This window comes from Haliotis cracherodii, unplaced genomic scaffold (genome assembly GCF_022045235.1).
Source record: "Haliotis cracherodii isolate W230 unplaced genomic scaffold, xgHalCrac1.p SCAF_8, whole genome shotgun sequence".
In the NCBI taxonomy this organism is placed as follows: Eukaryota; Metazoa; Mollusca; class Gastropoda; order Lepetellida; family Haliotidae; genus Haliotis; species Haliotis cracherodii.
Genome location: NW_027266341.1, coordinates 60,336,274 through 60,408,362, shown reverse-complemented (window position 1 = coordinate 60,408,362; position 72,089 = coordinate 60,336,274). Strand labels below are relative to the sequence as shown.

The window sequence follows — 72,089 nt, the reverse complement described above, 5'->3', positions numbered from 1 at the left end:
AGCACTCCCTCCTCAGTTGTCTTTTCGTATTTCCTATGTACCTGGTTGTTGTTGTTGTTCATTATTAAACAGTGATTGATTGAACTGACTCTTTGTGTCTTGATTGATCTCAACTCCAATAAGGTGCCGAACCGAATGTAGAGGCTGAGTTGAGATGTCGTCTACGTTGTCTGTCTGTCTGTCATGTCTGTGCACATGCTCGTTGTAAAAGTTAAGAAAAAAATAAAGAAAAAAATAGATAAAAGAGAAAGGCCATGCTTGAAAGATGAGTTGCCTTGTAAGACGTCAAGGAGTCCACATGGTGTTCAGACTGTGGTAAGATATTTTCTAGAAGAGATGCCTTACCTAGTCATAAAAAAACATGTCCATGGCTTACCACCACCGCCTCTACCATCACCACCAGCACCGCTGCCGTATGTCACTCAGCCAGAACACAGGATGAGGTCATGTGGTGATGAGGATGTATTGATGATGATGACCTCCCCTTCACCCATCTCTCCCGAAAGAATGCTTTTCATCCTTTGCTTTGACTACCCTCTCACCACCAACCCACCAAAACAGAAAAAAACCACCCCAACCTTCTCCTTCCTTCCTCTTCCCGCCCCTCCTCCGCCTCCCTCCCTGGGAACTGTCACGAACTGTAGTGGGTATAAAACTGTGGCCGATTCTTGGACCTACCACTCCTTGGTCAACAATGCCACGCCTAACTCAAATTCAGAGAAACCAGGCTGTCAGACGTTTGGAAGCTGGAAAGTCTGTCCAAGATGTTGCCCGTCATTTCAACGTTAACATAACCACAAGTTACCGTCTCCTGCATCGATACAATGCTACACAGACCACAGATGACCTTCCTCAGAGCGGTCGTCCTAGGGTCACGACACCTCGACAAGATCGGCAGATTACCCGTCAAGATAACTGCAAGTGAAAGTGCTCGACAGACCATAGGAACACATTATCGACACATTAGCCCGGACACTGTGATCCGATGTCTCCGTTCCAACAACTTCAGATTTCCCCGACCAGCACGTCGTCTTGTTCTCGAACCACTGCATCAACAAGCACGACTTCAGTGGGCACAGGATCATCAAGCTTTTGCCCCTTGCCCCTTTTTAAACCGGTACCTGCGTCTAATTACTCTTACATCTATCATTGGTCAATCCCAACCCACCCCCAACCCCACACACACACACCCTACGCTAGATCATTCTAACCTATCAACCTAACCGTGTTTCATATCAAAATCCTTATTAGATCGTTTGTAATATGAACTCCTCGATTCCCAAAATCCGGAATATTTCCCCTATACCATATATGTGTATCTGTGGTCAGCCTCTGCTTGGCCTCTTTTTACACCTACTCTATTTCTGATAGCTTATATGTTCCTTCTGATGTCGTTACTATCGACCTGCTCTGATATACAACAACACTCGATTGTTTATCTAACCTACCGGCTTTTGCCCTTGTGTATCAGTGGCCAAGTGCATTCATTCCTTGGGCTGTAACTACCTTCCATATGGGCATTAACTACGAACTTTGTTAGCTCTAAATATGTTTTTTACAACGCGTAGTTTTCCCTTGTGCCTATGTTTTGTTGTTTGATTTACCTCTAATTGTCTAATTATGTATTACCCTTTGTGTCCTACTGAGTTGATAATTACTGTAATTTCATGCCTATAACTTTACCTAAAAATACAAAAATGTCATAGGTTATCGCTTGCTGAAGTAAAACTCGTAATGTGACCTACTTCAGCAGAACCTTGAAATATCACTCCCCGGAGTCTGCATATTGTGCATACTGTTGGCTGCAATCAGTTAATACGTTAAGGACAATGCTACACTTGCTGTAATATTCCAGTGTGTGGCATCAGAAATAGCATCCACTCACATTCACAGTAATAGACCACAAGTCTTACAGAAAGACGGAAGATTTTTATTGGAGAATATTAGTGATAACGTACAAGAGAGGGAACATTGAGTCATATATTGTGAAGCAACTAGCATTGGTGCCACCAGGATACGCTCACAGTGGATTCTTCTTTTAGCAAAGACTTCTTACGAATATATACTAGCCACATAAAGAAACTGTGCACGGAGAAAATATATTCTGGATTGAAATACAACACAGCAAGAACAAAATGATGCAGACGCTGTAGCAGCTGAATGATCGGACCATAAGAAAATGTCAACGGGACCTAAACATCTGTTACGATGACGTCAGAAGATCAAAATGGAGTAGGGGGTCAAACGACAAAGTCACAAAGTCAATAACGGGTATGACCACCCTGTGCGTGAATCACAGCAGTGCATCGGCGACGCATGGAGTCCACCGGACGTTATCTGGAGGATGTGGAAGACAACGCAGACGGCGCTCCATTTCATCCCACACATGCTCTATTGGGGAGAGATCTGGAGAATTTGCAGGCCATGGTAGTAACATGACATTGTTATGGTGAAGGAAATCCATTGCGACCCAAGCCGTGTGAGGACGAGCGTTGTCCTGTTGAAATGACAATCCCGGGCCTTGACGTTGCAGGAAAGGAATGACCACAGGCCTCAGAATCTGATCTCTGTAGCCAAGACCGGTGAGATTGCCCTGAACAGCCACCAAAGGGGTTCGGTGCCATGCTGTTATCCCACCCCAAATCATCACAGAGCCACCTCCAAAACGATTCCTCTTCACAATACAGTTGCGTGCATAACGTTCTCCCAAACGCCGGTAGACACGTTGGCGCCCGTCACTGTGGGAAATGTTGAACCTCGATTCATCAGTAAAGACAACATTTCTCCACCATCTTCGAGGCTGGCGAACATGATTTCGACACCATTTTAGACGGTTGACTCGATGACGGTGTGTCAGGATGGGTCGTGGTAGAATCCCGTACTGAGGTAAACGATTCCTGACAGTGTTGGGATGGATACGGAGCAGTCCAGGAATTGTCTGGGACGTCGTTACTGCCGTTTGGAACCTGTGTCGGAGATGTGTAATTCGAATCGATCTGTCCTGTCTTGGCGTCGTTACTCGAGGACGTCCTGAACGTGGGTTGTCGGCAACGTCATTTGTGTTCTGATAACGCCTCACCAATGCCGATATCGTGTTACGATGGCATTGGAAATATGTTGCCACTTGTTGTTGCCTCATTCCCGCTCGGATCATTCCAATGGCTTCATGACGCTGTGCAGCTGTCAATCTTGGCATGATTTGCTTGTGATATGCTTGTGTCTGCGCCTGAGAAGTTTTGAATTTTTGAATGACCACAGATCATGCTTTCCAAAGTGACAGCGAATTTTGAGTTGCACATACTGTGTACAGCTGCACAGGATGCACGTGCAGTAACACATTGCACGTCTATAGGCCCCCATCAATGACGTCATATAGCATGGCACGTGCATGAGCGTATGTATGTCTCCAAAAATTGCTGTGTTCAAACCTATATTTCATATATGGACGGTGTGCCCTTATATCTATATTTTCTTTATGTGGCTAGTATAGTTCCAACTAAAATCTGTTTCTTATACAGTGGCGAAGCAACATATACGCAAAACAACAGTTGTTTTTAATTGCCTCTCTCGGCAATCAATCGGTCTGTCCGCTAGAGTAACTGCCCTTGGTCAAAGGGAAGCTACTCTAACCCTAGTCTATGAGACGTCACGGCCACGGTCAGACGTTGTTGACAGTTGGTCTGCCTGTCATTACGTTAAGAAGTGCAATCGGATGTACACACAGCGACAAAACGATACAAGGTAACGATTGAAACATATTTCAGCCAAATCCAACTATTTTAATTTGTGGAGAAGGTTTCAAGCCGCAGAGGTCTACAAGCACAGATATGGCTACTGATCCTGCTTGGCTAGGCCTCGTGCCCTCGCAAAATTGTTTCGAAATTTATATCTCCAAAGTTTATAATTTATAAAAATGCCTTAGCTACGTCACAGTTAAACACTGATTTTCAGTATATTAGACTGTTCTTTTGATAATGATAGCAATTATCCCTGTAGATTATCCAGATTCCCGATGGTTAATTCTGACTCGATCGCCGAATGACGAGGGTGACGCCATGTTTGTTTATAAACAGTGAAAGTAGTCCTACTTGACCTTTGATATTTGCATCTATATCCGCATATGACCCCAACGGATATCGTTTTTATCCGTTGGCTTTATCCTGCTGAGAAACCTACCCATTATATGATAAATTTGGTTACAAATACAAAAAGATAACTTGAGAAAATAGGGCTGTGTTGTGTGAACGGTCTGACATTGTTCGTCTCCGAAATCATTACCTTCGTACCATCAAGCAGAAACGTGAAGAAGGATATGAGCCCGTCTTCTTAGATGAGACATGGGTAAATGCGTCACACACAGCCACCTTTTAGTGGGTACCCAGTGGTGACTGTAAGGAGTCTGGTAGAAAGTTACCAATGGGAAATGGTGAAAGACTCATAGTTCTCCATGCTGGTTCTGCTAGTCAGGATTTTTTCCCAGACTGTGACCTCGTCTTTAGAGCCAAGTCCAAAGACAACAGGGACTACCACACAGAAATGAACGGCAATGTATTTCTGGAGTGGGTGAAAGATAAATTAGTCCCTGCTTTGCCTACCATGTCACTCATTGTCATGGACAATGCACCGTATTATAGTGTGCAGGATCCAGAAAGCAAGACTCCAACCTCTAATAACCGTAAAGGAGACATGGTTACTTGCATGCAACGGAGGAACATTACCTTTCCTTCTCGAGCGACGAAACCACAGCTCTATGAAATCATCAAAACTATGAAACCTGACCCCGTGTATAAAGTTGACAGTTACATCAAGGGTCAGGGTCACGCTGTCTTACGACTGCCACCTTATCACTGCAACCTGAATCCAATCGAGTTGGTATGGGGCATCGTCAAAGGTGACGTTGGACGATCGAACACAACGTTCAAATTACTAGACGTTGAACAACTCGTAAAGGTCGGGTAACAGTAGAAACATGGAGGCGTTGTGTGGCCACAATCGTTGACGAGATAGGGCCACGTTATTGGTCACGAGATGGACTACGGCCAGCAACAGTCAAACCTATAATAGTGGCACTCGGTTCAGGCACCAGCAGTTCCGACGACGAGATCTATGGCATGAGCGAGTCAGATTGCGACTGAAATTATCATGAGACGGCCCCTCTAACGTTCTGTCATTTCCCCTACCACAGAACGTGCAGTACATGCATGCTTGCGCTGTGCCTTCCACGGTTTGTCCCCTCTACGTGTCATGTACACATTTCTACACAAAATTACATGATAGTTTCTTAAAGAACTTCATCCGTCATGGGTCTTAAAATAAACAAAATTCAGATTTTGTTGTGTACAGGGTATTTATGGTCAAGTACCGTATTGATGTTTTATACACTTTTCTGGATTTCGAGTTATTTTGCAATTCATCGTTCTCATTTGGAGTCAAACGGACTGTAGGTTCTGTGAGGGTACGGTTCCTTTCCGGCGCATAACTCATAAACGGTTCAATATTTTTTCATGAAACTTTGCAGATTTGTCAGGTACATGCTGAACTGGTGCCTTTTGGTATTTAGAAATTTTAGAAATATTAATTTTTTTATGTTTCCATGGCAGCAAGATAGACTTAGGTTCCAAACTCTTCTCTTTTTTTACAATTTCCATGACAAGTTCCACCTCGGTTAAAAAAAGTTAGGGTTTGTTCAGATTTAATTATGTCACACATTCTGCAACAGGTGCGGGGGATATAGCCACGTTAGTGGCAAATTCTTATTGTATTTGCTGTGTTTCCATGGAAACAATTTGGACAAAAACAAGTCTAAAACAAGTAACGTTGTTTCCCGCCCCAACCCTACAGCTAATGAATATTTCTGCATGAAACCATTATCCTCCAGGCTAATATTTACATGATTGTTTTTCGTATTAGCAAACACATTTACAATAACAACTTAAACAAATGTATCCAAAAAAGGAGGATACATATTATTTTGTTAAAACACACATTCTAGTTACTGTCGTTATATAATCAGGACTGGCAGCAGTGAGAGTCGAGGTTTTATCAGCCAAGCCGTGGAAAGAGATGCTGTGGCGTCGGGAGATGTCCCCGAGTGGAACCATGTACATGATTAAAAGGAGTGGCCCCAATACAGATCCTTGCGGGACTCCACAGGGCAACTGGATCTGTTCGGAGATAGACTTGCCAACTGTCACACTGGGATCGAACATGCAAGTAAAACTCCAGCCACACTGAGGCGGTACCCAAGATACCAAATCACGTTGTCAACCGCTTTAGAGTCAGTGAGTGAGTGAGTGAGTTGGGTTTAACGCCGCTTTTAACATTATTCAAGTCATATCACGGCGTTGAACCACTTTAGTAGTATGATTTGGTCTACTGCATCAAAAGCGGCTGGCAACTTTTGCTGAGGAGAGAATTAGTAATGACGATTGTTACTAGTTACACCTTGTTCATTCCTCAGATGATGTCAAGTCTCTCACGAGAGATGCGTAATGTATTGGTCATGTCAGGCGACGATTCATAACAATATAAATCTTATCAATATTTTCGTTTGTTGGAACTTCCTGAACTTGTTCGTCCTCGAGGCTCTCTCTTCCCCCATGATCTCCACGGCCCACCTCTTAACGTGATGGAGGGGCGGTCGGGTAGCCTAGTGGTTAAAGCGTTCGCTCGTCACGCCGAAGACCCGGGTCCGATTCCCGACATGGGTACAATGTGTGAATCCCATTTCTGGTGTCCCCCGCCGTGATATTGCTGGAATACTCACTCACCCACTCACTCACTCACTCTTAACGTGATAGGATTGGTTTGTTTGTTTGTTGTTTAACACCGCACTCAGCAATATTCCAGCTATATGACGGCGGTCTGTAAATAATCGAGTCTGGACCAGACAATCCAGTGATTGACATGAACATCGATTCACGCAACAAGGATACGATGACATGCATCAACCAAGTCAGCGAGTCTGACCACCCGATCCCGTAAGTCGCCTCTTATGACAAGCATTGTCTGCTCTTACGGCAAGCATGGGTTGCTGAAGAACACAATGCATAATCACTTTGGTGCCTGCAGAAATATGCTGCCTGGGTGTACATTTGCTTCAAATGCAGCATGTAGCATGGCAACTGTTGTTCTTAATACATTGCACACTGTTGATGGTGGACTATACATCCTTCATAGCTGGGTTCAGAACGTTCCATCCACCACTGGTTAATATCAAAGCGTTCAGATTTATCTGGTCAATGATGCTGATCCTTAGAAAAAATGTTTCATCTCTTTTCGGAATTTGACATAATAAGGGGGTTAGAATAGGTCTTCAGCAACCTATGCTTGTCGTAAGAGGCGACTAACGGGATCGGGTGGTCAGGCCCGCTGATTTGGTTGATACATGTCATTGTTTCCCAATTGCGTCGATTGATGCTCATGATGTCGGTCACTGGATTGTCTGCTCCAGACTCGATTATGTTTCAGACCGCCGTCAAATGGTTGGAATATTGCTAAGTGCGTTTAACAACAAACAAACAACATGATCAGGACACATCACAGGAAACTGAATGCAAACAAAATGGAAGGTTTGTAACGTTGCAGTGGTACTAGTACAGGAAAATGCTTTACTAAGTAATGTCAGAAATAGAAAAAAATGTGTTTGATATACTACTTCATCAACCTTATTATTATCAGAGTAAACAGTTTAGATATTAACTCAAAAGTATTTAACATAATTTAGCATTTAAGTTTAAAATAATATTCTAAACTGCCAGGCAAAATAAAAGTTTAACCAAGCGATTACAAATGTTATACAGCTTGTTCAATACCGTTAATACAGACCCGACCCTGTGTTACAGATTAACTTACGGTTTGGATTTCCAACCGAAAAGCACTGACAGAACGAGACAGTTTATACTGAAGAAGTGTTCCTAAAAGTCGGGTCAGGCGGGTACACGGGTATTTCTTAGAAATATGAAGGTCGCTTCAAATGAGTGGCAGGTGTGACAAACGCCCGGCTCTGGTACCAAAGATGCATATCTTTGTCCCCTGTGTGGAGTTGGTGGAATAGGCCCCAGTCCACACTCTTTGTCATATGAGCCGCCTAGTGCGGATTGGCTGGTGACTATGTGTGTCCTGGTTGATTGTGTGTCATCGTGCCGCTACTGGTTGACTGTATGTCATCGTGCCGCTACTGGTTGATTGTGTGTCATCATGCCTCTACTGGTTGACTGTATGTCATCGTGCCGCTACTGGTTGATTGTGTGTCATCGTGCCGGTACTGGTTGAGTGTGTGTCATCGTGTCGCTACTTGTTGATTGTGTGTCATCGTGCCGCTACTGGTTGATTGTGTGTCATCGTGCCAGTACTGGTTGACTGTGTGTCATCGTGCCGCTACTGGTTGATTGTGTGTCATCGTGCCGCTACTGGTTGACTGTGTGTCATCATGCCGCTACTGGTTGATTGTGTGTCATCGTGCCGGTACTGGTTGACTGTGTGTCATCGTGCCGCTACTGGTTGATTATGTGTCATCGTGCTGCTACTGGTTGACTGTGTGTCACCGTGCCGGTACTGGTTGATTGTGTGTCATCGTGCCGCTACTGGTTGGCTGTATGTCATCGTGCCGCTACTGGTTGACTGTATGTCATCGTGCCGCTACTGGTTGACTGTATGTCATCATGCTGCTACTGGTTGACTGTGTGTCATCGTGCCGCTACTGGTTGATTGTGTGTCATCGTGCCGCTACTTTTTGATTGTGTGTCATCATGCCGCTACTGGTTGACTGTGTGTCATCATGCCGCTACTGGTTGATTGTGTGTCATCGTGCCGCTACTGGTTGACTGTGTGTCATCGTGCCGCTACTGGTTGATTGTTTATCATATTGTCGCTACTGGTTGACTGTGTGTCATCGTGCCGCTACTGGTTGACTGTGTGTCATCGTGCCGCTACTGGTTGACTGTGTGTCATCGTGCCGGTACTGGTTGATTGTTTATCATATTGTCGCTACTGGTTGACTGTGTGTCATCGTGCCGCTACTGGTTGACTGTGTGTCATTGTGCCGCTCCTGGTTGATTGTGTGTCATCGTGCCGCTACTGGTTGATTGTTTATCATATTGTCGCTACTGGTTGACTGTGTGTCATCGTGCCGCTACTGGTTGACTGTGTGTCATCGTACCGCTACTGGTTGACTGTGTGTCATCGTGCCGCTACTGGTTGATTGTTTATCATATTGTCGCCACTGGTTGACTGTGTGTCATCGTGCCGCTACTGGTTGACTGGGTGTCATCGTGCCCCGACTGGTTGACTGTGTGTCATCGTGCCCCGACTCGTTGACTGTGTGTCATCAAGCTGCTACTAGTTGACTGTTTGTCATCGTGCCGCTACTGGTTGATTGTGTGTCATCATGCCTCTACTGGTTGACTGTATGTCATCGTGCCGCTACTGGTTGATTGTGTGTCATTGTGCCGCTACTGGTTGAGTGTGTGTCATCGTGTCGCTACTGGTTGATTGTGTGTCATCGTGCCGCTACTAGTTGACTGTGTGTCATCGTGCCGCTACTGGTTGATTGTGTGTCATCGTGCCAGTACTGGTTGACTGTGTGTCATCGTGCCGCTACTGGTTGATTGTGTGTCATCGTGCCGCTACTGGTTGACTGTGTGTCATCATGCTGCTACTGGTTGATTGAGTGTCATCGTGCCGCTACTGGTTGACTGTGTGTCATCGTGCCGCTACTGGTTGATTATGTGTCATCGTGCCGCTACTGGTTGACTGTGTGTCACCATGCTGCTACTGGTTGATTGTGTGTCATCGTGCCGCTACTGGTTGATTGTGTGTCATCGTGCCGCTACTGGTTGGCTGTATGTCATCGTGCCGCTACTGGTTGACTGTATGTCATCGTGCCGCTACTGGTTGACTGTATGTCATCATGCTGCTACTGGTTGACTGTGTGTCATCGTGCCGATACTGGTTGATTGTGTGTCATCGTGCCGCTACTTTTTGATTGTGTGTCATCATGCCGCTGCTGGTTGACTGTGTGTCATCGTGCCGCTACTGGTTGATTGTGTGTCATCTTGCCGCTACTGGTTGACTGTGTGTCATCGTGCCGCTACTGGTTGATTGTTTATCATATTGTCGCTACTGGTTGACTGTGTGTCATCGTGCCGCTACTGGTTGACTGTGTGTCATCGTGCCGCTACTGGTTGACTGTGTGTCATCGTGCTGGTACTGGTTGATTGTTTATCATATTGTCGCTACTGGTTGACTGTGTGTCATCGTGCCGCTACTGGTTGACTGTGTGTCATTGTGCCGCTCCTGGTTGATTGTGTGTCATCGTGTCGCTACTGGTTGATTGTTTATCATATTGTCGCTACTGGTTGACTGTGTGTCATCGTGCCGCCACTGGTTGACTGTGTGTCATCGTACCGCTGCTGGTTGACTGTGTGTCATCGTGCCGCTACTGGTTGATTGTTTATCATATTGTCGCTACTGGTTGACTGTGTGTCATCGTGCCGCTACTGGTTGACTGGGTGTCATCGTGCCCCGACTGGTTGACTGTGTGTCATCGTGCCCCGACTCGTTGACTGTGTGTCATCGTGCTGCTACTAGTTGACTGTTTGTCATCGTGCCGCTACTGGTTGACTGTGTGTCATCATGCTGCTACTGGTTGACTGTGTGTCATCATGCCGCTACTGGTTGATTGTGTGTCATCGTGCCCCATTGGATGATTGTGTGTCATCGTGCTGTTACTGGTTGACTGTGTGTCATCGTAGGCGGCCAGCCAGCCAACCCACTAACCAACCAGCTGATCAACCTTCCTTCTCTGGGCACAACGTTCAGACCTGTCCATTGTCTGGACTCAAATCAGCTAAATGTATTGATATTATAATGAACAACCCCAAGTATACCAGTGCATATAACACAACCACTTTTTACCTTTTTGCACAGGTGGGTATATTTACCCTTCGGGCAAAGAGCTTGCACGTAAACAGACGAACATCAGGTACATTCAGCCACAGATAGGCTATATGTCCATGAACAGACAGACAGTTTTCAAGACGGCCGGAAACATTTTGTTTATTTGGATGGATCCATCTTTTAGCCCCCGCATATGCCTCTGTTAATGCCGTTTCAAATACCCTATCAACATGCTAGTACACCAGAAAAAGAAAGCCTATTTTATTCTGTTTATTTATTTTTCAAGCCTAAAACACCAAGGGCAAGAGAGTGTATACAATGCAAGCATATCACACAAAAGTGTAACAATTACATGTTAAGTCAACTATGGAAGGACAACGATTACATACAAGGCATGTAATGTAAATGAAAAGGCAACATCTCTATCACATGTCTACCCAAAAGAAGACATATATGTTTCACATTTGGATCTATGCGGGAAGATTCAGGGTGAAAAGTACTATCCACAAAACTGTTTGAAAAGAGAAAGGACTTCCATTTTCAACTTTCCCTTTGTGCGGAACAGTATCACAGCATCTGATAGTGATTTATAAAAACGTGTATAAGCCATGGTTGGAACCATACAATGGACCCTCTTTACTCTACTTTAAGCAGATATGTGTAATTATTACAAATAAATCAAATATATATAATCCCAAATAAAGTTAAACGACACAATTTAAACCAATCAAAAAGGCGACTGTCTTTTTATAATTATTATGAAGTTCCATATTTGCTTATCATGAATCTCGGACTACAAATTAATCGTTAAACTATTTATTGTTGATCAGGAAACAGTGTTATGTAAACATGTTCCCCTCATTAACCAGATGAAAGAAACACTTATTGATGAGATGTGAGTTCTGGTAACCATTCCATCTCTGACAATCAGTGGGACCTGGAGGCAACTGTTCCTTGATTGGTTCCATCTTTCCACGAACATCAGTGGAGCCTGGAGGAAACTGTAGCAGGATTGGGTCCATCTTTCCACGAACATCAGTGGAGCCTGGAGGACAATGAAGCTTGATTGGGTCCATCTTTCCACGAACATCAGTATTACATACAGCAAACTGTACCTTGATTGGGTCAATCTTTACACGAACTTCAGTGGGACCTGGAGGCAACTGTTCCTTGATTGGGTCCATCTTTCCACCATCATCAGCGGGACCTCGAGGAAACTGTATCTTGATTGGGTCCATCTTTCCTCGATATGCTCTGAAATACATATGTATACATTCTAGATGCACATTGCAGCTGTCAATGATGAAATTGTTATTACGGTATTCAAATATTCGTATGCAATGATTTTTTGTCATAGTAGCGTTTCATCGGGACAGTTAGGCTGCTTGACTCAAACTCAACTCAAGTACAAGCAGAAAGTAAATATGCTCTACAACAATCACTGACCTGTGTCCAACACCAGCCAGGCCCAGAATTCTCTTTGATACTTTCACCTCGTCCGTTTCCTTTTTTTCATCTGACAAGTAGACAACCTTACGGATTCCAGACTGAATGATCATCTGGGAGCAGTGGTTACATGGGAACAGAGTCACGAAGATCTTGCAGCCTTTCAAGTCAGCAGAGAACCTGTTCAGTATGGCGTTCAGCTCAGCGTGGCAGACTGGAAATAAATACTTCCATAACAAGAAGTGGCTCGAACTGTTTTCTTCTCACAATAATTCACTTTCTCCTTAATCCTACTACTTTCTGCCCACCATAGCATGCCCTGATAGCGTGGCTCGTTGTTCACTCACTCACTCACTCACTCACTCTCCCACTCACTGTGTTTATGTGGACTTAATGAATAAAAATACTCTGTTTCCAAATATCATAATTATTTTGTCATTGAGTACACGAAGAAAGTTAGCATTCATATGAATTTGTTATTTAGAGAATAGTGATATCAAGTGTGCTTAAATGACATTCACCTTTAGTGGAGACTACTGTGATAGTAAATTTCATACCATAAGGTTTCTTATTGTCTAAACCTTCTCCCTTGCCCCACGGTAGTTCGTCATCACTGCAGCGATCGGGCATTCCGTTGTAACCGGTACCGACGATCCTCTTATCTTTGTTCACAATACAAGCTCCGACCTGTAACACAAGATGTAAAACAAGATGTAACATAAGATGTAAGACAAGACGTAACACAAGAAGTAACACAAGATGTAACATAAGCTGTAAGACAAGATGTAACACAAGATGTAGTAACAAGATGTAAAACAAGATGTAATACAAGATGTAATATGAGATGTAACACAAGATGTAACACAAGATGTAACACAAGATATAACACAAGATGTAATACAAGATGTAATATGAGATGTAACACAAGATGTAACACAAGATGCAACACAAAATGTAACAAAGGATATAACACAAGATGTGAGTGAGTGAGTATGGTTTTACGCCGCTTTTAGCTTTTAGCAATATTCCCGCAATATCCTGGCGGGGGTCACCAGAAATGGGCTTCACACATTGTACCCATGTCGGGTATCGAACCTGGGTCTTCGGCGTGACGAGCGAACGCTTTAACCTCTAGGCTACCCGACCGCCCAACACAAGATGTAACACAAGATGTAACACAAGATGTTACACAAGATGTAACATAGGATTGATGTAGTAGCCTGTACATGTTTAGAGTTCTGGTTCATAGAAAGTTCTGATGATGTTAGAATTTAAAACTTACCGCCTGTAAAAGCTTTGCTCCATTATGAAAACTATGGGCTTTCATCCTCACACGAAGCATTAAATACACATGACAGATTGTGTAAGCTTATACCTCATCTTAACAGAGCCTCTCCAAATATTGTAGCTGGGGGTGAAATGGGACGTTTTCATCAATATGGACGTGTGCTCTCCTTACCTGTGTATTGGGGTCTTTGCTTCTCAGTGAAGAGAGCTTAGCGACGGCCATGAAGTATTCCTCCCAACCTATGTACCCCTTCCTCTTCTCATTCTTAGCATTTTCACCGCTTGAGACACAAAAGTACAAGAGAGAGATTTGTAGCAAATGTAACTGATGACATCTCGAATCTGTACGGGTCAAGCTGGAACTATAAGTGCAGGTCCAACTATCAATATAGTGGCTCTATGAGTGCATGTTACACTGGCTCTATGTGTGCATGTTACACTGGTACTATGAGTGCTGGTTACACTGACACTATGAGTGCAGGTTACACTGGCACTATGAGTGGAGGTTACACTGGCACTATGAGTGCAGGTTACACTGATAGTATGAGTGCAAGTTACACTGGCACTATGAGTGCAGGTTACACTGGCACTATGAGTGCAGGTTACATTGGCACTATGAGTGCATGTTACACTGGTAGTATGAGTGCAGGTTACACTGGCACTATGAGTACAGGTTACACTGGCACTATGAGTGCAGGTTACACTAGCACTATGAGTGCATGTTACACTGGTAGTATGAGTGCAGGTTACACTGGCACTATGAGTGCATGTTACACTGGGACTATGAGTGCAGGTTACACTGGCACTATGAGTGGAGGTTACACTGGCACTATGTGTGCAGGTTACACTGGCACTATGAGTGCAGGTTACACTGGTAGTATGAGTGCAGGTTACACTGGTAGTATGAGTGCAGGTTACACTGGTAGTATGAATGCAGGTTACACTGGCTCTGTGAGTGCAGGTTACACTGGTAGTATGAGTGCAGGTTACACTGGCACTATGAGTGCATGTTACACTGGTAGTTTGAGTGCAGGTTACACTGGCACTATGAGTGCAGGTTACACTGGTAGTATGAGTGGAGGTTACACTGGCACTATGAGTGCAGGTTACACTGGTAGTATGAGTGCAGGTTACACTGGCTCTGTGAGTGCAGGTTACACTGGCACTATGAGTGCTGGTTACACAGGCTCTGTGAGTGCTGGTTACACTGGCTCTGTGAGTGCAGGTTACACTGGCTCTATGAGTGCTGGTTACACTGGCTCTGTGAGTGTAGGTTACACTGGCACTATGAGTGCTGGTTACACTGGCTCTGTGAGTGCAGAATACACTGGCACTATGAGTGCTGGCTACACAGGCTCTGTGAGTGCAGGTTACACTGGCACTATGAGTAAAGGTCACACTGGCACTACGAGTGCAGGTTACACTGGCACTATGAGTGCAGGTTACACTGGCAGTATGAGTGCATGTTACACTGGTAGTATGAGTGCAGGTTACACTGGCTCTATGAGTACAGGTTACACTGGCACTATGAGTGGAGGTTACACTGGCACTATGAGTGCATGTTACACTGGTAGTATGAGTGCAGGTTACACTGGTAGTATGAGTGCAGGTTACACTGGTAGTATGAGTGGAGGTTACACTGGCACTATGAGTGCATGTTACACTGGTAGTATGAGTGCAGGTTACACTGGCACTATGAGTGCAGGTTACACTGGTAGTATGAGATCAGGTTACACTGGCACTATGAGTGCAGGTTACACTGGCACTATGAATGCAGGTTAGACTGGCACTATGAGTGCAGGGTACACTGGTACTATGAGTGCATGTTACACTGGTACTATGAGTGCAGTTTACATTGGTGGGTATACATGATGTAATGGTGGATATACATGATGTATATTCTGAACTAAATGCCTTCAGATAACAGTTCGCGTTGATACTCGGAGCGTCAGCTATTTCCACTGTAGAACGAGGTGACATATCAGCTTGCGAGCGTGGGTTGTAGTTTCTATTACTTTGGATTTTTTTTGTTCCATATAAGGAGGCAATTCTTGGAACACACCAGGACTTAGTCAAGTTTGTGGCGGTAGGACTAATTATTAAGTTTTGGTTATGGAAACGTCACTGTATCACCAGTTAAGCTTAGACATTTAAAGTTGGAAGTACTAACAACTTGTACTGACATTGTCTGAGATTTCGGTGTCAAATTTAATTTAGTCCCACCACATCAACAGGAAACATGGGTTTCAAATATGAAAACAATACTTTAAACGAATCAGTAGTGCATGATGAATGATCAAACCTGCCTGGGCGGACAGATGCTCACACATGTCACTATTTCAGTTTCATAACTGCTTACAGTAGCGGACTACCAAGTAGCTGTCAATGCAATACATGGGCAGATGTGTTCAGTTGTGTCAATGCAGTGACGTTTGAGGCGAGCGGTGAAGCCATTTAAACATATTGTTGCCAAGATAACATGCACGTTACTAATGATATGTCCAATATACCCTACCGACATATTTATTGTTACTTCATATTCACAATCATTATGGTTTAATCTACATTTTAGTATAGTTTAAGGACATTAATGTTATTTGACTGAAACGACATCAAGAGGATAGTCACCGATGTTTAGAGTCTTCATCATTCAATGTGTATAGATATGGACACATATTAACGAAAGGGTGGCTTTGCTCACACTGTACATGCAACAAGAACGATCATATAAAAGTGTCTCTCTAGTGCAGTTCCTAGTCTGGCTGATGTCTGTTATCAGCCTTGCTCTGACAGACCAGATTCTCCTGCTATTCTGATAATGCTTGTCCGTAATATGCACTAGTATACTGCATTATTCCCACCTCTGTAGGCGATTCTAGGAACACTTCATGGTCAAGGTATAATTGAAATGAACATACTGTGCGATTTCGCTGTCAGATGCAGTTTTGTCCCATCAAATAAACATAGGTCTACAATGAGAGCACTACACGATCCGCCATTTTCAATTTCAGTGGCAGCATATAATTGCTACTGTCAAGTAGCTATCAATGCAATCAACTGGCAACATACTTTCCGTAACAACTCAACTTGTTCAAATATCCTGGCAATACTGCATCAACGTTAAATGTTCAGTTGCAATTACCCATTCAATCATCATTGTTACATTTATCAACATTGCAGGTTGCCATGGAACTTTAGAATTCCCTGAATGTGAATTGTTGAACTTTTATGAAAGTTCACAAAATGTCTTATTTAAGGACATCTCGTGATCCCGCTGTAAACAGAAGAGAAATACAAAAATGTATCTCAAACACCAATGGTGTAAACATCACTCTTATGTAACACATGTACTATTATGGTAATCGACGTTTACCTGGTCTTTTCTTTTGTATTTTGTGAAGCCATGGTAGTACTTCTTGTTCAGTAGGTGTGCAGACCTGGCGTATGATCACCAACCCAGACTGCAGCTGTTATATATATACCTTACATTCTCGTCTTGATTAGTCAGGTTGTGTCAAGACAAGTCCTGACATGATTGTACAGTAAAGATACGAGCTGTATTCTAATGGGTTGTTTTGTAATTTTACATACAAAAATACAAATTGACATCGGACAAGCATTCATTCTGATTCTCAAGATCACCACACATGGCGACAATGGACACAGTATCACTGGATGAACACACTGTAGTAAAGAATGTGCTACCAGTTGGTCCCCAACAAGTCCAGACTAGCAGATAAACATCAGCCCATTTTCTTCGAGGTATTATATTTTTTTAAAGAAGTAAAAAAATCTATATTACAAACACACCTTATCCGCCTCGTAATGGTACATTGGGATTGTCCAGTTCAATAATGTTCATGTTTGGAGATGAAATCGAGGGATGTTCTTTGTATAATACTCAATTCACGTTGTCCTGCTTCTTGTCTGTTTAGTGTGTTTGGTTTTATTGATATGGCACACTGGTTGACACTGTTACAATGATGTTTTACCCAGAACACCTTAAATGTTGTAGATGAACGATGTGATACACATATAAAAGTAAAATACCCAGTTCATAGCTATATTCATACCCATATCAATACACCGATTATTCCTATCCTGATGACAGCACTGCAATCATACAATGCATATTTCGTTCTGAATCTTCCCCTTTACTGCTAGGAACAGAAAGGTTCAGGGAAATTGAAAACAATTCTAGAAGATGTACTCTTGAAGTTCCTGTTTTTCTCCTCGATTTCGAGTTCAAGAAATTCTGTCAGAAAATAAATCAATGTTAAATGTTAGACCCAGGGAATGTGGCAGTTTGAGCCGAGCCTAGGTTATGTTGACCCAAGTATTGCAGTTACCAGCAGATCACTGCTGAGCACTAATCCAATCGTGTAATTTTCATCCCTGTTGTGAGTTTAATGATCGAGAATTGTTTGCCAGTTTGATGTCTGCATTTCCATAGTGTTGTGTAAGCAACCTGTGCCAAGTTAGAATTAATACCGGAACGCTCGGGTTGTATTTACGTTAACGTTAACGTTAACTGTAGACAGTTTAAGTTTAAAGTGCTTGCAGACGTTTGAACATCGTGTAAGCAATGGCACAGTTGTTATACAGGTTCTATCTTAAATAATATGTAAATGAAACGATATAAGCTTCAACAACGTGTGTGTCGTCAAGAACTGCATGGGACGGTGGTAAAGTGACATAACTTTATGTATTAGACTCATGTCAACGGGGATACTCATCTCTTGGTGTTGTAATAAATCAGATTATAAACGTTGTGTGTGTCCGTTCATAATACGATAATTACAGTTGCCCTGTATACCCTGCACTACACACGCGGCAGATTTCTGCAAGAGGTTAAAGTTTATCTGCGGTAACCGTATGCTGTGTTGCTCCCTGTCAATATCAAAAGTTTATCTTCCTCCACTCAAATTTATGACCTAGCGTGACCTAGTTGTAGTTTACTTTTGCTTACAGTTCTTGGAAAGGGTGGATCGATATTACATGGGGGCTGTGGTTGCAAGCAAAGCACACACAACACGTTATCGTGTGTCCTATTTGAAATGAAAGAAACGAGTTTCCTTAAAATGTCTTAGTTACAAACAGATAGCCGTACCCGGTTGTTACAGACATTGGCAAGAAAATATTTCATCTCAGTTCTGTAGAAATATACTACTCAAAATTTGATAAGGATCGTAGATATTTTTCTTAATAAAAAAACAAAATAACTGCATAACTGGCAATATTGTGTTCAAGTGAAATCAAAAACGCCTCCAACACACTTGCACGCGCATTTCATGCCATGGGAAATGCGTTGCACATCACAGTTCATGCTTTTGCTACCATTGCACGATTTCCAATCAGGCAACGGTGTCTGATTCATTCTGAAACTTTAAACTCAATTGAGTGTTTACACTACGTTTATCTACGCAATGCCCCCTCAACGTGTAAGGCGTCGCCTGACGACAGAACAACTGGGCAGATGTATTGGAATGCTTGATGCTGGCTATTCACAACGTGACGTTGCCAATGCACTAAACGTCAGGCAGAGCGTTGAAAGCAGGGCCTGGTACTGACAGCAAAATTTTGGTACAGCAGCACACCGACATGGGGGTGGTCGTCAGAGGTCGACAACCCAACGCCAAGATCATTTTTTGTGGCTCTTCAGGCACGACGTCATCCCTTCTGGACAGCAACCAGCCTACGTAACGACCTCCTGAACGCCTCGGGGGTGAATGTGTCCACTCAGACGATACGGAATCGTCTTCACAATGCAGGTCTCTACTCGAGAAGGGCATGTGTCCGAATCCCCCTGACTGTTCGACACCGGCGGGAGCGATTGGAATGGGCTGAAGATCATGTCACTTGGACACGGACCGATTGGGTTCCAGTTCTGTTCACCGATGAGTCCAGGTATTGTTTGGACTTTACAGACAGGAGGCAGCGGGTGTGGCGACGACAACGTGGACGTTTCCATGATGCCAACATCAGTGAACATGACCGTTATGGTGGTGGTTCCATCATGGTCTGGGGTGGAATCAACAGAGATGGAAGGACAGATCTTCATGTCCTGGAGAGAGGAACAATGACGGGGGTGAGGTACCGGGATGAGATCCTCGATGTGTACGTCAGACCCTACGCTGGTGCTGTTGGCCCTGAGTTCATCCTGATGGATGATAACGCCCGTCCTGATCGCGCCAGGGTGGTTGAGCAGTACCTTGAGCAGGAGACAATTGTCCGCATGGATTGGCCAGCGCGCTCGCCGGACTTGAACCCGATTGAGCATGTCTGAAACATGCTGCAGGTTGCCCTTTCACGCCGTAGAGCACAACCCACGACTTTGGCAGAGCTCGGACATGCCCTCGTGGAAGAGTGGAACAACCTTCCCATTGGGAACATCCGGGTGCTTATTGACAGCATATCTCGACGTTGTCAGGCCGTCATTGATGCAAGGGGAGGTCATACTCGATATTGACACTTCATCGACTAAGTGTAATGATGGACTATCCCTCATAACTGTGTAATTCTTTCTCTTGTTTGCTGTTAACATTTTTTAATGAAATGCCTTTTTTTTTTTTTCCAGATTTCAAACATTCCATATTGATACAAGTTCATGCCGTTCATGAATTTTCATTCATAACAGATTAAACACGTTTCTGAGTCAGAGTCATGTCTTTTGTTATGTTTGTGGTAACTTACACACATATCACCTAGTGATCCTTATCAAATTTTGAGTAGTATATATCAGAATCTCCTTATATATGTTCTTGTTTTGTTCCATTCCGATTGTCTTTGATGTTATTCATATCTGCTATACATTGTACTACCACTCTATTGTGTACTGCCATTGAATATGGTACTACCACTCTATTGTATACTGCCATTGAATATGGTACTACCACTCTATTGTGTACTGCCATTGAATATGGTACTACCACTCTATTGTGTACTGCCATTGAATATGGTACTACCACTCTATTGTGTACTGCCATTGAATATGGTACTACCACTCTATTGTGTACTGCCATTGAATATGGTACTACCACTCTATTGTGTACTGCCATTGAATTTGCTGTTCAGCAATTTATGTTGATTTGTAAACTAAGACGTAAGAGGCGACTAATGGGATCGGGTGGTCAGGCTCATTGACGTGGTTGATGCATGATAGATAGATAGATCAACGCTCATGATATTAATCATTCGATTGTCTGGTCCAGACTCGATTATTTATAGACTGCCGTCATATAGCTGGAATATTGCTGAGTGCGGGCGTTAAACAACCAACCAACCAACCACCCAACCAACCTTCTCCGAGCACAACGGCCAAACCTGTCCATTGTCAGCTAAATGTATTGATATTATAATGGACTAACCCAAGTATATATAATATAGCACAACCACTTTTTACCTTTTGCACAGGTGGTATATTTACCCTTGGGGCAAAGAGCTTGCACGTAAACAGACGTACATCAGGTACATTCAGTCAGAGGTAGGCCATATGTCCATGAACAGACAGACAGTTTATTCTGTTTATTTATTGTTCAAGCATGCAATACCAAGGGCAAGAGAGTGTATACAATGCATATCACACAAAAGAAACGCGACCATTACGTCCAAATGAAGTGTCATTTCCTGCGAATGAATATATGAATACGGTAATAACAATATCATCATTGACAGCTGCAATGTGCATCTAGAATGTAAACATGTAATTCAGAGCATATTGAGGAAAGATACAGTTACAGATACAATCAAGATACAGTTTGCTCCAGGCTCCACTGATAATGTGGACCCAGTCCAGGAACAGCGTCCTCCAAGTTCCACTGATGATAGTGATTACTGAAGTGTTGCTAGGTGAATTTATATGTGAACCGCTGTCCCAGCCTTAGATAAACTGGCCACTCACTGGTCACATTCTTCAAGTTTGTAAACGTTGACGTTACTGATTGTAACCAGACACAAACATAACACCTCTTGCTTCGTCGTGCACAGATTTTACTGCATCCATCCTCCCCGAGAAGGTGGTAATCCTCCCCATATAATGTTGAAACAAAGAGGCCCACTTTAGGTGATCTTGTTTGATAATGCCACTTTTATGTTTCCGGGTTTCCGGGGTTTTTTTCAATTTATTCATGGTACTGTTTGGGTGGAGGTTGTTTTACTTATATGCTTTTACATCTTAGCGAAAACCAGCTGCCCTATAACTCTCGAGCGTGATGATTTTGGTCCGAACCCTCCACTATAAATCAGTTAAGCATGACACAAAAGAAAATATGGAACTTCATAATAATTATATAAGACACTCGCCTTTTTGATTGGTTTAAATTGTGTCGTTTAATTTTATTTGGTATAATTTAATTTGATGTAATAATAATTACAAATATCTGCTTAAAGTAGAGTAAAGAGTAGGGTCCACTGGACGGTTCCGACCATGGCTTATACACGTGTTTATAAACCACTATCAGATGCCGGATACTGTTCCACACAATGGAAAAGTTGACCACTGGAAAATGGAAGTCCTCCCTCTTTTCAAGAAGTCTTGTGGATAGTTCTTGTCACCCGAATCCTCCTGCACAGATGCAAATATGAAACAGATGCGGCAGTTCCCCCGACTCAACCTTTCTTAAGATAGACATGTAATAGAGATATTGCTTTTCCAGTATACCTGAAATGCCATTTGGTATCTATTCAATCTTTGTCATTCCAAAGTTGACTTAAAATGTAATTGCTATGCTTCATTGAACGTAATTGTCACGTTTCTGTTGTGTAATTTGCTTGCATTGTATACACTCTCATTCCCTTCGTATTTCTTGAAAAAATATATAAAGAGAATAAAGTAAACTTTCTTGGTCTTCTGTATTATCACTATGTTAAGGTATGAGAGCTGGACATCGTAACGGCAATATCTGAGGCATATGAGGTCGCCAGCAGCAAGCTCCACCCAAATAAACTAAATGAGGCCTGTGTGTTTGTGCCGAACTTAGACTTGAACTATAAAGGTCAACGCAAGAGAATATCCGAGGTCCGGATGGAATGGGAAATACATTTTTAAAAATCAACACGAGACAACAGACTGACAGTAGTTTATAACCAAAAGAATATCAGTTCTTCATTCCCCGATGTCTGGCGAAAGAGTATTATATGTCTGCTTCACAAGACTGGCAGCGTGCATGATCCAGAAGGTTTTCATCTAAGTGATTCATTGTTTAAAGTGTTAAAAGGTTTGTTAAACCAAAGACGTAAACACTAACGTGACACTAATAATATAATATCGAATCGTAAGCGGGCACTCGGTCACATCTATCTACTATTGACCATACTTTTATTCTTGAGGGTATCACACAAGAAGAGGGTCAGATTGTATTGTCTCTTCATTGACTACTCCAAGGCCTTTGACTGTGTTAAATGTTGAAGTCTCAAGCAGATGACAATCAAAGGGGATCTCTTGTAAGTTTATTGTTTCTACGTACTCCAAACTCTCAGCGCGTGTTAGGACGGACACTGGGTTGTCAAACTATTCCACGCGCAGTGTACGAACCAACCAAGGGTTAAATTAAGCCTCAGATCTTCACAATATATAACAAGAGTGAGTGAGTGAGTGAGTGAGTGAGTGAGTGAGTATGGTTTTACGACACTTTTAGAATTATTCCAGCAATATCACGACGGGGACACCAGAAATGGGCTTCACACATTGTACCTATGTCGGGAATCGAACCCAGGTCTTCGACGTGACGAGTGAACGCTTTAACCACTAGGCTACCCGACCGCTCCTGTCAACATGGAACAAACATGGAAGAAAATGGCGGAATAGGTATATTTATGTCCTCGGAGAGTCCTCTAGTGTTGCACTGTTGTATGGTGATGATGTTGCACTCACAACGACATAACTTCTCAAAGGCTTGGACACCAGGCTTGCCGTCAGAGAGGATACAACACTTATGTTGCACTGAATTTTCTAGGGGGGAGAAGTGCTTAATGGCCACAGCGATTGAAAGTGCCTCACCGTGGCAAGGTAACCTGCTAACTTGTCTGCCACGTAGCTTTGCGCTAGGCTCAGGCTTGTCACAAAGTATGACCCTTATTTATCGGTCACAAGTTGTCTAGGGACCAGTCATTTCCTACTGGGGAGGATGGGTAACTTGCTAACTTGTCTGCCACGTAGCTTTGCGCTAGGCTCAGGCTTGTCACAAAGTATGACCCTTATTTATCGGTCACAAGCTGTCTAGGGACCGGTCATTTCCTACAGGGGAGGATGGGTTGTCAGAGCTTTTATCATAAAAGTCTGTGATGAGTCGTACTGTTGGTACTGTAATGGTGTCTTGAGTGAACTGCTTTCTGACTTCAAGTGGGTTAGCTGTTCTGACATTCAAGACTGTGTGAGACAAGAATCAGCATCATTTTACAAATCTTAGAATTGGCAATATTTTTCTTGTTATTCGTAAATAATATGACCAGAAAAAAAGTTATATAGATTGAAGTGTCCATAAATTCTGTATTTCCAATATTCCAAGATATTTCTGTTACATTCCTTTATACTACCGACAAGAAATAAGGGAAGTAATGATTTGAATGTAGCTGTCGTCCTAGACTTTGAGACAAGTTCCGTACCATTTCATTAATTGCACTCCGCAATAGATTCAGATCTACACCTGTTATCAATAGAGAATTCCGCACAATAGATGAAGGTGAAACCCGTCTCTACACAACTTTAAAAGCATAGTCTGGAAAGAAAGTCACAAGTTCGAAACTAAGCTAAGAAAGCTGCTTTCTAAGTGACTACCGTTTACATCCTGTTAGTTATTTCATTGGTCAGTCATAGTTCGCGAAAGGTTGTTCGGTTCCCATCATTAGTGTCGGATAAAGCCGACTGTCGGATTAACGAGTGTCGTATTCACGAGACTTAACTGTATATAACCATGATAACTGTTCTAAACATAAAGGCTTGCCTTGGAAAGAAAATTAGCTCGTAATTGTGTTTCGGAAATTAACTCCTTTGTACGCATCCTGAAAAGTCTTCATTGGGTATTTACTGTGCTATTTTTTACATTTGGAGTTTTCATTTAAAGCATGCATTTCTGTACGCAAGATAATTTAAAGTAATTGGGTTTTTTCATATTTTTTAGGGGTATTTTACTCAAATACGCTGCTTATCTGAAGCTCTGTGTTTTTTCTCATACATGGAGCAGAATTGTTTCATGACTATTTAGTGAGTGAGTGAGTATGGTTTTACACCGCTTTTAGCAATATTCCAGCAATATCACGGCGGGGGTCACCAGAAATGGGCTTCACACATTGTACCCATGTCGGGAATCGAACCCCGGTCTTCGGTGTGACGAGCGAACGTTTTAACCAGTAGGCTACCCGACCGCCCGACTATTTAGTGATTACCCGTGAAGATTCTGGGTCAGAATAGGTCTTCAGCAACCCATACTTGCCGTAAAAGGTGACTATGCTTGTCGTAAAAGGCGACTAACGGGATCGGGTGGTCAGGCTCGCTGACTTGGTTGATGCATGTCATCGTATCCCATTTGCATGGATCGATGCTCATGATGTCAATCACTGGATTGTCTGGTCCAGACTCGATTATTTCACAGACCGCCGTCATATAGCTGGAATATTGCTAAGTGCGGCGTTAAACAACAAACAAACAAACAAAACTATTTAGTGATATATTTTATTGTTGCATGCTAGTTTTAAACATTAAATCTGTGATATTCAAGTAATTTTACTGCCTATCGCTGACAGGTTCTTATTTGGTTCAAATATATGGATAAATACTGTATAACTTCTCGTCACGATATGGCTGAACTATTGCCGATGTGACGTAAAGCATAAATTCACTCACTCACTCACTCACTTTTACATGGAGTAAACGGGAGCAAAAGCCATGAAAACACAAGATAAATGAATTCCCAGAAATTTATATTGTTCATGCATTTCAAGCAATAGGCCTGGATCTATGTGAAACACAAAACATCATCATTCAATCGGTTTCCAACATACGAACATTGGTCAGTTAATAAAAATATATACCCTCTATATGTAAGTCTCTACTTACATATTTAGGGGGTATATGTGACAGATACATCATTGTACATATTTATTTTATTCACCTTCAGTATCTGCTTTTAAGTGTTCAACTTTTATGTTTAATCATTAGTTAAGATAGATTAAATGTAGTTAATGTGTCCTTCATGTTGTAAGCCTGAACAAACCCAAGCCATGACGTGCTCAACTGATTGGCCAAGCTAACCCTCAAAGTTGACCCTTTGTCTCACTGCATGTTCTCAGTCTGCACACATTTCTTACACAGACATATACCGTTTTATTTTCAGACTAATTATGTTGTATATATTTTAGATTTAGTCTCTCATAATTCCAAAAGGAATGGTGTGTGTATATTTTAAAATGTTTTATCTATGTATTTATGTATGCCTGTACACACAGTGAGACGTAAATAAAATATGTGTCTGTCTGTCTGTCTGTCAGACAAGTTGACAAGTGAACTCATCTAAAATCAGATATCCGGAATTATTAGTTGCGGCGCTAGTCCGGTAGACACCCAAGTCTCACCCACAGGGCTGTAGATTCTAGATAGATAAATATATGACAAATCCATTGGCTGAATAAACGTCTCTCCCGTAGCGTGTGTTTGGATATCTCTCATCACTGTCCTGCTACAAATGGAGCCCCCAGTGAGGACTTCAGTCGCCATGGAAGGAAGGACATAGATCGCCAGCAACATCCACTTTTGATGCTTTTTTTGAAGTGACCTTTGTGTGACCTTGGACACCGTCACGTGACACTTGTGTGTTTATTGTGACTTTTCCAGTATTGGATATTGCTACTTCAACTAGAACATTGAATTCAATTCATGGACATTCTGATCATGTGAGTCCCCATCATGTATTAATTCATTGTATAAATGTTACATCCTTTGCTAGCTAGCATATAACTTTAAATTTAATTTGTACCTGACGCCAGTTCAATTAAGTTCTGTAAATTGTGACTTTGTTTACGTCACGTATTTCGTATTTTGTTCAGGTACTAAGTTTGTATTACAGTAGACTTCTTTGTCAGCTAATTCTCATTATCCTGTCGGTACCAACATTGTCTATGTAGCTACAGGTTCTTTTGTGATGTCATGTGTTTAGTATAGTTTAGTTCTGTTTGGTATTGTTAAGTTTAGCTTAGCTTAGCTTAGTTTATGTTTGAATAGTTTTGATTTAGTTTACCATCAGCTTTTAGTTAGTTGTCTTATATAACGGTACTCAGTGTCTATGTGTGTATGAAAATGGCTTGATTTCATTTCTATTTTCTCTCCTTGTTTAATCAAATAAAAGGTTAGCAAATAAAATTTAATTGTATAAATAACATATAAGCTAAACATGTCTTAATTTACTGACTGTATAACGACAGACTTTTGCAATTTCGTTTAACATTTCACATTTTGTTACTAACATCCCCTTCCACTCCCTCTGTGTTGTCTGTAGATTTAGTATTTAGTCACCTCCTTGGATTGTAAATACACTTTGTAAGTATTGTATTTTCAACTTGGGATTTGTCGTATGCCTAGCATTATATTCAAGTATATGTAAACCATAGAGGACAGAGACCTACACTTCCTACATCTGGTGTTCAGATAGGTGCACAGAGGAACCCATATCCACCACCACCTGAGAAGGCTTTTCCTTATCCTAGTAGGTCTCAGGAAGTTACACGCTACAGATGTGGTTACCCAGGACACATTGCCATTGGATGTCGAGTTCGTCTTGACCATCTTCGTCGCCCTTTAAACTGGCAAGGGTCTATGGGCAGGGGCCCCACTAGACTTACAGAACCCCAACAGAGTACTTGAAGGATTAGTTGGTCAAGCAAATGAAGATATCATCATGCTTGATGGTAAGCCAGTTAGAGCTTTACTTGACACAGGAGCCACAGTGTCCATCATATCTGAGGCCTTTTATGAGGAACAGTTACAGCACATTGAACTGGAGCCACTCGGTAATATTTTGGACATTGAGTGTGCAGGCGGCGAGATTTTACCATATAAGGGGTTTATCAAAGTGAATGTATCAATCACTGGAGGAGGTGTTGATGTAGATGCTGTTCCATGTTTATTCATTATAGTACCAAGTACCAGATACAGTGCCCGCGTACCAGTACTCATAGGAACTAACATCTTGAACTGCTTATTGGACAATTGCAGGAACCAGCATGGAACTAGGTTTCTTCAGAAGGCCCCATTGCACACCCCATGGTATTTAACCTACAGGACTAATGTGCTTGGAGAAAAGGAACTGGAACAGAACAAGTGGCGACTTGGACTTGTGAGAAGCGCAAAAGACAGGAATGTCATGATCCCAGCTAATGGTAGAGTTGCAGTGAAGGGTCAGGTAACCAAGGGATTGAGGACATCTAGACTTTGTGCTCTTCTACAACCAACTCCACAGGCCTCCATTCCTTCTGATGTCGACATAGCTCCAACAGTCATCACTTATGACAAGGACAGCCCAGGTGACATCGAAGTGCATGTTTTCAACATCACCACCCGTACCATAGTTATACCTCCCAGATCCTTACTCTGTGAACTTCAACCAGTGACTCTGCAGGATTCACCATGTGGTCGACCTATAGATGAGAAGACTCTATTGGAACAAGTGGAAGTAGAGAAAGAGAGTTTGACTTCTCAGGAGATGAAACAAGGCCTTGATGTTATCTTGAATTTCAAGGGCATCTCTTCCATGAATGAAGAGCATCTTTGGCATTCATCAGCTGTTCAACACCAGATTAATTTGACAGATGAGCATCCTTTTAAGCAAAGACATCATCGAATACCAGCAGCCATGTTTGATGAGGTCCGAAGTCACTTACAACAACTTTTGTCTGCAGGAGTCATACTTAGTTCACACAGCCCTTGGGCATCCAATGTTGTCTTAGCTAGGAAGAAGAATGGAGCTTTAAGGATGTGTATAGATTTTAGACAGCTAAACAACCGCACCATCAAAGATTCTTATACTTTACCACGTATCGAGGAGCTGTTAGACTGTTTAGGAGGTATGACCTATTTTTCTGTTTTGGACATGAAGAGCGGGTACCATCAGGTTGAGATTGAGGAGAGTCATAAGGAAAGAACTGCCTTTACTGTTGGAACATTGGGTTTCTTTGAATATAATAGGATGTCATTTGGTCTTTCCAATGCCCCAGCGACTTACCAGCGACTTACCAGTGACTCATGGAGCAGTGTCTCGAGGGACTCCATCTGAAGATCTGCCTCATCTACCTCGATGACCTTATAATATTTTCCAAGACTTATGAGGAACATGTTCAAAGTCTAGAGATGGTTGTTAGAAGACTCAAGGAAAGTGGTCTGAAGCTCGCGCCAAAGAAGTGAAAATTCTTCAAGCGCCGGGTGAGATATGTTGGCTATATACTTTCTGCTAATGGCATCGAGGCAGACCCAGAAAAGGTTGACAAGATAAAGAACTGGCTTACACCATCAAACTCCTGAGGAAGTTAGGAAGTTTCTCGGATTTGCTGGTTATTACCGGAAATTCGTGAAAGACTTTTCCAGCATTGCAAGACATCTGTCTGAACTGATGCTGAAGTGTGCCAAGAAATCCAGGAAACACGCCACAAAGACTATGATATGGAAGTGGGGTCAGGACCAAGAAAGAGCTTTTGAGGAGATCAAGTCATGCCTTTCATTCCCTCCCTCTTTAGGGTATGCTGACTACACAAAGCCTTTAGAACTCCATACAGATGCCAGCACTCAGGGTTTAGGAGCAGTACTGTATCAGTACCTGGATGGCAACAAGTAGGGGATTGAAACCTTCTGAAAGATACTACTCGGCACATAAACTGCAGTATCTGTGCTTAAAGTGGTCAATTTCAGAAACGTTTCATGATTATTTGTATTGTCATGACTTTGTGGTGATGACTGACAACAATCCCTCGATTGGATGCTACTGGACACCGTTGGTTAGCTTCTCTAACTAGCTAGAAGTTTACCATCCAGTACAGATCGGGAAAATCCAACATAGAGGCTGATGCCCTATCCAGATTGCCTCAAAGAGAACATCAAGTACAAATAGAAGAGGTCAACAAGGACTCAATAAGAGCAATCTGTGAAGTTTTACAAGTTTCTAGTCTTGTTGAAAGTTTGATTCTGTCCACCCCTGACATAGATAAGCAAGAAGAGGTAATCGAAGACAGATGCGAGTTTAATGCCAGGGATTGGAGACGAACTCAATCAAAGGATCCAGAGATTGGTATCATCATTGATCATCTCAGAAACAGTACTAAACCAGACAGGACACATTTTACTGGGAATCAAGAGATGACAACGTGGTTGAAAAGTTTTCTGTACTTTCAGCTGAAGTGAGGTGTTTTGTATAGAATCATCAAGACAGATGGAGAAGATCAAGAACAGTTAGTCCTTCCAACAAGATGTAGATCGGCCGTATTGCGAAGTCTCCACGACGACATTGGGCATCCGGGGAGAGACAGGACAGATTGTATTGGCCTGGGATGACCAAGGATGAAAAGACTCATGTTCAACAATGTGTGCTGTGTCTTTGTTGTAAAACACCAACAGGAAGAGCTCCACTGGTCAGTATAGAAACCTCACAGCCTCTAGAACTGGTCTGCATGGACTTTCTCACCCTGGAGCCATCAAAGGGAGGACAGCAACATGTTCAAATTGTGACTGACCACTTCACCCGCTATGCCCAGGCCTACACTACCAAGAACATGACGGCCAAGACAACTACTGAAGTCTTCTTCAACAATATTCATTCTACATTATGGGATACCTAAGCGTTTTCACTCGGATCAAGGAGCAAACTTCACTTGGAATCTCATGCCGGAGTTATGCCAGATTCTGAAAATCAACAAATCCCGCACCACACCATATCATCCAATGGTGAATGGAATGTGTAAACGTTTCAACAGGACTCTCTGCATAATGCTTGGTACTCTTGACCCAGAAAGCATGAAGAACTGGAAAGCCTATGTTGGACCATTAGTACATGCATACAACAGTGCTCGCCATGAATCAACAGGCTTTGCACCATTCTTTTTTATGTATGAACGTCATCCACGACTCCCGGTAGACATAGCTTTTGGACTTGACATGGATTCAGCCAAGTCAACATCAATGACCTGTTACATCAAAGATTTGAAAGATCGTCTCACCCAAGCTTATGACATAGCATCTTTTGCAGCTAAGAAAGCCCAGTCCAGGAACAAGAGAAAGCACAAGCACCGGTCATGGAGAAGGGAGACAGAGTACTAGTTGGTTGCCTTTGACGGCTGGCACAAGTTAGCAGACAGATGGGAAGAAGATATTTATGTCATCTTGGACCAACCAAATCTATCCATGTTTGTTGTTGGTAAGGATAATGGATACGGACGGACAAGAACCTCGCACAGGAATTTACTGCTTCCTATCAGTTCTCTTCCCCATACAGCGCCAGTGCCTAAGCCAAGACGAATCAAGTCTCCACAACCACAACCTAAAGTTCGACCAAGGACGTGTGTAAACCAGACACCCAGAGAAGACACCACAGGCATCTCACAGGATGAAGATTAACTGGAAGATGGAGAAGATATGGTGTAAGTCACCACTCATCATTCAGACTCTGCAGGGTCAGCTCTTTATCCAGCTGACAGGCAACCTGAAAACAAGCCGAACGAAGATGTTGAGAGTGAGGACCAGAACACTGAAGTTGATGGAAGGAATCAGACTGTAGAGGAACAGCCTACAGAAGTACCTCCAGTTTCACCAGACAGAGGACTTGCTGCTGCTGCACCGATTCCAACGGTACCACCGAATCCTCAACCAAGGAGGTAAGTTTGAGAGCGGAGACCCCCAAAGTGGATGAGCGGTGGTGCGTTTGCTCTTTCAGCAGTAACTCAAACAGACTGGTTATCTCAAGCAAACTATTATAGAATAACCCACGAGGTACGAGTGATTACGGAAAATATGTCACGAGTGAAATTAATGTTTTAAGTTCCGAGCTTTAGCGAGGAACTTAAAACATTAATATCACGAGTGACATATTTTCCGTAATCACTCGTACCTCGTGGGTTATTCTATTTATTACCCATATTCATATTAAAGACATGTTTCAAGAAAAAAACAATCAACTGTCGCCGATCAAGAATCAGCTGTTTTGTATCAATCCACGTGCGAAAAAACACTGTCCACGCATTCCAACCGCATTACTCAATTAACGTGTTGTTACGCGTGATAAAAAATAGTTCTGTTAAAAAATTGTAAAAATCACATTATTGCAGTTATATTTCTGTCCGATTTACACAACGTACACTATCTAGCATTGATAAAGAAGACAGGTTTCGAAAAAGGTTCATCAGTTTAATCAGAGCTTGTTTTGACAAGATCTCGTCACTGACAGACAGCCCCCGTCGTGCATCGGCAGATAGGCTACATGCATTTCACATTGAGAAGAGGAGACACGGAAAACCTGTCAATTTTTTTATGTGTCATTTGACAAAAATGCCAAAACCTATAACAACAACATAGACGGAATGTAGAGAAGTCTTGTTTGTTAGAGAAAAGTTACGAAAAGTTGGTAAACTTTGAAAAGTACGATTGCTGTCACAGTGTCGGAATGAATGACCCAACTTGACCCAGATATGAGACAGCCGAAACCAGGAATGACAAGAGAACCGGTTACAGTTTAATCTGGACAACAAGTTTAATTAACATCGTGTGTGATTTGAGACAAGTGTCACTGATGGGAAACATGTGCATGTGGGATTTCAGGAGGATTTGTCAAACGCGGAATGGACACAGTCAGATGACGGGAGTTTGTTGATATTTTGATGTGATTCATAATGGTCGAATACCTGTTGATAGACAAACACGGTATCTGGAGACTTGGTGCTAAGCTGTCCGCATTCACGGAGTTCATTTAGTTCAATATCGGACACAGGATCAGCTCACTGGGGTATGTTTTCCTTTCCTTGTATTTTTAATTATTTTTGTTTTGATTTCAAAACCTCCGAGTTCAACATAGTGCATCGATTTTGCAACCAGATGCTGGTAATCATGTCGCTAAGGTAACACTCTATGCTACCCTTCATCTCCTTCAAAGTAGACAGTTCGAATTCTGAACTGTCTGATGTGCATGCCAAAATGATAAATTTGCAAATAATAATGTTTAGTTGCACCTTTCCTGTGTCATTAACCCCCATAGTCATATGGTCAGCGGACGTCAGTCAGCCTGCTTACCGTTCAGCGCCGTACTTTGCAGACGTCGTGGTTACGAAAAACGTATACATTGTATAAAAAGTGACACGTCCTTATTTCTTCACACAACGTTACGAAATTGTACAAAATAGTGTATCTTTATGATGTCTTTCGGAAAGTCTAAATGTCGTTGCAAAATGAATTTGTTTTTATTCTCATGCCATCGTTGAAAGTGTGAGTAGTCATATTTTTCGTGTTTTTCTTACCTTTATACATTTGTGAACTAAGTTCATGTCAACTTGTCAAGTTTAGACTTTTTCATTGTGTTTTCATTTTCATTGGCAGTTATCGATGTCATCATCGTTCACAAAGGCAAACCTGTCAATACAAAGTCCGGTTTTTGGATTCGGGTGGTCGTAAAATTCATCAAACAGCAAGCCCTCTAACACAGACGCAACCCAGGACTTGGTGGTGATGATCTTGGCGCCCTAGAAACAGTTTCTGGCAACATCACAATCTGAATCTTGGAACTTCAATCTGGCCATATGCAGTTTTGACAACAAAGACATTAAATGTGTTCAGAGGTTGAATTATACGAATAACTTTTCATGTCAGTCAGATCTCCGTCCGCTTTAACGAGGTCATTTACTTTGATAGGTCTCAAATGGCCAGCCATGTTTGTTTACAAACGGGGACGTAGTTTGGGTTTTTACTGTAAAATGAAAAATCATGTGAAATAAATGAAAAAAAATTATAATGTGAAATTCCCATGTTGTTAATATGAAACTATGTGTGTTGTCTTAAAAATCTCGAATCAGTGAGATTGTAGCACGTAAAACATCTGAAGGGAAAGGCTTGGATTTGTGAATGAATGGGATGAGAAAAAAATAGTTCCGTTGTCCAATGAAAATTGATCTTTGTTCCGCTGACCAATCAGCTTCGAGAATCACTAATTGCACACTGTGCAAATATCAAAAAGTTATTACGCTGCATATTTGAGCCCATATGGGTAATAATCTCAGTTCTCTCATAGAGGAAGGATTGCATGAAGGCCAGCCAAAAAGTCTCTCTGATGCCCAGTGATGTGGTCGCGGAAAGGGTATGCATGTACTGTATTATCGGTACCGCCCGCTCATGGTGAGTCTCGTCAAGGTCAAGAAAGTTTTGTTCAAGCAACTAAATAATGATTGTAAATGTAATACATGTAGTGTTATTTGAACTTGTGCCGCGTTAGAGTTGACACGCGATTGTCAATCTCCAGTCCCTTCAGTTCAAAGTCTCCCCCCACATAATCTTGTCTTTATCGTTTATCATGCAACCATGAGATTTCGAAAGCGAAGTCTGCATGTTTGCCATGTTGTTCCTGAATCTTGTCAATCATATCAGTGTTAAAAAGGGACAGAAATGATATGAATGATTTCATTGGATTTATCAAAAAGGACAAGATCAGGTTTGTTGGCCTGGACAGGTCTGAGGCTGTATACGGGTCTATTTCAAATAATTTTGCATTTATCATTTACCATGACGCCTTCTATTTATTCTGGGTCGTGCCATGAATTGGATATTTTACGTTAATATGTGTATCACATCGCTCATCTACTACTTTTAAGGTGTACAAGGTAACGCTTGATTGAAACAGTGTTAACCAGTGTCCAGTGTCAATAAAACCAGACACACTAAACAGACAAGAAACAGGACAACTGCCCCCGATTTCATCTTAAAACATGAACATTTATTGAACTGTACCATCCCAATGTACCATTACGAGGGGGAGAAGTTGTGTTGGTAATAAACATTTTTATACTTTTTAAAAAAAATAATCATCATCCCATTTTCTGCCAGATGTTTGGGCTTGTTGAGAACCAACTGGTAGCACCTTCCTCATTGATAATCTAAAAAAATGTTTGTCCGATGTAGATATGTGGTTTTTATTCATCTGTTTGGCTGCTACAGCTACAGCCTGTGTTGGTGATTGTACGCCAGGTCTGCACACCTGCTGAACAAGAAGTACTACCATGGCTTCACAAAATCCAACAGAAAACACCAGGTAAACGTCGATTGTCATAATTATACATGTGTTACATAAAAGATTTGTTTATACCTCATACGTTTCCACGACCATAAATCCCTTAATTATCCCTGCACAAAATGGGAATGAGCGTGATATATTCCAGGAAACACAAAACTTAAAGAAATATTATTTCTTTCGTTTGAGGTACGAATAAGAAAGAAATTACTTTCTCCTACCGTAGGAAAATACAACATGGTGTTGTGTAATAGTAGAGGGCGCTTATAAGGGGCTATATAAGGTTAAGCATGTATAGAGTGGTCATTCTCGCTTGCAGTGCGCCACTGAAAACTTTACTTTTGTTATGGAAGCCCAAACACCTATCAACGACAAGTTAGACGCCATTTTGAAACAGTTGAATTCATCTAAAGAAGAGATAGCAAAAAGTATTGATGAACGATTAGAACTGAGAGTTGCTGGTTTAAGAGAAGAATTCTCAAAGACAAACAAGGAGTTACAGAAACTGAAAGCAGAGAAAGATTACGTATGGTCACGCGAGGGTAATCGCATTCAATATTCTTTTAATGAAGAGACTTTAGAGACATTTAAACAAATTGAATTTGGAATTCAGTACGGTAAGAGTGATTATGTAACTGAGTTAGTCAAGAATGAGATAGCCAGGATCGAGAACAGAAACAAACACATCAAGATTGCAGATTCGTCCGAGGGAGGCTGGGAGACCGTGAGAAACTACGTGTCCCGTGAATTGGCTGATGACTCCGATGATGACCGTCGCATCACGAGGGCCGAGAACAAGGCCATCAAGAAAATCAAGGCCAAAAACGCTCGTAATGCACGTGCGCGCCCATATAGGTATGGACCACGACCCATTCCAGCGTCAACAGCGGTCAGCGACAGCATGCACGGTCAGTCTGCTGTTGGTGGTTCTCAGCTTTTTCGTGCCCGTGGAGGCCAGAGGTCAACAGGGGCCTGCTTTCACTGCGGTGACTTCTCGCATTGGAGACGAAATTGTCCACTCGCCAACGGCCAGACCCAGCCCAAGCTCAACTCAGATAAACAATCAACGAGGTGAAGTCCATCACGAAGAAGCCGGGACAAAAGTTAAGTGTAGTTTTGAATCTTCTTCACTCAATAATGATACATTTAGATTAACAACCGATTATTATGAGTATGAGCAGGGTCAGGCTGAGATCTGCGTGAAGAATAGACTTAAAGAGAATGTTTCTTTTTGGAAGTATATCGGAGCAACAGATTTTGTGTTAGACATTATTGAAAACGGGTACAAGATTCCGTTTTACTCGACTCCTCCAATGATGGATAAGAGAAATAACAGATCTGCTATTAAAAACAGTGAATTTGTTGATTCGGCCATTCAAGATTTAGTACATAAAGGTCTCGTAGATGTTTGTGCCGTAAAACCTCATATCGTGAGCCCTCTATCAGTCGCTACACAATCGTCAGGGAGGAAAAGACTTATTCTAGACTTATCTATTATAAATAAACATATTTGGAAAACGTCAGTGAAGTATGAGGATTGGAGATCAGCTTTGATGTATATTGAACAAGGAGATTGGTTATCAAAATTTGACATTCATTCTGCCTATCATCATATAGACATTTATCCTGCACATACTGACTTTTTAGGATTTGCGTGGGGAGAAGGTGAGAATCGCATATTCTACAAATTTCTAGTTTTGCCTTTTGGCTTAACAACCGCCCCGTATGTTTTCACGAAAGTTACAAGGCAGTTGGTTAAATACTGACGGTTTCAAGGTCATAAGGTTGTAACATTTTTGGATGATGGAATTGTGTCTGCTAAAACGAAAGATTGTGCAATGTCTACAAGTGGTTCTATAAAGAATGACTTAATCAAATCTGGATTTGTTCCGAAAGTAGAAAAATCTTTGTGGGAGCCTCAACAATGCATTGAGTGGTTGGGCCTTATCATTGAAACTAAAAGTATGTCTTTGACAGTTCCAGCCAGAAGATTGGAAAAAGTTCTGAAAATGATAGATCGTTTGTTAGACATAGGCGTTCGAAGCAAGGTTTCTGTGAGAGATATTGCATCAGTGATTGGTCAAATTATTTCTATGAAAATGGTTACAGGCTCAGTGTGTCAATTGATGACTCGGTCTATGAGTTTGCAAACATTAGATGTATCATCATGGAACGAAAGTATCAGATTGAATGAAGTTAGTTTGCGCCAGTTAGAGTTTTGGAAAAGTAACATTCATAAGCATTCACAATGTTTTTTATCAGAAACACAAGGTGTGACTCGTGTTGTATATAGCGATGCAAGTGCTTCGGGATATGGTGGTTACTGTGTTCAATATGGAAACCAGAGGGCTCAAGGTCAATGGTCACGTGACGAGGCAGAACAAAGTTCTACTTGGAGAGAATTAACAGCGGTTAAGTGTGTATTACATGCTTTATCCAGATTTCTAACATCCCAGAGGGTAAAATGGTTTACCGATAACAGCAATGTGGAATCCATAGTGTCTAAAGGAAGTATGAAAGCAGATTTGCAGGAAATTGCTTTACAGATATTTGATTTATGTGTGTCACATGCTATTCATCTGGAGATTCAATGGATACCCAGATTAGAGAATCAGAAGGCAGATTATATCAGTAGGATTGTAGATTATGATGATTGGGGTATAGCTACCCACATTTTCAATGAGCTCCAACGAAAATGGGGTAAATGTGACATCGATAGATTTGCTACGCATTACAACTGTAAAGTTGTCAGATTCTGTTCAAGGTTTTGGAATCCTGGGTGTGAATACATCGATGCGTTCACACAGAGTTGGGATAGTGTAAATAACTGGGTAGTTCCCCCTGTGTACCTCGTGAGTAGAGTGTTGAAACACATGAAATGGTCAAAAGCGAAAGGTACTTTGATAATTCCGGCGTGGTATTCTGCAAATTACTGGCCATTATTGTGTCCTAACGGTATCTTCATACCACAAGTGTTGGATTTCTGTTATCTACCTAGAGAAAGAGAGGCTTACGTGCCAGGTAGATGTCAAGGGGGAATATTTGGTATTGAGCATTTGCATTTTAACATGTTGGCGTTGAAAATGCAATTTTGATGTTTATGTTTACAGATGTGTTTACTCGTGCTTATGTTTCTGAGTTGGAGATGTTGCCTGGAACTGCCAGGGATCTAGCTGACCAGATTCCGGACTTGTTGAATTGTGCTCGAGCTGATTCTACTAGCAGGAAGTACCATTACGGATTTAAAGCGTGGCAAAGGTGGGCTAATTCAAACAGCATATGTGTAGACGTGCCTGTTCAGCCTTTGCATTGTGCTATTTATCTTGTTGCTGTAATGCAGCGTAATGATTCGTTTTCATCAGTTCAGACTGCGTTTTATAGCATACGCCATGTGCATAATTTGTTGGGACTGCCAAGTCCGACAGATAATTCTCTTGTTCGAAATGTTCTTGAGGCTGCTAAGAGAAAGCTTTCGAAACCCAAATGTAAAAAAGAGCCAATTACTGTAGATATTTTAGAGAAATTGGTTGATGTTAAGCAACACAGCGATTGCTTGAAGGATATTCGCATTGTTGCTATGAGTTTAGTTGCTTATGCCGGCTTTTTGAGATCTGCTGAGCTTCTCAATTTGAAGAGATGTGATATTATTTTTTACGAATCTTATATGACAGTGTTTATTGAGAAATCGAAAACTGATATGTATCGAGATGGTGCCTGGCTATTAATAAGCAGAACAAGAGGGAAGCTATGCCCGGTTTCTTGGTTAGAAACATATGTTGAAGCGGCTTGTATTGATAATGAGTCACAAGAGTATCTTTTCAGAAACTTATCAAAGTGTAAGACATCTTACGTCTTAAGAAAACAAAATTCAAGTATGTCATATACTCGTTTGAGGGAAGAGTTTATTGAAGCTTTTGCCCCCTTTGTCAGAGATATATCAAAGTATGGTTTGCATAGTTTGCGTGCAGGCGGTGCAACAGCTGCAGCTAACAATGGTGTCCCGGACAGGATGTTTAAGAGGCATGGTAGATGGAAAAGTGAGAACGCAAAAGATGGATATGTAAAGGATTCAGTAGAACATCGTTTGTCAGTATCAATGTCGTTAGGACTATAGTATTATATTTTATCAGCCCGTTCTTTGAATCTCGAGTTGTGGTGCACTGCATAGCAATCCAGAAAGTGTTCTGTTATTTGTTGTATTGGAAGGTGATATATAGGAGAAATATTATTTCTTTCGTTTGAGGTACGAATAAGAAAGAAATTACTTTCTCCTACCGTAGGAAAATACAACATGGTGTTGTGTAATAGTAGAGGGCGCTTATAAGGGGCTATATAAGGTTAAGCATGTATAGAGTGGTCATTCTCGCTTGCAGTGCGCCACTGAAAACTTTACTTTTATTAATGATTGTTTCTAAGTTGCAGTATGTGCGGTTAACGGTGTTAACCATGATGGCCTGTCGCCCACGAGGTATGTCGCAAAAGATGGAGGCTTGTCGCCCTGAGAATGTCACAAACATGGAGGCTTGTTGCCCTGAGAATGTCACAAACATGGAGGCTTGTCGCCCTGAGAATGTCACAAACATGGAGGCTTGTCGCACCGAGAAACTGATGCCTGTCGCATGTAAACAGCAGCTCGTTGCTCATAATATTTTATTATCACTGATTATGGCTTGTTGCCTTTTGTAGGGCTCGTTGCCACGTATATTTGAAGCTCGTCGCGTTAATCGAGACTCGTCGTCAGTATTTGTATATTATCAATTTGTTCAATGTCATATGCTAGATATTGGGTATATCATGGATGTCCAATAACTGAGATATATGTAAATGTGATATTAATGTTGAATTAAACGGTGAGTTGTGGTGCACTGCATAGCAATCCAGAAAGTGTTCTGTTATTTGTTGTATTGGAAGGTGATATATAGGAGAAAGATAAATAAACTTGCAAAGTGAATTGTAACCTGAAACCTCGTTCTTGAGTGGAAATAGCAGTGTCGTCTTGCCTGGGTATCTTGTGTTGTAGGAACATCAGTGAATGAAATACTGCATGAACTATTGATATGTTTAGTAAAACGTATTGGTTTCAACAAAGATCAACCCCCATCACCATAGAAACCCTGTTCATCAACAGAAAAGGGGTATGTATAGCAGGAGCATCTGGTCTGTCAGAGCAAGGCTGATAACAGACATCAGCCAGACTAGGAACTGCACTAGAGAGACACTTTTATATGATCGTTCTTGTTGCATGTACAGTGTGAGCAAAGCCACCCTTTCGTTAATATGTGTCCATATCTATACACATTGAATGATGAAGACTCTAAACATCGGTGAAAATCCTCTTGATGGCAGATGACACAACTGAACACATCTGCCCATGTATTCTTTGACAGCTACTTGGTAGTCATTCACTGTATGCAGTTATGAAACTGAAATTAGTGACATGTGTGAGCATCTGTCCGCCCAGGCAGGTTTTCTCATTCATCATGCACTACTGATTCGTTTAAAGTATAGTTTGCATATTTGAGACCCATGTTGCCTGTTGATGTGGTTGGACTAAATTAAATTTGACACCGAAATCTCAGACAATGTCAGTACAAGTTGTTAGTACTTCCAACTTTAAATGTCTAAGCTTAACTGGTGATACAGTGACGTTTCCATAACCATTACTTAATAATTAGTCCTACCGCCACAAACTTGACTAAGTCCTGATATATTCCAAGAATTGCCTCCTTATATGGAACAAAAAAAATCCAAAGTAATAGAAACTACAATATGATTATATTTTAAACTACAATCCACGCTCGCAAACTAATATGTCACCTCGTTCTACAGTGGAAATAGCTGACACCCCGAGTATCAACGCGACACTCCTCTAGTTCAGTCTGTAATACAACTGTTCACAAGTGCAGTACGTAGATGAAATGCCAGTAAAGGTAGATACTTTGTTAGGTTTTTGTTGTTTTACATAGTTTGGTGAAAGTGGCAAGAGAGAGAGCCAACTGGACTGGGAGGAGTACTTCATGGCCATTGCATTTCTGTCTGGAATGATAAACAAAGACCCCATCACGCAGGTAAAATTGGGATTCATGTATATCACGTGCTTTTAGTGAAAAGAAGCTATGGGTCTTAAAGAGGTTGTTTGCACTGCAGTAATACAACAGTTTTTGCGAAGAACTTTAAGCATAAGTCAACAGAAATGAACAGTATTATCAATCGTCCTCGCCGTCGGGTAGCAATTACACACATTCTGGCCACTGTAACGAGTCCATCTTGTGACATGTACCCTACCCTGCAGTACCCCTGACAGTTAAAAGGACACTGTTGTGTAATGACACACCTATCATCCAAAACTGGCCCCATCGGGAGATATCGCTTGGGTGAGGTCAAGCGATATCTACATTGTAGATATCGCTGCAAAGAAATTGCATCACAATGCCTTGCAGACCATTGTGACGTTACTGGTTACCATGACGTCACAATAAAAAGACATCATTAATGGCTCTGCTACTGAAGCTGTTAGCAGTACGTTTTATGACTGTTTGTTACTGTCTACAAACTGAAAAAGTTGGAAGAATGATGTTGGATGATAAATAAAATCTCACCCTCGTGTCTTTCGAAATCAAATATATCAACACTCGTTGATAAAAGTAGATAAACTTTTTTTTATCTTTTATGAACTCTTGTTGATATATTTGCTATCAAAAGACACTCGGGTGAGATATAGAGAATCTCACCCTCGTGTCTTTTGATATCAAATATATCAACACGAGTTGATAATAGTGGAAAAATTCCGAAGCTGTGGGAGCCATTTTTGGATGATAAACTCTCTTTAACACAGTTAATGTATTAATTGTGGGCGAGTTGTAGGTCGGAGCGTGTATTGTCAATACTAAGAAAAGGATCGTCGGAACCGGTTACAACGGGATGCCTAACAACTGTAGCGATACATTGCTCCCCTGGGAAAAAAAGACGCCGCCAGCCAACTGGGAACTAAATATTATTACGGTAAGTCATAATAATGAAAATTGCTACATGTTAACATTACAGAATTACATACACACACATGCACACGCACACGCATGCACACACGCACACACACAGACACACAGAAACAGACACACAAACACACACACACACACACACACAGAAAGAGACACAGTCAGACACACACACTGAAACAGACACACAAACACACAGAGAAACAGACACCCAGACACAGACACACAAACACACACACAAAAACAGACACATGCACAAACACACACGGAAACAGACACAGGCAGACACACATACAGAAACAGACACAGGCAGACACAGAGAGAGAGAGAAACAGGCACAGGCAGACACACACACACACACACACACACACACACACACAGGCAGACACACACACACACACACACAGAGAAACAGACACAGGCAGACACACACACACACACACACACAGACACTCATACTGAAATCTGGCTTCGAAATTGGTCTCCTTTTCTTGAAATGTTTAAATACATGGAGCTTTCAGTCAGTTAAATCCAAAATCTCAGCGCCAGAGAACAAACAGTTAATACATCACTTAAGAAATTTAGGCTGATGTACATTTGCATATTTGGGCGGGTGGGGGTGGATATAATTTTTGTGTTTTAATTAATCAGGTTTGCCTGTAGTTGATATGCAATCATGAGTGTATACCCTTGGTGTATGTCCCTTAATTTTCTTGCAGTCTGCCATGCAGAGATGAATGCTGTGATAAACAAGTTCACAGCAGACTTGGAAGACTGCACTATGTACGTGTGCCTGTTTCCATGTAACGAGTGCGCCAAGATCATCATCCAGTCTGGCATCAAGACAGTGGTCTACTACTCGGACAAGAAACGTGACAAGGAGGAAGTAAAAGCCGCGAAGATCCTGTTTGAGGAGGCTCGTGTCGAAACAAGGTTTATTACGATTTCAACCAGAATTCCTCACTTACACCTATAAGATCTGAATACTGTTTCTAGAATTGTAGTCAGTTTTTATTCAATAGGTTGTATAAAAATTGATTAGACTGTGAAGAATTCTAGTGTATACTTATCAATGAGATAAATCCCCTACCTCTGCCGCGTGACTGAAAATGTCACCCTCGAATTCTATCCACGGCAGATATTCGTATTTGTATTCCATATATCATGACTATGAAACATTCGAAGCACATATTTAACGGAATGTCAGGTTATGTTAAATAAAAAGTATAGAAGGATTACATGGTCTTGTTTACATATTTGGGTTTCAAGTCCATATTGTCACATTTCCATAAGGAAATACTACTAACACTTGAAGTAAGTGTGTTTGGGTTAAACACACATTAAGTGAGTTTCACTTTAAATAACTGAGCTTGTTTCAGAGAATATAATGGGAAGAAAAAGCAGGTTATGGTGAATTTCCAGTCCATTGAAGACACCGCCTAAGAACGGAAGAAAGGCTCCTGGAAATCTTTGTATTCATTTGCAGATTTGCCGTCAAGGGAAAATACAAGGCTCCTTTATTGCAGTATTTAGGTATAAAGATAATTATCGTATTTCTTTCAATATTCTATTTCGCAACGTATTTGATTATAATGACCTTTGAGTATCTGTATAGTTCCATTTAGCCGATACTTTAACTTCTACGGAACACTTTGACGGAACTGTTGTCATCCAAGGGTTACCTCCCCTTAAATTATCTCCCTTTGTCGTAAGTGACTAGCCCGTACACAAACTGTTGACGTTTTCATTTAACTCGTCAATCGTCGTTCGTTTCGCAATGCACCACTTATGTTACATGGCTAGCGTGTATTCTTTCGCTTCCAACAGCCTTCTCCTAGTTTTCAAGAATATGTTTTGTTAAAGTTAATTTTGAATATAATCGTATCTAAATGTATGATTTTTCGTGACCCTAAATATTTTTGATACTTTTATTTATATTTTTTAAGAATTTGCAAACACGAAGCTACTTTTTAAGTAAAATACAAGGGGTGCTGAACCGTCCCTATGTGTTGGGTAGGGAGAATTTACGTTTCAAGGTTTTACATTTGTAATGAAATAATTTAACTTTCTGGTAGACAACTACACAAAAAGCATATAATAAATAGGATAGCCACGAGTATTAAATATATTTTCCCCCGTCACGAGATGAGAGAAACATGATATTTCACTGAACACATGGAATATCCCCTATATTCGTTGTCAATAAATGCGACGAAAACAGTTATATATTCGTAAGAAGTCTTTGCTAAAAGAAGAATCCACCGTGACCGTATCCTGGTGGCACCAATGCTAGTTGCTTCACAATATATGACTCAGTGTTCCCTCTCTTGTACGTTATCACTAATAATCTCCAATAAAAGTCTTCCCACTTTCTGTAAGACTTGTGGTCTATTACTGTGAATGTCTTTGAGAGTCTGGATGATGATCTTGGCGCACTCATTACATGGAAACAAGCACACGTACATAGTGCAGTCTTCCAAGTCTGCTGTGAACTTGTTTATCACAGCATTCATCTCTGCATGGCAGACTGCAAGAAAATTAAGGGACATACACCAAGGGTATATATACACACTAATATTTTGCATGAGAAAATATTTTATCTAATACAAACCTTCCCGATGCATATACTGCATATGCACTATCGCGTTGTAATGATTAAAACAACCGTAAATAAATCATTCATTGAAATTCAGAACTTAATGCCTTCAGATAGCAAGGGGGCGGTCGGGTAGCACAGTGGTTAAAGCGTTCGTTCGTCACGCCGAAGACCCGGGTTCGATTCCTGACATAAATACAATGTGTGAAGCCCATTTCTGGTGTCCCCCGCCGTGATATTGCTGGAATATTGCTAAAAGCGGCGTAAAACCATACTCACTCATTCAGATAACAGGGTCGCATGGATACTCGGCGCGTCAGCTATTTCCACTGTAGAACGAGGTGACGTGTCAGCTTGCGAGCGTGGGTTGTTGTTTAAAATGTAATCATATTGTAGTTTCCATTACTTTGGAATTTTTTTGTTCCATATATGGAGGCAGTTCTCGGAACACACCGCTGATGTAGATCTAACGTCTTTTCCTAGCAAGCCATTTTCAACGTTTCTACTTCATTTCCCAGAAAATAACGAGTAAGTACGCACCCATGCTGGCATCCTGTTATGTTTGTGATTTATTTGCATAGACAAGATAGTTGTATGTTGCTATAGTTTTTTTGTGAACTGCAATGCGCCGTGAGACTGCTATCCTCGCGCATCCCGTGACATGTGACTATTTTGTTTGGTGCATATGTTAGCAGAATTGAATGTTGTCATCCAAATGTATTTGCGTTTTCATATTGTATTTTACGGTGTTTAACACAGTACATAAAATAATTTTAAGAGACCATTACCAGTCATAATCTGTAGCTTAGCATAGGTGTTTCATGCACAACACGAGTTAGCTCCCTTTGCCCTTTGTTTACCAAGCTCCCCACAGCGACAGTACGTTCCCGGAGCTCTCTATAGAGTGTAACGAAGGTGTCACGCGCTGGGACGGAACTTGTTTGTTTACCAAGCTCCTAACAGTGATAGAACGTTCCCGGAGCTCTCTATAGAGTGTAACGAAGGTGTCACGCGCTGGGAAGGAGCTTGTTTGTTTACAATGGTTTCGCTAGTAATGGCCCTCGAGCACTTTGTTGTTTATGTTTAAAGACTTTATTGCCATTTACCATTTAAAGTAATCATAACGTTTTAGCTTGTGTTGTAAACTGTAATCTGATAATACTAACCACGTGGGTGATGTAAACACAGGAGTTACTTCCCTTAGCTTCAGGAATTGTGAACTGACTTGTGTCGTTTTTGATGATGATGTCGTGGTGTTAAAAGTAGTCAATTAGTTTTCCTTTTTGTATTTTAACCTAGTCTGTAAACATAAATGTTTTACTTCTCGACTGATAATAATATCACAATCTAGACTGTGTCGTGTTGCATTAGTGATCATTGTTGGAGACAAAACCTTAACAGTAGTTTTGTTTTCCTGCATAGGAGTCACCATGGAGATGTGTTGCTCCATCTGAATTGTCTCTCTTTGGGGGTGAGTGCTGATCAGCAGCTACATTAATAATATTGAAACTTTTAATTACCAATCTAGTCACTGTCCATTTTTTATTATCAGTATTAAGTTGTTTTCAACTATAGCATTCTATTTCATCAACCCCTTTTTTCATATAACATTCCTTAGTTGTTGGTATGAACTATTCAGAGTAGGATATGTTGGGTTATCATGTAATTGAAATGTATTTTCATCGTGTAACATCCGAACGGGCGAAATATCCATGTCTGAATATTGTTGGATGAAGTTTGTTGTGAATTGAAATGCTTTTTCATCATAATAACTTATGTACACTGTTACCACGTGGCCATGTTTATAAGAAATGCTATATGTATTTGTTTTAGGTGATGCCTTGGGTGGCTACAATTCTGGCTACTACGGCGAATAAAAGTGATGGAAGAGTGATATTTTACTTGATCCTCTTTAACCCCCCACACAAACACAACTTATCAGCATCGTAATGGTGCTTTGGGATGGTGCAGTTCAATAAGTGTGATGTTTTGATCGAGGGATGTTCTTAGTATAGAACTCGATTCACATTGTCCTCCTTCACGTCTGTTTAGTGTGTCTGGTTTTATTGATATGGCACACTGGTTGACACTGTTGCAATGATGTTTTAAAAGTGCACCTTAAATGTTGTAGATGAGCGATGTGATACACATATAAAAGTAAAATACCCAGTTCATAGCTATTCATATTCATACATATATCAATACACCGATTATTCCTATCCTGATGACAGTATTACATTCATACAATGCATATTTTGTACTGAATCTTCCCCTTTACTGCTAGGAACGGAAAGGTTCCGGGAAATTGAAAACAATTCTCAGAGATGTTCCGTCAGAAAATATATCAATGTTAAATGTTAGACCCAGGGAATGTTTGAGTCGAGCCTAGGGGAATTCTTGGGGTGTTTCTGGATTGGGTGTCAGAAATGTCACAAGACCGAATGTGGAGAACCTCATCCTGTCCTGGGTATGTCGATGGGATCACGTTATACCGACACCCGCTACCGCCTGAGTCTCTTGAACCAACACCCTGAGGTGAAACGGGTCATCACCCTGTGAGTTTAAAAAAATGCAAAAGGAGGACTCCGCTTTGCGTGCTTTCTTGCAGGGACCCCACTGTATCCACTTACCTGGTCCGGTTAACACTCGCGACACCTTCTATGGAGGACAAACCAATGCCACTCGATTATGCTACGAAGCCCAAGAAGTTGAAACCATCAAGTATATCAATATATGTTCACTTTATCCTTACATTTGTAAGACCGGAGCGTTTCCCACGGGACACCCAACTCTTCATCAGCCACCCGTGGACACGTTGTTTGAGCTGAAAGGACTTATCCAATGTCGTGTCCTACCCCCGAAACGACTCTACAATCCGCTACTGCCCTACAGATCTGGTGGAAAACTGCTCTGTCCTTAGTGTCGCACATGACTCACCCTGTGAGCACCACGACGAAGAGAGGTTTTGTGTGGGCACGAACGCCACCGTAGAACTCCATGAAGCTGTGAAGAAGTATCGACACCTTTGCAAACCATGACCCCGACACCCAGCAACTGGGGTTGTGCTTTCTCTCTCATGCAACAAGCCTGACCCTATGAAAAAGAAACACAATGGGTGTGCCACACTGGGGTGGCGTGTGGGACAGAAACCAAACAACCAGGAAGCAGGGATTCAGTGCCTTAAACATGTTAAAACCAACAGACGCTCTCTGGTCATCTCTTTTCACTGAACTGTCCAAGCAAAAACATCGTCCCTCTGATTGATGTTCCTCACGTTGTGATGGCTGTTGGTGTTTTATCTGGAAGAAACACGTGTTTTGAGAGAGAACCGTCAAGTGTAGACTTGGAAAGAAACAATGGACAGAAAAGTGAATCGACAACATCATGTCCAAACTTATGAATGCCAAGACATGATGCGACATGGGGAGGCACGGGTGGCCCAGTCATCTAAGGCGCCGCAATTCGCTGTGCAGAGTTGCGTCCCTTGGACACGCCAGAAACCTATGATAGTGGGTTCGAATCCTGGTTCGTCCCAATTAAGTTTCTAGGTTTGTCAGCACCATACCCGTGCTCGTGGGTTTCACCGAAGTGGTTAACGTCTGAGACATGCATCACTTCGGGCTTTCCTCCCACATTAAGCTGACACGCCGCGATATAACTGGAATACTGTTAAAAGCGGCGTTAAATCCAACTCGCTCACTCACTGAAGCGACATGGGTGGTAAAGGGTGCGGTGAAGGGAACGGTGAAATGACCGCTGAACTGTGGGGTGAAGTGTACGTTGTGATATGTGCGAAGATAAAGGCCGACGATGTGTACGCCAAATTACGTACAAAGGCCGACGAAGCGATGTGCGACATGATACGATTGAAGATAAGGAAACTGACTGAGCCCAAGAAAGTAGCACCGAAGAAGAAGATAAAGAAGACCCAATAGAAAAAAAACCATCAAACCAGCGGCAGCAGCATCAACAACTGTAGAAGCAGCAACCACAACAGCAGCAGCAACAGCAGCAGCAGACACCGAAATGAAAGAGACATCCTTTTTGAAACCTGCAACACCTGCAAATAGGCGACCACGGAAGAAATTGTCTCTGAAGATCTCTCATCAAGAACATCTGTAAATACCATGCTATTCTTAGGGATGTGTTTGTCATAATGATGATGATGATGAGTATCACGAATGCATGACTATGATCTTGGGTATACTTAAGGGTTCTTTTCTTGTTGGATTGACAGGACACCCATCCTCCCTTCCCCCGTTGTCAGTTCAGTGCAGACCCTATTGGAACAGTGGTGTGAACAAACCCCTCGGGAGCCAACCTATTCGCCCAATGCGTCTGTGACGGTGAGGATCATGAAGCGCTCAAGCTGACAGCCCTCCCTTCCATGGATCTGGACACACCCACCCTGCTTGATGCTTCTTGGTCACCAGCATCACAAGAGGATGTCATCTCTTCAGGTATGGCCATGGTTTGCCATGACGACAATGTTGACGACGATCATTATGGAGAAGCTCAACTCACTTCCATACAAAGTGAATGTAATGCTTGTCGGCACAACAATATGCTGAGATACACAAGCTGCAACAGTTGTCAAGTGATGTGTCATCTCTGTTTCAGGGAGGCCATAGACTGTACCTGTTTTACTGATGAGGAGTCCCAAACATGTGTGGAACCTATTTGGGTCAATATGATGGACCACATCTCTTGGTGATCCCATCTTCACTTGAAGAGTTTGAAGATGAAAGATGAAAGGTTTTTGCATTGTTGAAGGGACATGCAAAGCACTCCCTCCTCGGTTGTCTTTTCGTATTTCCTATGTATCTGGTTGTTGTTGTTGTTCATTATTAAACAGTGATTGATTGAACTGACTCTTTGTGTCTTGATTGATCTCAACTGCAATAGGGTGCCGAACCGAATGTAGAGGCTGAGTTGAGATGTCGTCTACGTTGTCGATCTGTCTGTCTGTCTGTCATGTCTGTGCACATGCTCGTTGTAAAAGTTAAGAAACAATAAAGAAAAAAATAGATAAAAGAGAAAGACCATGCTTGAAAGATGAGTTGCCTTGTAAGACGTCAAGGAGTCCACATGGTGTTCAGACTGTGGTAAGACATTTTCTAGAAGACATGCCTTACCTAGTCATAAAAAAAACATGTCCATGGCTTACCACCACCGCCTCTACCATCACCACCAGCACCGCTGCCGTATGTCACTCAGCCATAACACAGGATGAGGTCATGTGGTGATGAGGATGTATTGATGATGATGACCTCACCTTCACCCATCTCTCCCGAAAGAATGCTTTTCATCCTTTGCTTTGACTACCCTCTCACCACCAACCCACCAAAACAGAAAAAAACCACCCCAACCTTCTCCTTCCTTCCTCTTCCCGCCCCTCCTCCGCCTCCCTCCCTGGGAACTGTCACGAACTGTAGTGGGTATAAAACTGTGGCCGATTCTTGGACCTACCACTCCTTGGTCAACAATGCCACGCCTAACTCAAATTCAGAGAAACCAGGCTGTCAGACGTTTGGAAGCTGGAAAGTCTGTCCAAGATGTTGCCCGTCATTTCAACGTTAACATAACCACAATTTACCGTCTCCTGCATCGATACAATGCTACACAGACCACAGATGACCTTCCTCAGAGCGGTCGTCCTAGGGTCACGACACCTCGACAAGATCGGCAGATTACCCGTCAAGATAACTGCAAGTGAAAGTGCTCGACAGACCATAGGAACACATTATCGACACATTAGCCCGGACACTGTGATCCGATGTCTCCGTTCCAACAACTTCAGATGTCCCCGACCAGCACGTCCTCTTGTTCTCCAACCACTGCATCAAAAAGCACGACTTCAGTGGGCACAGGGTCATCAAGCTTTTGCCCCTTGCCCCTTGCCCCTTTTTAAACCGGTACCTGCGTCTAATTACTCTTACATCTATCATTGGTCAATCCCCCCCCCCCCCCTTGCACACACACACACACACACACACCCTACGCTAGATCATTCTAACCTATCAACCTATCCGTGTTTCATATCAAAATCCTTATTACATCGTTTGTAATATGAACTTCTCGATTCCCAGAATCCGGAATATTTCCCCCTATACCATATATGTGTATCTGTGGTCAGTCTCTTCTTGGCCTCTTTTTACACCTACTCTATTTCTGATAGCTTATATGTTCCTTCTGATGTCGTTACTATCGACCTGCTCTGATATACAACAACACTCGATTGTTTATCTAACCTACCGGCTTTTGCCCTTGTGTATCAGTGGCCAAGTGCATTCATTCCTTGGGCTGTAACTACCTTCCATATGGGCATTAACTACGAACTTTGTTAGCTCTAAATATGTTTTTTACAACGCGTAGTTTTCCCTTGTGCCTATGTTTTGTTGTTTGATTTACCTCTAATTGTCTAATTATGTATTACCCTTTGTGTCCTACTGAGTTGATAATTACTGTAATTTCATGCCTATAACTTTACAAAAATGTCATAGGTTATCGCTTGCTGAAGTAAAACTCGTAATGTGACCTACTTCAGCAGAACCTTGAAATATCACTCCCCGGAGTCTGCATATTGTGCATACTGTTGGCTGCAATCAGTTGATACGTTAAGGACAATGCTACACTTGCTGTAATATTCCAGTGTGTGGCATCAGAAATAACATCCACTCACATTCACAGTAATAGACCACAAGTCTTACAGAAAGTGGGAAGACTTTTATTGGAGAATATTAGTGATAACGTACAAGAGAGGGAACCTTGAGTCATATATTGTGAAGCAACTAGCATTGGTGCCACCAGGATACGCTCACAGTGGATTCTTCTTTTAGCAAATACTTCTTACGAATATATACTAGCCACATAAAAAAGAGAAAATATATTCTGGATTGAAATACAACACAGCAAGAACAAAATGATGCAGACGCTGTAGCAGCTGAATGATCGGAGCAAAAGAAAAAGTCAACGGGACCTAAACAACATCTGTTACGATGACGTCAGAAGATCAAAATGGATTAGGGGGTCAAACGACAAAGTCACAAAGTCAATAACGGGTATGACCACCCTGTGCGTGAATCACAGCAGTGCATCGGTGACGCATGGAGTCCACCGGACGTTATCTGGAGGATGTGGAAGACAACGCAGACGGCGCTCCATTTCATCCCACACATGCTCTATTGGGGAGAGATCTGGATAATTTGCAGGCCATGGTAGTAACATGACATTGTTATGGTGAAGGAAATCCATTGCGACCCAAGCCGTGTGAGGACGAGCGTTGTCCTGTTGAAATGTCAATCCCGGGCCTTGACGTTGCAGGAAAGGAATGACCACAGGCCTAAGAATCTGATCTCTGTAGCCTGGACCGGTGAGATTGCCCTGAACAACCACCAAAGGGGTTCGGTGCCGTGCTGTTATCCCACCCCAAATCATCACAGAGCCACCTCCAAAACGAGTCCTCTTCACAATACAGTTGCGTGCATAACGTTCTCCCGAACGCCGGTAGACACGTTGGCGCCCGTCACTGTGGGAAATGTTGAACCTCGATTCATCAGTAAAGACAACATTTCTCCACCATCTTCGAGGCTGGCGAACATGATTTCGACACCATCTTAGACAGTTGACTCGATGACGGTGTGTCAGGTTGGGTCGTGGTCGAATCCCGTACTGAGGTAAACGATTCCTGACAGTGTTGGGATGGATACAGCGCAGTCCAGGAATTGTCTGGGACGTCGTTACTGCCGTTTGGAACCTGTGTCGGAGATGTGTAACTCGAATCCATCTGTCCTGTCTTGGCGTCGTTACTCGGGGACGTCCTGAACGTGGGTGGTCGGCAACGTCATTTGTGTTCTGATAACGCCTCACCAATGCCGATATCGTGTTACGATGGCATTGGAAATATGTTGCCACCTGTTGTTGCCTCATTCCCGCTCGGATCATTCCAATGGCTTCATGACGCTGTGCAGCTGTCAATCTTGGCATGATTTGCTTTTGATATGCTTGTGTCTGCGCCTGAGAAGTTTTGAATTTTTGAATGACCACAGATCATGCTTTCCAAAGTGACAGCGAATTTTGAGTTGCACATGCTGTGTACAGCTGCACAGGATGCACGTGTAGTAACACATTGCACGTCTATAGGCCCCCATCAATGACGTCATATCGCATGGCACGTGCATGAACGTTTGAATGTCTCCAAAAATTGCTGTCTTCAAACCTATATTTCATATATGGACGGTGTGCCCTTATATCTATATTTTCTTTATGTGGCTAGTATAGTTCCAACTAAAATCTGTTTCTTATACAGTGGCGAAGCAACATATACGCAAAACAACAGTTGTTTTTAATTGCCTCTCTCGGCAATCCATCGGTCTGTCCGCTAGAGTAAATGCCATTGGTCAAAGGGAAGCTACTCTAACCCTAGTCTATGAGACGTCACGGCCACGGTCAGACGTTGTTGACAGTCGGTCTGTCCTGTCATTACGTTAAGGAGTGCAATCGGATGTACACACAGCGACAAAACGATACAAGGTAACGATTGAAACATATTTCAGCCAAATCCAACTATTTTAATTTGTGGAGAAGGTTTCAAGCCACAGAGGTCTCACAAGCACAGATATGGCTACTGATCCCGCTTGGCTAGGCCTCGCAAAATTGTTTCGAAATTTATATCTCCAAAGTTGCCAAAATTTATAAAAATGCCTTAGCTACGCCACAGTTAAACACTGATTTTCAGTATATTAGACTGTTCTTTTGATAATGATAGCAATTATCCCTGTAGATTATCCAGATTCCCGATGGTTAATTCTGACTCGATCGCCGAATGAGGAGGGTGACGCCATGTTTGTTTATAAACAGTGAAAGTAGTCCTACTTGACCTTTGAAATTTGCATCTATATCCGCATATGACCCCAACGGATATCTTTTTTATCCGTTGGATTTATCCTGCCGAGAAACCTACCAATTATATGATAAATTTGGTTACAAATACAAAAAGATAACTTGAGAAAATAGGGCTGTCTTGTGTGAACGGTCTGACATTGTTCGTCTCCGAAATCATTACCTTCGTACCATCAAGCAGAAACGTGAAGAAAGATATGAGCCCGTCTTCTTAGATGAGACATGGGTAAATGGGTCACACACAGCCAGCAGTCAGTGGATACCCAGTGGTGACTGTAAGGAGTCTGGTAGAAAGTTACCAATGGGAAATGGTGAAAGACTCATAGTTCTCCATGCTGGTTCTGCTAGTCAGGATTTTCTCCCAGACTGTGACCTCGTCTTTAGAGCCAAGTCCAAAGACAACAGGGACTACCACACAGAAATGAACGGCAATGTATTTCTGGAGTGGGTGAAAGATAAATTAGTCCCTGCTTTGCCTACCATGTCACTCATTGTCATGGACAATGCACCGTATCATAGTGTGCAGGATCCAGAAAGCAAGACTCCAACCTCTAATAACCGTAAAGGAGACATGGTTACTTGCATGCAACGGAGGAACATTACCTTTCCTTCTCAAGCGACGAAACCACAGCTCTATGAAATCATCAAAACTATGAAACCTGACCCCGTGTATAAAGTTGACAGTTACATCAAGGGTCAGGGTCACGCTGTCTTACGACTGCCACCTTATCACTGCAACCTGAATCCAATCGAGTTGGTATGGGGCATCGTCAAAGGAGACGTTGAACGATCGAACACAACGTTCAAATTACTAGACGTTGAACAACTCGTAAAGGTTGGGTAACAGTAGAAACATGGAGGCGTTGTGTGGCCACAATCGTTGACGAGATAGGGCCACGTTATTGGTCACGAGATGGACTACGGCCAGCAACAATCCAACCTATAATAGTGGCAGTCGGTTCAGGCATTAGCAGTTCCAACGACGAGATCTATGGCATGAGCGAGTCAGATTGCGACTGAAATTATCATGAGACGGCCCCTCTAACGCTCTGTCATTTCCCCTATCACAGAACGTGCAGTGCATGCGTGCTTGCGCTGTGCCTTCCACGGTTTGTCCCCCCCCTACGTGTCATGTACACATTTCTACACAAAATTACATGATAGTTTCTTAAAGAACTTCATCCGTCATGGGTCTTAAAATAAACAAAATTCAGATTTTGTTGTGTACAGGGTATTTATGGTCAAGTACCGTATTGATGTTTTATACACTTTTCTGGATTTAGAGTTATTTTGCAATTCATTGTTCTCATTTGGAGTCAAACGGACTGTAGGTTCTGTGAGGGTACGGTTCCTTTCCGGAGCATAACTCATAAACGGTTCAATATTTTTTCATGAAACTTTGCAGATTTGTCAGGTACCTGCTGAACTGGTGCCTTTTGGTATTTAGAAATTTTAGAAATATTTATTTTTTTACGTTTCCATGGCAGCAAGATATACTTAGGTTCCAAACTCTTCTCTTTTTTTTACAATTTCCATGACAAGTTCCACCTCGGTTAAAAAAAGTTAGGGTTTGTTCAGATTTAATTATGTCATACATTCTGCAACAGGGCGGGGGATATAGCCACGTTAGTGGCAAACTCTTGTTGTGTTTGCTGTGTTTCCATGGAAACAATTTGGACAAAAACAAGTCTAAAACAAGTAACGTTGTTTCCCGCCCCAACCCTACAGCTAATGAATATTTCTGCATGAAACCATTATCCTCCAGGCTAATATTTACATGATTGTTTTTCGTATTAGCAAAGACATTTACAATAACAACTTAAACAAATGTATCCAAAAAAGGAGGAAGCATATGTTTTTGAGTTAAAAGCACATTCTAGTTACTGTCGTTATATAATCAGGTCTGGCAGCAGTGAGATTCTAGGTTTTATCAGCCAAGCCGTGGAAAGGTATGCGTCCGGCGATGTCCCCGATTGGAACCATGAACATGGTGAAAAGGAGTGGCCCCAAATACAGATGCTTGCGGGACTCCACAGGGCAACTGGATCTGTTCGGAGATAGACTTGCCAACTGTCACACTGGGATCGAACATGCAAGTAAAACTCCAGCCACACTGAGGCTGTACCCAAGATACCAAAACACGTTGTCAACCGCTTTAGAGTCAGTGAGTGAGTGAGTGAGTTGGGTTTAACGCCGCTTTTAACATTATTCAAGTCATATCAGGCGTTGAACCACTTTAGTAGTATGATTTGGTCAAAAGCGGCTAGCAACTTTTGCTGAGGAGAGAATTAGTAATGACGATTGTTACTAGTTACACCTTGTTCATTCCTCAGATGATGTCAAGTCTCCCACGAGAGATGCGTAATGTATTGGTCATGTCAGGCGACGATTCATAATAATATAAATCTTATCAATATTTTCGTTTGTTGGAACTTCCTGAACTTGTTTGTCCTCGAGGCTCTCTCTTCCCCCATGATCTCCACGGCACACCTCTTAACGTGATAGAGGGGCGGTCGGGTAGCCTAGTGGTTAAAGCGTTCGCTCGTCACGCCGAGGACCCGGGTTCGATTCCCGACATGGGTACAATGTGTGAAGCCCATTTCTGGTGTCCCCCGCCGTGATATTGTTGGAATACTCACTCACCCACTCACTCACTCTTAACGTGATAGGATTGGTTTGTTTGTTGTTTAACACCGCACTCTGCAATATTCCAGCTATATGACGGCGGTCTGTAAATAATCGAGTCTGGACCAGACAATCCAGTGATTGACATGAACATGGATCAACCAAGTCAGCGAGTCTGACCACCCGATCCCGTAAGTCGCCTCTTATGACAAGCATTGTCGCCTCTTCCGGCAAGCATGGGTTGCTGAAGACCTGTTCTACCACGGATCTTCACGGAACGGTGTGATGGAAAGGAGGTTCAGTTCCCTCAGTTGCCATTTTGTCCGCATCGAGGACTGTTAGCCATTTCAGCTGAAGATACTTGCACGTCGAGTTATTTTCAACACAATACATAGTCACTTTGGTGCCTGCAGAAATATGCTGCCTGGGTGTACATTTGCTTCGAATGCAGCATGTAGCATGGCAACTGTTGTTCTTAATACATTGCACACTGTTGATGGTGGACTATACATCCTTCATAGCTGGGTTCAGAACGGTCCATCAACCACTGGTTAACATCAAAGCGTTCAGTATTATCTGGTCAATGATGCTGATGCTTAGAAAATGTGTTTCATCTCTTTTCAGAATTTGACATAATAAGGGGGTTAGAATAGGTCTTCAGCAACCTATGCATTTCGAAAGAGGCGACTATGCTTGTCGTAAGAGGCGACTAACGGGATCGGGTGGTCAGGCCCGCTGATTTGGTTGATACATGTCCTTGTTTCCCAATTGCGTCGATTGATGCTCATGATGTCTGTCACTGGATTGTCTGCTCCAGACTCGATTATGTTTCAGACCGCCGTCAAATAGTTGGAATATTGCTAAGTGCGTTTAACAACAAACAAACACCATATTCAGGACACATCACAGGAAACTGAAAGCAAACAAAATGGAAGTAATATATTCTAATCATTGTAACGTTGCATTGGTACTAGTACAGGAAAATGCTTTACTAAGTAATGTCAGAAATAGAAACAAATGTGTTTGATATACTACTTCATCAACCTTATTATTAACAGCGTAAACAGTTTAAATATTAACTCAAAAGTATTTAACATAATTTAGCATTTAAGTTTAAAATAATATTCTAAACTGCCAGGCAAAATAAAAGTTTAACCAAACGATTACAAATGTTATACAGCTTGTTCAATACCGTTAATACAGACCCGACCCTATGTTACAGTTAAACTTACGGTTTGGATTTCCAACTGAAAAGCACTGACAGAACGAGACAGTTTGGACTGAAGAAGTGTTCCTAACAGTCGGGTCAGGCGGGTACACGGGTACACAAAGCTGACGGTGTTTATTTTCTTAGAAATTTGAAGGTCACTTCAAATGAGTGGCAGGTGTGACAAACGCCCGGCTCTGGTTCCCAAGATGCATATCTTTGTCCCCTGTGTGGAGTTCGTGGAATAGGCCCCAGTCCACACGCTTTGTCATATGAGCCGCCTAGTGCGGATTGGCTGGTGACTATGTGTGTCCCGGTTGATCGTGCCGCTACTGGTTGACTGTGTCAGTAGATAATAAGTAATAACTATCCATCCTCAAATCCTCATTTTATGACGTCACAAGTGCACCTAGTAACCCCACGTGACCGATGACGTCATATAACCTTGACCTTGAGGGTTGGGGGTGTGTGTGTGTGTGTTGTCAACGTCATTGCCTCATTAATATGCAGAATAACTCATTAATATGCAAATGTATGCATGACGTCATAGGTCAATTAGGTTAATAAAGGGTCAACTGACCAAATGCAATCATGCAATTAATGACTTGACCATTCGTTAACCGTAGAACACGGGATAGTAATGAATGTCCCTATATGGACATGATACTACGACCGGGGTTGGGTTGGGTCTTGACTCACGCAGAATGGAATGTCATTGTGAGACCATTTTGGCGCGAGAACATGTGGTGAACATTTGAACCTTTTGCTTTGAAGACATTTCTCTGTGCACATTCGGTGGCCGGCTATGTGTGGTAGGATTAAAAAAAATGCCCAGGAACAGGTGCATGTAGAAAGATCTCCCGATATTCAATTACATTCATTAAGGGTCAACTGACCGGATGCAATCCTGCAATTAATTACTTGACCATTCTAAAAACAAGATGGCGGACGTTGCCATGAACGCTCACGGGCTGTCACGTGTCCTCGGTTTGAATCTCGCGCCTGACCTACAAGTCAGTTCTATGAGGCACCATTCCACATCTCAGGCTACGTTGATCCATAAGTGCAATAACTCATTCATTGTGAAATATAATCATGACGTCACAGGTCAGAAAGAGTAATGAGAGGTCTGTTGTTCCAATGCAAGAAGGAAATGTGTTAATGAGTCCTTCATTAAGTGAGAACAAAGCATAGTAATGAGTGTCCCTATATGGAAGTGGCTACTACGAGGTTCAAATGTGATTCACGGGGAAAGGAATGTCATTGTTAGACATATTCCATTGATGCATGTATTTCGTGTAGTTATGACTGTCACATGTGGCAAAGAGGGGTGTGAGTTGAATTTCCATAGAAACCACATGTCCAGTTCTTAACTCTTCTAGTGTTACCTATTATAAGTTCCTTTTAACAAACAGTTGCCATGACAACTTTATAAAAAAATAAGGGTTAACAGTCTTGATTCCTAGCTAGAGGTCAGCTCTGAGAAATATAGAGTCGGTATCGCGAAACCCGTGTGTTGAAGACTGCAAAGTATGCCAGTCTGTTCTGAGACGTTTTAATACTGTAAAATTACATTCTTTTTTCTAAAAGATGTTTGGAGTTTAAAATGTCGATTCAGTTTCCTTTTTTCAATGGAAAAATACTCGTTTAACCCATACCCAGAATCATTTTCATGAGAAAAAATAGAGTGAAATAACGTAGTTTAGTGGATAACTTCTAAGAGATAAGATTACTTGAGCATTCATTAACAAAGAACAATGGATAGTAATGAATATCCTTATATGGAAACTTAGGTCAGCAATCCCTCATTAATATGCAAGATAACTCATTAATGTGTAAATGTATAAGTGATGTATCAGGTGAATTAGATGAATACAGGGTCAACTGACCAGATGCAATTTACTTACATTAACAAAGAACACTCGATAGTAAAGAATATCATCATATGGAAAACTTGACATCGCACGCGAAATGGAATGTTATTGCGACTGAATTTTACCGCCTTTTTGTACCTTTTCTCCATGCTCATTCTGGGGGCTGCGCCTGCTGAGATTATCAGCCCAGGAATAAGAGTGTGATCTATGTCCATATGTGTTATAAAACTCAACGGTCGTGTTGAGTGACTGACATTTTCACTCTAACCTTGCTGACAGATAAGACGTCCGTTTTCAAAATGAAGAGAGTTTCAGAGGATATATTTGGACCTACAGTCATTTTCACAAAGCATAGCAAGACCAAGTCGAGAAAAACATGTGGCAGAAAATCAATGGCATCAAAGGGGTCGCCGAAGAGACTGGTTGCATCTAAGAAGAAAAAGATGACAACCAAGAAAGCGAAAATGACTATACTGAAAATGCAACCCGTGTCGAAAGTAAAGGCTGTTGTGAAACGAATCCGACCTGCCTTGAAGCGTCGCATTGCTGAAGGAAATAAAAGAATGCTTCAGACCCTCTCATCGGGCACTTGTATTTGATCACTATGGAGGTTACCATCTGTCCAGACTGAGACAAGAGTTTTACGCGAAAAGATAATCTACAGAGACATCAGAAGCAGGTGCACAGGTCAACTCAAGACTCGCCTTCTCTTCTTCCTCCTCTGGATAAACACCCTCCTCCTCCTCCTCTGGATAAACACCCTCCTCCTCCTCCTCTGGATAAACAACCTCCTCCCCCTCCTCCTCCTCTGGATAAACACCATCCTACTCCTCCTCCTCTAGATAACACCCTCCTCCTCCTCCTCTGCATAAACACCCTCCTCCTCCTCCTCCTCCTCCTCTGGATAAACACCCTTCTCCTCCTCCTCCTCCTCTGGATAAACACCCTCCTCTTCCTCCTCCTCCTCCTCCTCTGGATAAACACCCTCCTCCTCCTCTGGATAAACACCCTCCTCCTCCTCCTCCTCCTCTAGATAAACACCCTCCTCCTCCTCCTCTGGATAAACACCCTCCTCCTCCTCCTCTGGATAAACACCCTCCTCCTCCTCCTCCTCTGGATAAACACCCTCCTCCTCCTCCTCCTCTGGATAAACACCCTCCTCCTCCTCCTCCTCCTCTGGATAAACACCCTCCTCCTCCTCTGGATAAACACCCTCCTCCTCCTCCTCCTCCTCTGGATAAACACCCTCCTCCTCCTCCTCCTCTGGATAAACACCCTCCTCCTCCTCCTCCTCCTCTGGATAAACACCTTCCTCCTCCTCCTCCTCCTCCTCTGGATAAACACCCTCCTCCTCCTCTGGATAAACACCCTCCTCCTCCTCCTCCTCCTCCTCTGGATAAACACCCTCCTCCTCCTCCTCCTCCTCTGGATAAACACCCTCCTCCTCCTCCTCAGGATAAACACCCTCCTCCTCCTCCTCCTCCTCCTCTGGATAAACACCCTCCTCCTCCTCCTCCTCTGGATAAACACCCTCCTCCTCCTCCTCCTCTGGATAAACACCCTCCTCCTCCTCCTCCTCTGGATAAACACCCTCCTCCTCCTCTGGATAAACACCCTCCTCCTCCTCCTCCTCCTCCTCCTCCTCTGGATAAACACCCTCCTCCTCCTCCTCCTCTGGATAAACACCCTCCTCCTCCTCCTCCTCTGGATAAACACCCTCCTCCTCCTCTGGATAAACACCCTCCTCCTCCTCCTCCTCCTCCTCTGGATAAACACCCTCCTCCTCCTCCTCCTCCTCTGGATAAACACCCTCCTCCTCCTCCTCTGGATAAACACCCTCCTCCTCCTCCTCCTCTGGATAAACACCCTCCACCACAACCAACACCTCCTCTTCCTCCTCCTCCTCCTCCTCCTACACCTCAGGAAACCTGTGTCGAAAATAAAAAGCTGCTGTGAAATGAACCCAAGCTGTCTTTAAGCATTGCATGGGTGAAGGGTATTAAAGAATGGTTCAGACCCTCTTATCGCGCACTTGTATTTGTTCACTATGGAGGTTACCAACTGTCCAGACTGTGGCAAGAGTTTTGCGCGAAGATAATCTACAGAGACATCAGAAGCAGGTGCATAGATCAACTCAAAACTCACCTATTCTTCTTCCTCCTCTGGATAAACACCTTACTCCTCCTACTCCTCCTCTTCCCGATAAACACCCTCCTCCTCCTCATCAGGAAATATCTCCACGTTTGCTTTCATCTCGGGAACACCAGCGACACGGACGATTCAAGTTCCTTATACCCTCCAATAGCATCGTTGTTGGACCCAGTGGATGCGGAAAGTCGATGTTTGTCTTCAACCTATTACGTCGTGGATTCGTTCAACCCCTGCCCGACTGTGTTGTCTGGTGTTATACTGTGTGGCAACCGCTTTACGATAGCATTCTTCAAACTTTACCTCAAGTACGGTTTGTGAAAGGAATACCTTACAATCTCGAAGATGAAAACTTCTTCGATGCCCGTAATCAGAACATGATGGTGTTGGATGACTTTTTGTCTGAAGCAAAGAATGACAATCGGATTTCCCGTCTGTTTACCCAAACCTCCCACCACAAAAATGTCATTATATTTTTGCTATTGCAAAACCTCTTCCCGAGAGGTAAGGAATCTAGGGACATTGCTCTAAATTCTCATTATGTCACACTTTTCAATTCGCCAGTGGACAGACAGCAGGTGAAGTTATTCGCCAGAAGAATATTTCCTGAAGACATTGGTAAATTTATGACTCTTTATGAAAGGGCTGTTGAAACCCCTTAGGGACACCTCACAGTGGATCTCAAACCCGGTACAAGTGAGAAGAATAGATTACATGTCAACGTCTTGACAACCAGCGACAATCAACCTGATCACAGTGCTTCACAACAACAACAACAACAACAACAACAACAACGGGTAAAAGATGTCTCTCTAGCATTAGACGTGCAGACAGCTCCTGACATTCGTGCTGATCACACTTCAATTTCCAAAGAAAGGTCTCTAAGCTCTGACGACGACGACGTTGAAACAGCATCCATCTCGAGTGACGACACAGGACCTTTTACCATGGCCACTGCGTGTACTGACTGCGGCGTATTGATAGACAATATGCACGATCTACAGCGACATATTAGATCATGGTGTCCAGCAAACAACAACTTGAAATGCAAAAGAAAATGTCTCAGATACGACAGTGACGACAACGGTGACGACGATGAGGAACGACTTCCTGAACAGAAAGGTGGAGGTCTCGCTGTCAAACGTCGTCGCTGGAAGCCGCCAAACACCGACGTGGATGCGGAGGAGTGGCAAAATGTTGGTTTACAACGCATCTGGAATCGTGTGTTAAACATCAAGCACGACGCAATGAAACTCAAAAGGAAAAAGTACAGACAACAGGGTCGAACAGAAGAATGGATTGACAGAAAAATGAAACAGATGTGGGAAAGCGAATTGACCGACAGTCTCAAAAGTGTCATAGAGTTCTCCCAATATTTTAGACAGGCGCCTCTATTTCAACCCATCCTAGGCAGCCTGAGCGATATGGATCCTGGCACTGATCAATCTATTATCAAAAACAAGATCGCTCGTTTCACGAAAACTGTGATGAAAGACATTCTGACTCGTGTAGACATACCTGAAGCAGATAGTGACACTGAATCTATCTCAGCCGCCGATGATGGCGATGACGAGCAGAGCGAGCAAGAATAAAAACCTTGCTCTCGTGTTACAACCCTTCAGTTGAGATTTTGTGTTACCCACAGCAATGACACGGAAGAATCGGTCACCGAGTCGAGGTAAAGGAAGAAGATTTGGACTTATCCATGTATTGAAAACAGGACCTGTCATTAAGTCAAAACACATTTTTCTAAATGACAGCTCCCTGGCGTCAAAGAAACGCCTGGTCGTATACATCAGGAGACCGGTCAAGTTGGGACCTCCGGGACGCAAACATCTATAAATGTCACAAAGATGGTCGTCTCCATCAGGTGCATCTGAGTGGTGTATTTCATGTCGAGATTAAACACTTAAAACTTTTCTAAAATCATTGAACCGTCAAGGTTTTTAATCATTTTGTAAATCGTTGAAATCACTCGAACTCTACACTTGTAAAGTCAACACCCTGTGCTGTTAATAAAAGCTTCATTACAGTTTACATTTTGTTGTTGTTTTAATTCATATTTCTATGATGTCATACATATGGTCAATATGCCTCTGGAAAGCAATTATCTCTACAAGCCGATCACACGACAGTTCGCTTGTGGTTTTTTTTTTTTTTTTTTTTTTTTTTAGTATCATACAGTTACTAACAAGAACTTGTCTATAGTAAAACCACACTGTTAACACTTCAATTCAACGAGAACTGTGAAGCTACAGCGAGTGAGTGAGTATGGTTTTAAGCCGCTTTTTAGCAATATTCCATCAATATCATGGCGGGGGACACCAGAAATGGGCTTCACACATTGTACCCATGTCGGGAATCGAACCTGGGTCTTCAGCGTGACGAGCGAACGCTTTAACCAATCAGCTATCCGACCGCCCCTCCGTACAGATTCACATCATAGATCTATCCAACTTCAATTCGAGGTGCTCTGACGTCAGCACTTACAAAAAGGGAGCTCTTTTCAACGAATTGTCAAAGGATAGGTTTTCAATAGACTATTTAGGCTGAAATTTGATTGTTAAAACGAACAAATGTCCAGCTTGGCACTCAAGGGGTTAAACTTTTGGAACTATATGTAAATGAGAATCTTGCATGCCCGGAGACTTTAGAAAATTGGAATCTTTGTAAAACGGTTTAGTGTTAAATATTATTGTTTAATCACGTTTGTATACACGCAACGAATAAATATTATTGATGTGAGTGTATTGTCATTTTGTTTCTTTTTTAACATATACCCAACCTGATACAAAACAGTCAATTAACCTTGTGATATTCGCTGCAAGAGGTTTTGAGTTAAAGGTAATGAACGCTGTGATGTGACATGGTGAAATAATAGAAAAAAATATACAATAATTGGTATCAATAAACTTAAGAAATTTTGATTTGGAAAATTACAATGTATAACACTTAGCATGGATTTTTAAAATTTGCCGACTCGCAGATGAACTCGCATTAGTCTTTTCGTTCAAAATCGAAATGGATATATTTATTTAATCCAAAAAGTATGTACGGATGTACAAGTGCTATTCGATAACTAAACTAGGGAAAGATGCATATGAAAATCATGCACATGTTGCTGAGATGATCTCCTGACTTCTACATACTCTTTGGACGATATTAGACATAAACACAATTAACGAAACTTATTCTTATCACTGCAAATTAACACGAATATATAATCATACTGTAAGTAGGTCAAGGGTCAGATGCATTCGGGCAGTGTTTGAAGTAAAATGCTCGAATTTCAACTCGTGAAATAGTCGTTCGTTGGTTTCTGCTGTAATTACAAATACTCTGAATAAGGCATAATAGACACATTCTTTGGAAGACATCCTCTCTCCGACTTTTATTTCTCGTGCAAAACACAGTATTCTCCCACCGAATATCATGTTTCCCACTTGATTTTGTTATAACACACAGAGGTGAAGTTTCCAGGTAACACCCGATGCTCTGAATTAATTTCCAATAATTATCAAATTGACTTCCAAGTTATCAGGCAACGACCATTCCGTTGGCTAGCTATCGCGGTATTATAATATGTAATTAGCAAACAATGGTTACATGGTCAGTTTGAAGTTAAAACTATCATGAAATATTACACAATGATTTTGCAAATTCATGCTTTGCAGAGTTAAAGGATATGGTTGTAAATTTCACACAGGCGAATTGGTGTTTTTTCATATAATTAGTGTTGTTCTTTTACAAAATTATATTCTGATATTCTTAGTATTCATCATGCCTTTATTGAATAGCATGTGTATAGTACCTCATACCATATGTGAACTTTCTACAACGGAGTGGAGCTGTGGTTAACCAACCCCCTCCATTCATAAGCAGGCTCACGATAAATGGCATGTGGTGACCTCAATTTCAGGAGGCTCTCTAGTCAGTATATCACAAAACAGCGACACGGACAAAACAAGGTGGTATGTGTATAACATATACCAACTCATTCTGAGTGTTGTAAAATAAACCTCACTTGTTACCATATAAGCAATATGATCTACTGTTAGATGCGTCGTCAACTGTGTACATAGTACACTAACTAAATATGGAAATAGTACTATGCCCATTGAGCGTTGTAAAGATGGTGATCACCTGACTCCCCAGCGAATATGTACTTGGTGAAGCTTGCGTTGAATTGATCATCGGGTTATCTTCCTGACCAGACAGAGGACACAATACACCAAACGATTAATCTTAAGGTTTTAAAAAGCTAATCATGCTAAATTCAGAATATTCTAACTTTATCTCGAGTCATAGAAATGTATCATGACAAGGGTTAACTAACACGATGCTAAGATCAACCTTTTAAAACCTTAAGATTAATCGTAACTGTTTTGTAAAAAGAGATAAAAAAAGACAATATAAGAATACATTGATCGATGTCTGACTTTATTAAAGAGCACATAGGTAAAGGTAACTACATCACTATGTCTCTTCATTATGATGGTTCTTCAATGGGACGTCATTTGTGGTGCACACATCCTGGAACAAAGGGAACATTGAATTTGTACTTGTACTCTTTTTTTTCCTAAATGAGAATTCGTTGGACTCATGATGACATAATAAACTCAATCAAGTTTTTTTTCACACACATCATACATCATGCAGAAACAGACTATAACATCTACAGCCAGGAATCGCAATGCCATAGCATGTACCCAAAAGTTGTGCGCCGCTCGCACAACAAAGTATAGTCTGTATCAGAAATCACTTTGTTACATTTCATAAAAAGTGAATTTTCATAAAATCACTATGAGTATTCTATTTCTTGCTTTGTAAAATGTTTAACGAGTGATGTTTTATCAACAACAACAACAACAAAAACAACAACAAAAAGAAGAAGAATTATATCTGATTTCTGTTGGGTATTAAACTCTACAAATGGATTAGTTAAATAAGAATCTGTTTTAAGTTTAACTGTTAAATAATCTGAATTATTTTGCCAAAAGCATGGTGTACAAATGCATACATAACATTACAAAAATGCTTTACACAAATATGCATTAGAGGTAGACAGATGAGAAAGAAAGAAAACAGATTTCAATGTAACTAATTACATATCGGTAAATAATTTGTAAAAATATTTTGAATAAAATTATTACTCACCTAAGACGACTCTGACACAGCAGCACGTGACCTCCATTCTCCTCATTCATTCCGTCTTCAATACTGTCAGCAAGGTTAGAGTGTAAATGTCAGTCACTCAACACGACCGTTGAGTTTTATAACACATATTGACATAGATCACACTCTTATTCCTGGGCTGATAATCTCAGCAGGCGCAGCCCCCAGAATGAGCATGGAGAAAAGGTACAAAAAGGCGGCAAAATTCAGTCGCGATAACATTCCATTTCGCGTGCGATGTCAAGTTTTCCATATGATGATATTCTTTACTATCGAGTGTTCTTTGTTAATGTAAGTAAATTGCATCTGGTCAGTTGACCCTGTATTCATCTAATTCACCTGATACATCACTTATACATTTACACATTAATGAGTTATCTTGCATATTAATAAGGGAATGCTGACCTAAGTTTCCATATAAGGATATTCATTACTATCCATTGTTCTTTGTTAATGAATGCTCAAGTAATCTTATCTCTTAGAAGTTATCCACTAAACTACGTTATTTCACTCTATTTTTTCTCATTAAAATGATTCTGGGTATGGGTTAAACGAGTATTTTTCCATTGAAAAAAGGAAACTGAATCGACATTTTGAACTCCAAACATCTTTTAGAAAAAGAATGTAATTTTACAGTATTAAAACGTCTCAGAACAGACTGGCATACTTTGCAGTCTTCAACACACGGGTTTCGCGATACCGACTCTATATTTCTCAGAGCTGACCTCTTGGAGTCAAGACTGTTAACCCTTATTTTTTTATTTAGTTGTCATGACAACTGAATGTTAAAAGGAACTTATAAGAGGTAACACTAGAAGAGTTAAGAACTGGACATGTGGTTTCTATGGAAATTCAACTCACACCCCTCTTTGCCACATGTGACAGTCATAACTACACGAAATACATGCATCAATGGAATATGTCTAACAATGACATTCCTTTCCCCGTGAATCACATTTGAACCTCGTAGTAGCCACTTCCATATAGGGACACTCATTACTATGCTTTGTTCTCACTAAATGAAGGACTCATTAACACATTTCCTTCTTGCATTGGAACAACAGACCTCTCATTACTCTTTCTGACCTGTGACGTCATGATTATATTTCACAATGAATGAGTTATTGCACTTATGGATCAACGTAGCCTGAGATGTGGAATGGTGCCTCATAGAACTGACTTGTAGGTCAGGCGCGAGATTCAAACCGAGGACACGTGACAGCCCGTGAGCGTTCATGGCAACGTCCGCCATCTTGTTTTTAGACACGTGTTGTTATACGTTTAACGAATGGTCAAGTAATTAATTGCAGGATTGCATCCGGTCAGTTGACCCTTAATGAATGTAATTGAATATCGGGAGATCTTTCTACATGCACCTGTTCCTGGGCATTTTTTTAAATCCTACCACACATAGCCGGCCACCGAATGTGCACAGAGAAATGTCTTCAAAGCAAAAGGTTCAAATTTTCACCACATGTTCTCGCGCCAAAATGGTCTCACAATGACATTCCATTCTGCGTGAGTCAAGACCCAACCCAACCCCGGTCGTAGTATCATGTCCATATAGGGACATTCATTACTATCCCGTGTTCTACGGTTAACGAATGGTCAAGTCATTAATTGCATGATTGCATTTGGTCAGTTGACCCTTTATTAACCTAATTGACCTATGACGTCATGCATACATTTGCATATTAATGAGTTATTCTGCATATTAATGAGGCAATGACGTTGACAACACACCCCCCCCCCCCCCCAACCCTCAAAGTCAAGGTTATATGACGTCATCGGTCACGTGGGGTTACTAGGTGCACTTGTGACGTCATAAAATGAGGATTTGAGGATGGATAGTTATTACTTATTATCTACTTGTGTCATCGTGCCCCGACTGGTTGACTGTGTGTCATCGTGCCCCGACTGGTTGACTGTGTGTCATCATGCTGCTACTGGTTGACTGTGTGTCATCGTGACGCTATTGGTTGATGGTGTGTCACTGTGCCGCTTCTGGTTGATTGTGTGTCATCGTGACGCTACTGGTTGACTGTGTGTCATCATGCCGCTACGGAGTGACTGTGTGTCATCGTACCACTACTGGTTGACTGTATGTCATCGTGCCGCTACTGGTTGACTGTGTGTCAGCGTGCCCCGACTGGTTGACTGTGTGTCATCGTGCCGCTACTGGTTGACTGTATATCATCGTGCCCCGACTGGTTGACTGTGTGTCAGCGTGCCCCGACTGGTTGACTGTGTGTCATCGTGCCCCGACTGGTTGACTGTGTGTCATCGTGCCCCGACTGGTTGACTGTGTGTCATCATGCTGCTACTGGTTGACTGTGTGTCATCATGGCGCTACTGGTTGACTGTGTGTCATCGTGCCGCTACTGGTTGACTGTGTGTCAGCGTGCCCCGACTGGTTGACTGTATGTCATCGTGCCCCGACTGGTTGACTGTGTGTCATCATGCTGCTACTGGTTGACTGTATGTCATCGTGCCGCTACTGGTTGACTGTATGTCATCGTGCCGCTACTGGTTGATTGTGTGTCATCGTGCCGCTACAGGTTGACTGTGTGTCAGCGTGCCCTGACTGGTTGACTGTATGTCAGCGTGCCCCGACTGGTTGACTGTGTGTCATCGTGCCGCTACTGGTTGACTGTGTGTCATCATGCTGCTACTGGTTGACTGTGTGTCATCGTGGCGCTACTGGTTGACTGTGTGTCATCGTGCCGCTTCTGGTTGACTCTGCGTCATCGTGCCGCTACTGGTTGACTGTGTTTCATCGTGCCCCGACTGGTTGACTGTATATCATCATGCCGCTACAGATTGACTGTGTGTCATCGTGCCGCTACTGGTTGACTGTATGTCATCGTGCCCCGACTGGTTGACTGTGTGTCATCGTGCCCCGACTGGTTGACTGTGTGTCATCATGCTGCTACTGGTTGACTGTGTGTCATCATGGCGCTACTGGTTGACTGTGTGTCATCGTGCCGCTATTGGTTGATGGTGTGTCAACGTGCCGCTTCTGGTTGACTGTGTGTCATCGTGACGCTGCTGGTTGACTGTGTATCATCGTGACGCTGCTGGTTGACTGCGTGTCATCGTGCCGCTACTGGTTGACTGTGTGTCATCGTGCCGCTACGGATTGACTGTGTGTCATCATGCCGCTACGGGTTGACTGTGTGTCATCATGCCGCTACGGGTTGACTGTGTGTCATCGTGACGCTACTTGTTGACTGTGTGTCATCATGCCGCTACTGGTTGACTGTGTGTCATCATGCCGCTACTATTTGACTGTGTGTCATCATGCCGCTACGGGTTGACTGTGTGTCATCGTGCCCCAAATGGTAGACTTTGTGTCATCATGCTGCTACTGGTTGACTGTGTGTCATCATGCTGCTACTGGTTGACTGTGTGTCATCATGCTGCTACTGGTTGACTGTGTGTCATCATGCCGCTACTGGTTGACTGTGTGTCATCATGCTGCTACTGGTTGACTGTGTGTCATCATGCCGCTACGGGTTGACTGTGTGTCATCATGCTGCTACTGGTTGACTGTGTGTCATCATGCTGCTACTGGTTGACTGTGTGTCATCATGCCGCTACGGGTTGACTGTGTGTCATCATGCTGCTACTGGTTGACTGTGTGTCATCGTGCTGTTACTGGTTGATTGTGTGTCACTGTGCCGCTTCTGGTTGACTGTGTGTCATCGTGACGCTATTGGTTGACTGTGTGTCATCGTGCCGCTACTGGTTGACTGTGTGTCATCATGCCGCTACTGGTTGATTGTGTGTCATCTTGCCCCATTGGATGATTGTGTGTCATCGTGCTGTTACTGGTTGACTGTGTGTCATCGTAGGCGGCCAGCCAGCCAACCCACTAACCAACCAGCTGACCAACCTTCCTTCAACGTTCAAACCTGTCCATTGTCTGGACTCAAATCAGCTAAATGTATTGCTATTATAATGGACTAACCCAAGTATACCAGTGCATAAAACACAACCACTTTTTACCTTTTGCACAGGTGGGTATATTTACCCTTTGGGCAAAGAGCTTGCACGTGAACAGACGTACATCAGGTACATTCAGCCAGAGGTAGGCCAAATGTCCATGAACAGACAGACAGTTTTCAAGACCGCCGGATTTATTTTGTTTATTTGGATGGACCAATCTTTTAGCCCCCGCACATGCCTCTGTTAATGCCGTTTCGGTGTTAAATTCTAACTCAAATACCCTATCAACATGCTAGTACACCAGAACAAGAAAGCCTATTTTATTCTGTTTATTTATTTTGCAAGCATAAAATACCAAGGGCAATGCAAGCATATTACACAAAAGTGAAACAATTACATGTTAAGTCAACTATGGAAGGACAACGATTACATAGATAGCAAAAGGCATGTAATGTAAATGAAAAGGCAACATCTCTATCACATGTCTACCCAAAAGAAGACATATATGTTTCACATTTGCATCTATGCAGGAAGATTCAGGGTGAAAAGAACTATCCACAAAACTGTTTGAAAAGAGAAAGACTTCCATTTTCAACTTTCCCTTTGTGCGGAACAGTATCACAGCAGCTGATAGTGATTTATAAACACGTGTATAAGCCATGGTCGGAACAGTAAAATGGACCCTACTCTTTTCTACTTTAAGCAGATATTGTAATTATTACAAATAAATCAAATTAAATTATCCCAAATAAAGTTAAATGACACAATTTAAACCAATCAAAAAGGCGAGTGTCTTTTTATAATTATTATGAAGTTCCATATTTTCTTTTGTGTCATGCTTAACTAATTTATAGTGGAGGGTTTGGACCAACATCATCACGCTCGAGAGTTATAGGGCAGCTGGTTTTCGCTGAGACAGTATAAGTTTAAGTAAAATTATAAGTAAAAGTATAAGTAAAAGCGTATAGATAAAACAACCTCCACCCAAACACTACCAAATAAATTGAAAAAAACCCCAAATCTCCCGGAAATATAAAAGTGGCATTATCAAAAGAGATCACCTAAAGTGGGCCTCTTTGGTTTAAAAGTATATTGAGAGGATAACCACCTTCTCGGGGAGGATGGATGCTGGAAATCACTAAAGTCTGTGCACGATGAAGCAAGAGGTGTTAAGTTTGTGTCTGGTTACATTAGAAAACGTCATCTTTTACAAACTTGAAGACTTTGAGCAGTGAGTGGCTCATGAATCTAAGACTGAGACAGCAGTTCACATACAAATTCATTCCAAAATACTTTGCTTATCATGAATCTCGAACTACAAATCAATCGTTAAACAATGTATTGTTGATTTGGAAATCAGTGTTATGTAAACATGTTCCCCTCATTAACCAGATGAAAGAAACACTTTTTGATGAGATTTGAGTTCAGGTAACCATTCCATCTCTGACCATCAGTGGGACCTGGTTGAGACTGTTCCTTGATTGGGTCCATCTTTCCACGAACATCAGTGGAGCCTGGAGGAAACTGTAGCAGGATTGGGTCCATCTTTCCAGTAACATCAGTGGAGCCTGGAGGACAATGAAGCTTGATTGGGTCCATCTTTCCACGAACATCAGTATTACATACAGCAAACGGTACCTTGATTAGGCCCATCTTTCCACCATCATCAGTGGGACCTAGAGCCAACTCTATCTTGATTGGGTCCATCTTTCCTCGATATGCTCTGAAATACATATGTATACATTATAGACG

General features: G+C 42.1%; 3 protein-coding genes, 1 long non-coding RNA gene and 1 pseudogene across 8 annotated transcripts in view; 3 read left to right on the top strand and 2 right to left on the bottom strand.

The window, feature by feature from the left end:
• Positions 1 to 11,738: 11,738 nt before the first annotated feature.
• Positions 11,739 to 13,906, bottom strand: LOC139449424 (deoxycytidylate deaminase-like). The gene is made up of 4 exons (XM_071230808.1): positions 13,805 to 13,906; positions 12,903 to 13,032; positions 12,346 to 12,559; positions 11,739 to 12,153 (listed from the first exon to the last, which is right to left on the bottom strand). The coding sequence occupies exons 1-4, from the start codon at positions 13,853 to 13,855 to the stop codon at positions 11,739 to 11,741; spliced, it is 810 nt and encodes a 269-aa protein (XP_071086909.1). The 5' UTR covers positions 13,856 to 13,906.
• Positions 13,907 to 35,313: 21,407 nt separating this feature from the next.
• Positions 35,314 to 39,631, top strand: LOC139450601 (integrase/recombinase xerD homolog). 2 transcript variants are annotated; one of them, XM_071232367.1, is made up of 4 exons: positions 35,314 to 35,971; position 36,050; positions 37,979 to 38,126; positions 39,285 to 39,631. In XM_071232367.1, the coding sequence occupies exons 1-4, from the start codon at positions 35,624 to 35,626 to the stop codon at positions 39,301 to 39,303; spliced, it is 516 nt and encodes a 171-aa protein (XP_071088468.1). In that variant the 5' UTR covers positions 35,314 to 35,623; the 3' UTR covers positions 39,304 to 39,631. The 2 variants fall into 2 exon arrangements, with proteins under 2 accessions (XP_071088468.1, XP_071088467.1); XM_071232366.1 differs by lacking the exons at positions 35,314 to 35,971; position 36,050; positions 39,285 to 39,631 and adding an exon at positions 36,644 to 37,279 and having other exon boundaries at positions 37,979 to 38,982.
• An 854-nt stretch (positions 39,632 to 40,485) lies between these two features.
• On the top strand, positions 40,486 to 43,306 carry LOC139451118 (deoxycytidylate deaminase-like; annotated as a pseudogene).
• Positions 43,307 to 47,800: 4,494 nt separating this feature from the next.
• On the top strand, positions 47,801 to 49,298 carry LOC139450326 (uncharacterized). The gene is made up of 3 exons (XR_011652222.1): positions 47,801 to 48,577; positions 48,697 to 48,919; positions 49,080 to 49,298. It is a non-coding gene; the product is annotated as an uncharacterized lncRNA (long non-coding RNA).
• A 22,070-nt stretch (positions 49,299 to 71,368) lies between these two features.
• Positions 71,369 to 72,089, bottom strand: part of LOC139449850 (deoxycytidylate deaminase-like) — a 17,038-nt gene continuing 16,317 nt past the window's right edge. For all 4 annotated transcript variants that reach the window (XM_071231411.1, XM_071231410.1, XM_071231409.1 and 1 more), the window contains one exon: positions 71,369 to 72,060. In XM_071231411.1, the coding sequence (XP_071087512.1) occupies positions 71,700 to 72,060 (361 nt within the window). In that variant the 3' untranslated portion in view covers positions 71,369 to 71,699. The remainder of the gene's footprint in view (positions 72,061 to 72,089) is intronic.

Excerpts from the sequence above, each read along its gene's own strand:
- LOC139449424 (XM_071230808.1), bottom strand. The coding sequence starts at position 13,855 with ATGGCCGTCGCTAAGCTCTCTTCACTGAGAAGCAAAGACCCCAATACA. Across the intron at positions 12,560-12,902 it reads AGACAATAAGAAACCTTATG|TCTGCCACGCTGAGCTGAAC; the intron begins GTATGAAATTTA and ends ATTTATTTCCAG. Across the intron at positions 12,154-12,345 it reads CTGGCTGGTGTTGGACACAG|AGCATATCGAGGAAAGATGG; the intron begins GTCAGTGATTGT and ends TATGTATTTCAG.
- LOC139450601 (XM_071232366.1), top strand. The coding sequence starts at position 38,014 with ATGTTGCCTGGAACTGCCAGGGATCTAGCTGACCAGATTCCGGACTTG.